Source organism: Rhipicephalus microplus, chromosome 6 (genome assembly GCF_043290135.1).
Source record: "Rhipicephalus microplus isolate Deutch F79 chromosome 6, USDA_Rmic, whole genome shotgun sequence".
Classification (NCBI taxonomy): Eukaryota; Metazoa; Arthropoda; class Arachnida; order Ixodida; family Ixodidae; genus Rhipicephalus; species Rhipicephalus microplus.
The window spans coordinates 147,421,938-147,472,861 of record NC_134705.1 but is presented as its reverse complement, the minus strand read 5'-3'; the positions used below and the strand labels follow the sequence as shown (position 1 = coordinate 147,472,861).

At 44.7% G+C, this 50,924-nt stretch overlaps 1 protein-coding gene across 3 annotated transcripts; it reads left to right on the top strand.

Annotated features, from left to right (window-relative positions):
* Positions 1 to 13,617: 13,617 nt before the first annotated feature.
* LOC142764986 (uncharacterized) lies at positions 13,618 to 32,009 on the top strand. 3 transcript variants are annotated; one of them, XM_075865530.1, is made up of 7 exons: positions 13,618 to 13,740; positions 16,509 to 16,615; positions 19,105 to 19,173; positions 22,102 to 22,179; positions 28,852 to 28,908; positions 30,962 to 31,085; positions 31,881 to 32,009. In XM_075865530.1, the coding sequence occupies exons 1-6, from the start codon at positions 13,620 to 13,622 to the stop codon at positions 31,046 to 31,048; spliced, it is 519 nt and encodes a 172-aa protein (XP_075721645.1). In that variant the 5' UTR covers positions 13,618 to 13,619; the 3' UTR covers positions 31,049 to 31,085; positions 31,881 to 32,009. The 3 variants fall into 3 exon arrangements, with proteins under 3 accessions (XP_075721645.1, XP_075721644.1, XP_075721646.1); XM_075865529.1 differs by lacking the exon at positions 31,881 to 32,009 and having other exon boundaries at positions 30,962 to 31,380; XM_075865531.1 differs by lacking the exons at positions 19,105 to 19,173; positions 31,881 to 32,009 and having other exon boundaries at positions 30,962 to 31,380.
* Positions 32,010 to 50,924: the final 18,915 nt, after the last annotated feature.

Here is a 50,924-nt window from a genome sequence, read left to right as displayed (position 1 = left end):
GAAATTATTCGTAAGTGAACTGTCATATCTACAGCAGATATTAGTAAGACCATTCAATATCTATGACAGATTTCCAATATTCAATTGGTTACACTTCCAATCATCGCCATGCTACTTCACAACTCTCACATGACAAGTAAATTCCTGTATAATTAAATGACATATCAAGTCGCATCACGTTGTTCTATTAAAAACTCAATGTCGGGAACAAAAACAAATAGAATGAGACATTCCAGCGCATTCAAACATACAGCTAATCTAGTATATTACAAGTTCACTTGCGAAAGAGGCCAGCAGTCCCACCAGCAGGAGTGTCGTACTTTAATGAGATATTTGTACCCAGTCGCCTGGACACCTCGAACCTCATAAACCAGGTGGTAGGGGCCACGGCATCGTATATCGGCTTGGCTTGAGCCCACTGCTTATCTGAATTTATGGTAGCCCTCATATTGTTTCATAAGGCCACGAACCTAGTGCATGTGAGTAGTCAGTGGCTGCGTCATATACTTTCAAATCTCCAACTGTGACAATACAAAGAGCTGACATATGTGATGCGTATTTAATCATTGAAATGTTGTTGAAGCTCACTGCCAAAAAAGTTTCAGAATATAGTGCGCACCCCACAAACTTTCTGAACCGATGGTAAATGAGTAGTGCGGGGAAGAGCAGGCCACCCCCATCTCCCCCCCTCCTATTTCTGTTTATTACCTTTACTCACTACTTGCGAGCCGATCTGGCTTCTTTTTATTAATAGACAAGTCTGCAACACGGACTCGCTAGGCACGTAGACTACATTGCTATGTATACCATTTCGTTTTAAGGCGTAGTGTGGAATTATTGTACAGCCTTGTTACATATCGTATAACTGGAGTAGAGCAAGCTGCTTAAAGTGGTGACGACATATTAGCGTTTTTCTGTCGCTTATTTGTTTCAAATGTCACCTTTGTTAGGTGAAGAAATGATGATTGATTGATATGTGGAGTTTAACGTCCCAAAATCCCGGTATGATTATCAGAGACGCCGTAGTGGAGGACTCCTGAAATTTCGACCACGTGGGGTTCTTTAACGTGCACCCAAATCTGAGCACACGAGCCTACAACATTTCCGCCTCCATCGGAAATGCAGCCGCCGCAGCCGGGATTCGATCCCGCGACCTGTGGGTCTGCAGCCGAGTACCTTAGCCACTAGACCACCACGTCGGGGTAGGTGGAGAAATGGTAATGGTAAAGTGAAGTACTTCATGATCGCTAAAGCCATGTGCGTGTTACAAAGCAAGCGATATGAACTAATGCTATTATCAAGACAAACAGTGACGCTTTGGTGGAGGTTACACGTGTTGTACAAGTTACAATTGAGTCAGATTGCAGTCCAAGCATGCAATATTAAATCTGTTAGCTTCACCGGATGATGAATCTGTGAACAGGTATGGTTCTGACCAGTGAATGTACGGGAAATCGAAGTCACCAGTAGGAATGATACGAACTGCAACTAACGTGGCTCTAATTTCACTCAGCCAATCATAAATTGCCTCATAAAAACAACTAGCGACACTCGGAGGACTATAACAGACACCAATATTCACATCGAGGGTCTCTTGTTGAAACCATCATCTGTCAAGTACATGGATGCGGTGCCGTTTGTGCAGTCGGCAAATCCAACAAAACTAAGAAGCTGCGGAACGACAAATAAGCGTTAGCGGTCACATTTTGGTTTTGATTCCATTCCCACTCAAATATTTTCATATTTTAGGCTGAAAAAGAGGAACAACAAGCCGCGTGATCAGTAGGCGGCTGTTCTGGACGACTATTACCTACACCTTGCCATTAGGTAACTTTTTCTTGAGTTCTGATCGCAGCCCACATCGGGGCAGTTTGCCAGGTGATGACGCATGCTGATGCGTCATCATGAATTCGGGTTTCAAGCATTCATTAATAAACATTGTCGCAAATACGCTGTCTCTTGTTAGTTGACTGTTGTGAAATGTATTTCCATTATCACAACATTTTTCTTTGAAGCCTCTTGTCATGACATTTGTGGATTGGTTGAGAGATTACAAAAAAAATGAAACAGTCTGTTCCGCACTGCGTGATCGATACCTGTTTAATATTTAACCTTCATGTCACCAATCAGTACTTCGAAAGAGCTAATTACTTCAGGGCGATCAGTACTCTTCATTGAACTACTCTTATTTACAAAAGTTTCATGGCGAACGTCAGGCATGGTGAAGTAAAAATAACGACTAAGCGGCGATCGCAGACTACTAAAAGCATTGAATTCAAGAAGTCAAGTGGGCTTGCTTGCCAGTTAAACGCCTCGCGTTTATCTGCAAATGTTTTGGTGTGAACTGTATCACGCTTTTTTTTTTTCAATATGCAGCACTTATAAACAAATCATGACATAACTCGCAAGATCTTCCTCGAAAGCAACATAATTAGGTGAAGAACATTCCCTGTGTAGCTTGTGCACATTTTCAAGGTTCCAACGCAAATGCACTTGGGCCTAACACTGTAGTTTGTGCTTCGGTTCCGTCTTAAATGAACTCACCTAGTTGCCAAATTGATAATCCGAGGTAAAAGACTTCCCACCAGTTTTAAATGCGAGGCATTTCTTAGCGAACTTTAGCGACTTTGAGCGTATCTATCTATCTATATATCTAGCCGCCTACGACTTTTAGCTCTCCTGGCCGTTTCAATAATGGTATGAATACCAAACATGAAAATCATGACATGCGTGTCATGTAACAACATGACCACATGCCCCGCTCATGATGCGCTCGTGGCCGTTTTGCTAGCGTCACATACCAACTTTGGTATTACAGTACGTGATTGCATGGCGAACACAAGTGACAGACGCAGACATGAAAATCAAGACATACGTGTCATGTCACAACATGACTACATGCCACGCTCATGAAGCGCTGGCGGGCGTTTCACTAGCTTCACTTATACCAAATTTGCTATTACGGGATGTGAATAGACGACGAAGTTATGATACTGGTGCAAACATAATAAACATGAGATGCGTGTCATGTAACAGCATGACAACATGCTACGCTCATGATGATGCGCTCGCAGCCATTTCGCTAGCTTCACATGTACCAAACTTGGTATTACGTGACGTGAACGGACGACATAGGTAAATGACACATCCAAACATGACCACCACAAAATGTGTGTCATGTAACAACATGGCTACATGCCACACTGATGATGCGCTCGCGGCCGTTTCGCTAGCTTCGCATATGCCAAATTTGGTATTACGTGACGCCAATGGATGACGAAGGTATGGGGCTGGTGCAAACATGATAATCATGAGATGCGTGTCATGTGAGAACATGACTACATGCCACAGTCAAGCCGCCAATACATTTCGACGTAACGCAGTGCGCGTGCTCGCCGGCGTTCATTTCGTTGCGTCACGCCGGCGTTGCAATGCCAGGTGCCGGTACTGCCATATACTCGCAGGCGCGCGCCGCGCTGCGTTGCTTTGACGCATGCGCGTTTCAGCGCGTCCAGCGTCCCTCCGCCACGAAAACAATGAGACGCAGTATTGTCTGAGTAATGCACTGGCGCGAAATTCAGCATGTCACGCCGGTTGCCGTCGGGCGGCGCCAACAGACGCTGGTCGCACCTGGCGTCAGACTATAGAGTGGTCGCGTTTTGGTGGAAACATATTTATTTATTTAATTACATGAAATTTTCTGCGGAGAAGCTCCGAGTAGTTGGACATGCTTGGCTTGCGGTGGGGGGGCCCTTAGTCCAGGGCTCCGCTTGCAGCAGCCGCTCTGCGGGCCCGGTTGATCAGACTCAATTGATCTTCCAGGTTCTCGCTGGCCAGCAGCTCCTCCCATCGCTCCGCTGTTGGATTTTGTACTGGTTGTAAGGCTGTAATGGCCTGACACTCCCTCGTGACGTGGTACAGAGTGGCTTTAGCTGAACACCATGGGCAGAGAGGAGAGTATGCCGAGGGGTGCATTTTACTCAGGATGTGCAAATTTGGAAACGTGCCGGTTTGAATTTGCCTCCAGCTGACCGATTCCTCTTTATTTAGTGTTCGGTGTGGTAGCGAATAAGCTTTCCTAAGTCCTCTGTAATGGTTTAGGATGGCCGAATAGTCGCAAGGGACCGGAACGAGTTCCTCAGGGGCGGAGTGGGAAGGTGCTCGGCTCGCATACCCTCGAGCTACCCTATCCGCTGCATGATTCCCCTCCAGTCCCATGTGGCCCGGAGTCCATATAATCTGATGCCAAATTCTGAGTGGATGTGTAATGGAATGCTCGCCAGTGTCTGTAACGCTCATGATGACGCTGAGAGCGGGTTGGCTGATGTGCCCCTGTAGGTAGTTGCGGCAAGCTGCTTGAGAGTCCGTGAGAACTGTCAGCGACCTTCGTTGTCTGTAGCCGAGGGCGAGAGCGAGCGCGATGGCAGTTTCTTCAGCATCGGTGATGTTGCGGCACCGCACGGAAGCGCTGGTACGTTCTGTGAGTGTGTGGTCCACGACTGTGGCTACAGCCTTATTGTTTGCATGGTCGTAGTTGGCGGCGTCAACATAGTACGTAGTGTTTTTGTGTGCATAAGTTCGCTCGAGGGCTTCCACTCTGGCTTCCCTCCGGCCCTGATGTAGTCGGGGATCCATATTGCGGGGGATGGGAGCGACTTTATAAGTGGCACGAAGTTGGTCCGGAATGGGCTTGCGACGAGCTACGTCGTGAAACTGGCTGATGTAGCCGAGGCGTAGGAGCAGGTCACGGCCTGTAGGTGTTTGCTTGAGCCGTTGCAGTTGTGTGGCGAGTTGCGCTTCACAAAGTTCTTCAAAGGTGTTGTGTAGGCCCAATGCGAGGAGCTTGCTAGAAGGAGCACCCGGTGGTAGCTTGAGTGCCGCTTTGTAGGCCTTGCGGAGCATTGCGTCTACTTGGCCCTGTTCGCTCTTGGTGAGGCGTTGGTAGGGCAAACTGTATGTCACCCTACTGACCACGAGGCTACGTATAAGTTTCAGGGTGTCCTCCTCGCGCATGCCATGGCGACGAGTGGCTACCCGAGATATCATTCGGGCCACTTGCAGTGTAGTGGTGCGGAGAAGGGAAAGTGTGTGATTCACATGGCAGTTCGACTGTACCCACATGCCTAATATTCGAATGGTGGATTTCTCTGGGATTTGTTTGCCAGCAAGGACAACCTGGAGGCGGGAGCCTTGGTTGTTCTGCGTCGATGGTGGGAGCTTGCGTCGATAAATTCGTAGAAGCTCAGATTTTTCTGTTGCACAGGCCAGTGGTCGCGTTTTGGTAACGTTGCGTCGCTGTGCCCTATGTGCGCACGCGTCAACGCTACATTGGAGTATATTGGGCCCTTCATGATGCGCTCGCGGCCGTTTCGTTAGCTCCACATATACCAAATTTGGTGTTAAGTGGCGTTAGTAGATGAATACATATATGACTGGTACGAACATGATAATCCTAAGACGTGTGTCATGTAAGAACATGACAGCATACCACGCTCATAGCGTGCTTGCCGCTGTTTCGCCAGCGCCACATATACCAAGTTTGGTATCACGTGACGTGAATTGCTGACGAAGGTAAACGACACACCCAAACATGATAATCATGACACAGAAGTTATGTACGGCATCATTTACCTTCACCTCGTAGCGTTGTGCCAATTTTGAAGTGACATATCAACATTTCTCATTCTTCGTGCTTCGCATATCATCGATTCCCACTGTACGTGGGATCTGCAATTTTTTTTGTAGACACTATACTTTTCGTCTATCCAGGTATCCAAATAAAGGTGTCGTAGACTGGCAGGTAAGAACATCATACTGCAAATCATGCTATTGGTGAACATTAGTTAGGCGGGACAATGTGCATTAAGGCTTTCTTGCCGACGCATGACCTTCAACATTCACATATACCTTGTTATTTACGGGCGAATGTATTGAAGCAGGAAAGTAGGCACCCGTGAGCATACAGTCATAACTAACATACCGCTCTTCAGGCAGGGTTTTATGAAGCACCCGTGACTGAATTAACGTCTACCGACTCGTCGACACATGCCTGTTATAAATTACAGCTGTTCAAGCGGTTCGAACGCGACGCATTTCAAGAGTTCGTTACCACTCCTTATCTTTAGGTCATGATTAAAAAGGAGGACGCTGCTTCGGTAAACTGATATTTTTGATGCGGAGCATCTAATACTCGAGGCTTGCAGTGTGGCGCCGTCCGCAAGCTTCCTCCTCCTTCTTCCACCATCTGTGCATCCCTTCCTCCTCTACACACCGCGCGCTCTTCACTCCTCCACCATCTGTGCACCCTTCCTCCTCTACACACCGCGTGCGCTTCTCCTCTTCACGAACATTCGCTAGCTGTATAATGTAGCGCGCATGCGCCGTCACGCTTCGAGAACATCGGCAGCTGACGCGCGCGCATGCGCCGTCGTGCTTCGAGAACATCGGCAGCTGACGCGCGCGCATGCGCCGTTGCGCTTCTCCCCCTTCTCGAACATTCGACAGCTCACAGTGCATGCGCCGTCGCGCTGTATATATACTCAAGGTCGGTGCTCGCTCGCTCAGTTGCCGCTCGTCGGTTGGTTTGTACGGCGCGTCGACGTCCGAGGTCGCAATGATCGACGTCCCTTCGACCAGCGCCGGCCAAAGTGTTGGCGGAACCGCAACCAAGTCGTCGTCCGAAGACAAGGCAGCGCGGAGAAGAGCTCGCGACGCCGAACGTAAACGTCGGCGTCGCGCAACGCACGACGACTGCAAACACCACCAGCCGACCACCATTCGCGGAACCTGCATCGACCACGTCTTTGCAAATTTCGACCTACGACCGCTGCAACCCGATCCACTCACTCTTCACTTTACCGACCAAAAAGCCATCGTGCTCAAAGTTCGTTGCAATAAATAAACACCGCCCTTTCGCATACGTGTCGTACGTGTTCACTCATTTAACACCCCTCCTACAACCACGTTAACCAATTTAGCCAGCGACCCAAGTAAGTCGCAATTTAACACCCCATTTCACAACCACGTTAACCAATTTAGCCATCGACCCAAGTAAGTCGCACTTTAACACCCCGTTAACCAATTATATGCTCCGCATCCTCCTCAGTGTTCCTCAGAGGGAAGATGCGGGCAATTTTTTTTCAATGTGTTTATCCTTGGACTCTGGTAGCGAAAAAAATTGGCCCCGTATCTGCATGTAATTTGCAAATGTCGTCGGAAGACGATAGTCTTGCGTGTGGAGAGAGTGAACAAGACATCCATTTGATCTTCTGCGCAAGAAAATCGGTGAATGGTATTTTGGAGGCCCTGCGTTAGAGTGCCTCGAGAGTGCAGTGGATGCGAACGAGCGCATCAAGTCACGTCACACGTGAGACATAAGCGCCATCTGGCAGTTGTAAAAAAATGGCAGCATATCCACGGAGTGAATGATGGAGAGTGGGGCGAAAAATTCGTCCATCTATTCGTTCTTGCTTCCGTCCATCCATGAGTCAATCAGTGTGACCGTCCATGCGTCCATCAGCCCATCCGTGCGTGCGTCTGTTCGTGCGTCCGTCCCTGCGTTCGTCCATGCAGCCGCCCCTGCGTCCGTTCATGCGTCCATCCATGCATCTGTCTATTTGTCCGTTCGTCCATCTATTCAACAATCCAAGTACCATCATCTCGCATCTTTTCATCATATATTCCCCATATAGAAGCACCTCCATCCAGCGGACATTCCAAGGACTAAACGAGAGGTGGCACACGCACACTTTCTTACGGCTTGCGCTCCGGGTCCACTTCCCACCTTTAACCACCTCGAGTTCATGGTATATACTAGTTCACTGTATTCATGGCACTGCGGCCGAACGCTCGCTAAACCTTTCGAAAACCAAGGAGGTTACGCCCAGCGAGTATGACGTAGCAAACTTTTTCAGTCAGATAGTGCTGAATGTACATGCCAATGGCTGCTAATGGGGAATGAGAGGCGGAGAATTTGGCTTTTACTTTCTTATGGCTTGCGCTTCGTATCTACTTCCCATTTTTAACCACCTCGAGTTCATTCATGGTATATACAAGTTCATTGTATTCATGGCACTGCGGCTCAACGCTCGCTAAACCTTTCTAAAGCTAAGGAGGTTACACCCAGCGAGTATAACGTAGCAACCCTTTCTTGTCAGATAGTGTTCAATGTACATGCCAATGGCTGCTAAGGGTGATCGCAGCCTGCGCGTTAACTAAAGCCGAATGTTCCTGTCTCTCATTCCCCATTAGCAGCCATTGACATGTACATTGAGCACTATTGTTTAGTGCTCAACAACGCACAGAAAAGTCTCTCACCGGCACCACCTTGGAGGTCAAAATTTTATACTTGTTACATACTACGGGGGACGAACGGGTGCCGCTATAAAAAGTTTCGCCCCTAAAAACAAAGCGTGTGGTTCTGAGACGGGTGTGCGCACCCATCTCAGAGGTGATAAGGTGTAGAACACAAGGCGACGAGTAGGCGCCACCACTGTTTTGTTATAGCAAAGCGTTGGAAACACTCGCCTTTCCGTGCAAGTTGCATGGTCAGCGCAGCGCGATAAGCGCTACGGTCGTTCAAATTACTTAAGTATGCTTTTTCTAGTCAGAGACGCACACGCAGAATATACACATGCTGTTATGGTGCCCCAGACATGCGCAATAATTGTTTTTAATTGACAATTGCACAAGCATGAACGCTTAACCTTGAGCAACATAGGTGGGCGCTGCGGATGGGGTCGACCGTTTCAAGTACCCGATGCTGTTAAGCGTGGACAAACAGACAATTGTACACACAGACAGACAGACCAAAATTTTTGCGAGAAGGTCCCCAAGAAAGACTATTGTCTTTAAAACAATGAAGCCATTATGAGTCGGTGCCATTGTCAACATTGCGCTTGACTCACCGAAGGAGATGGAGTACTTCTATAATCGTACGTATACACATAGATAACTTTGACGCAAAAACAAACTATGAAAGTGCATGAACTCTAGTATACAGAAATGATATTGCAAGGTGAAGCCAGCTGGAGGACGAGAGCCTGCAGCTTCTGTGGTCTCTACAGAAAGCAGCGCCATGTCCACGCAGTGAATGCGTTGTGGTTTAATTGTGACGGACACACTACGGTGCCATTTTAAGCACAACATTACGAAAAAATCAGCTCTTCCGTGCAATTAGTAAGCTCGATCTTGTTCCCCGTTCGATGTAAGCGTTTTTCTGTTGGTGACACGGGCAGCCAACTTATTTATTTATGTATCGCCAGAGGTGGTTCTAACTGAGCTAACCTTTTCGTGCATTATACTGTATTACAGCACGCTGTAAGGCACTTGGACGCATTGTGTGGCGTAGCCAGTGCGACCACTGCACATAAAGGCACTGGGAGTACTCTACAGTGTGGCCCAGTGTTTTACAGTGCACTGGTAGGTACTGAAGATGTTATAGTGTCTCCCCGCACCCTGTGAACACTGGCAGCACATTGAAGAACAGTGGGTGCACTAGGTGGACTTTTCAAAGAAATTTATATTGAACCGCAAAATACCGCACATAATGTTTATAGTATTTTCAAAATATCATTCTTTGCTGATTGCGAGCCTTTAGTTTTGATTAGGTGAGAGGCGCACGTCGATACTAAAAGAATTGTAAATCACGAGCACTTTCTCCGAACTGTGCGATGGAGGGCCGTGAATCTATTTAACGTATAACTGCACAAAAGTGGTACATCATTCGCTTAAAAATACGATTTTAGCATTAGTGTCATAATAGACACCCACTTTTGAAATAACGCTCCTTTTGCATATTGAGTCTTTACGCTACGTGCTAATGTCTGTTTTTAGTACGACACATGTGATTTTAAAAAGGAGACTTCAATTTGCTTGTGTTGATCTAAGTTTTTCTCATTGAGAAATCCGTCAGCTTTAGTTTGATTTATTTGCGAGGTTTAACGTCCTGAAACCACCGTATGATTATGAGGTGCGCTGTAGAGAACTAGGACGTTTGAGAACGAACGGAAGAGAAATAAAGGTATGCGGGTAGATATGAAGTAAGGAGGGAAATTTTTTTGCGAGGCGCGATTCAACTTCATGCACTCACGATGTGACCACGAGGGTCTTTAACCACTCGGTTATCGAGCGACGCCAGCTGAGCTAAACCACAGCATTCATAGCATAATATAACAAAGGACAGGCGAACCGAAACAAGTTCGTAGTAAACGGATGGGATGATGAGAAGGAGAGAAATAAGGAAGGCATGGAGTAAAACATAGCACAAAAACACAAATAAAACAGAAAGAAATTGTAAGAAAATGGGGAAAGAGAAAAAATAGAGAGAGAAAGAAAGAGAAATAAATAGAGACAGAGAAGACTCGTATAAACATAGGAAAAACTGTGAGAGTATGAAATAAAGAAAAAAATCGGGTAATATGCAAAGAAGCAATACAGCAACAGCCAGGACTACCAAGTGTCCAACAGCTCCGCGTTCTCTTGAGCGTTGCGCCGCCCCCGTGTCAATTTCATTGCTTTTTAGGCCCCGCAATTCGTTTGCGCAATTAGTAGTATGGGAAGAAATATGTCTCCGGACATAATGGCAACTTCACGCAGTTCGCATAAAAAAATAAGAATAACGCCAACACTCGAAAATCCCATCTTTATGCTTCTTTCGTTCGAAGGCGAATGTCAGTGTAAGAGTACAGGGATGCCGGCCAGTCCCAGCCCCATCACAACTGGGGCCTAGCGATGCAATCCTACACCTTTTCTGCACTCTTACTGGCGACAATCTCAAGACACGGTGGGAGTTGGCTCGCATTCTCACTGGAAGAATGCGAACCCCCGACCTCGTAGAGGTAGTGGGTGCGTGACATTCCTGACCTTGTTTGGTCATATCGCCTCCCATATCTGTGAATCGCTTCCACACGACCACAGCTCTGGTGATGAACAGTGGGAGTATAGAACAATATGTAGCGTTTTATAGTGAATGTAGTACCAAAGATGTTTACCACAAGCAAGCTCTCTTATCACAAGCAAGTTCTCTTACCAAAGTAGGTTCTTTTTTCTTTATATTTTCTTTTACAGCTGTATCAATACGTAAACAGACGTGACTACTCTTACTATGTTTCTCTTACTCTTAAGTACTCCTACACCCTCGCGGTTGTGGACCACTTCCAAAAAATTGACAATGAGAGGCGGGCTTTGTGAGGTGCGTGCGAGGGAAGGCGATGGACACAATGTAAAGATACTTATAGATGGAGGTCTAAGAACTCTTGAGCAAGTCGTTGTGATAACACAAATAACCAACTGCACGAAGGATGGAGAACGAAAACAATAGGGCAGCCGCGCACTGTTCTTTTCTTTCTTATTACTGCAAAAGCATTCCAGGCTTGGCCAAAGCACGCAGCCAGCTGACGCCCGCAAGAGCCGTGTCCGGAAAGCACGTGACCTCTCTCACCGGAAGCGACTCAAGGCGTCAACTGACACAGCAACCAACTGTAGCAGCTGTGGAACAGAAAAGGGCAATATCCGCAGCAGCGGAGGTAGTCGCGACTCAAAAGAGCGAAGGAAAGCACGTAAGAATAGTAGGCGCCCTTCCGAAGTGGGATGACGCCTGGTGCGCAACACAAGGGCAAGGACGTATCCCGAAACGAGCGTTTCTTGAAAGATACAGTTACGTATACGGGCAATTGGGAGGGCTTATGTCATGTATACCAACGTGTATATCAAGTTGGACGTACCCGTCTTCACTAAGTACTCATGTTAAAAGACTGGGGCTAGTGACACAGACACAAGGGAAAAAAGAACGCACCACAAACTTGTCTCTTGAGCCTGTGTCTGCGCACCAAATCTTTGTTATGGAAGCGAATTCTACCTGATAGTTCAGCTATATTATTTTCAGTATGCCTCGTATCACATTCAGCCTTGGTCTGCCGGCATTGTAATGGCACCAGTAAAGTACTCGAGCTTAATTTTCGTGCGCAAGCCTCTCTTGAACAACATGGAAGGAAAAAGCAGACAGCGTTTGCTTTGCGAGAACACTCTGAGATCATTGCGACAACTAAACCGTAATACGTTATATGCGAAAGCATGGCACATGTTGATACCGTCCAGGCACATCTCTTGCAGGCGACTGCAGTCTTCTATTTGTGCGTCTGTATTAGGATTACCAGATGCTACCAAGCAAACAAGCAAATATTCATCTCAAAAGAACCTCACAAATGACTCATGATTTTTATGAAGTCCAAACAAAGCGGCAACGTAAAGAAAATTTTCATTCTCGAAAATAAACTAAATTGTAATAAAAAATATGACCCAGACGTGAGGGGAAACTGAAAAAATTGCTTTGGTTATTTCAAAGTGCTGAAATACGAGCAAATATCAATGAAAGCACGTATTTATTTTTAACATTTCGTCCACTCATTCGTATGCACGTTTTCTGGTACATGTTTGATGTTATTTGTCGATTCCCCCATCTTAAGTTTTAGTTTAACACTCAACTACTTAGCCATTCACTATCGCACCATTAGTGAACGACAAACGCTTTATTTGTCTAAGTAATGATCACTAAAGTCAGTCTATTTGTGATGAAAATACAGAAACGCCAAAAAAGGCGACAAGCTATTGGAAAAACTCTACAAGGGACTCATCGAAAAGAGAAGCTCAAATCCGTTTATCACAAGCGTAACTGGAAACGCTGGTTTGTAAAGTGTCAGCTGAGGTTCAAGGCGTAGTATTCTTCTTGAATTTTATGTGTCCCGTAGAGGTTCGTTTGTACAAACCACTGAGAAAAAAAGCGACCGCCCATAAACTCCGCACAAGAGGAGAACTAGTGAAGATGAAACATGCGTTCCCAGTATTTACCACTACGTTAACCCGGACGGCTTATTAAAGCCTTTCTGCTAGTAAACTACCTGCTGTTCGAGAGATCGTACGATGAACGGTCTAGCCACGCTGCATGCAGACATGAACGGCGACCCAGAGAATGTCTGTGACGGTGCATACAATGACGGGACTGGCTTTCAATTCGCCACTTCTTATTAGTAACTCGTTCCGCATTCAGACCTGCTATTGTACGTCATCAGTAGACCGGTGGTGGGCAATGCGTGGTGCCTACATTTCGTGCCACATACAAATTAGCATTCTTTGTATAAATTCGACGGACGCTTTTCAGTTTTTCCTATAGATGTATACAACTTCGCTCCAACAAGTGCGATACGTCAAATCAATGTTGATGCTTCCACCAGCCCTCAAATCAAACGGGCAGTTATGACTTCATCCCATTCCTCAACGAGTCTGTGCTATTGCAGGCGTTAAAAATGCACTCTTTTGAAACGGCGTCGCTACTGTTCCATTAATCACGTAGTGTTCTTCAAGCACACCGCGTTCATGCTGTTTGCATAGCCATAATTTAGAACAGGCTCGGGCAAAAAAAAGAGTATGTGCGAATGTTCTCGATGGTTCAGTTTCGAAAACGCTGTCTCTGGCATGCTGTATGAGTTATGTTCTGTATGCTCAAGGGTGGCTGCTCACCTGCTTTACAAACGTTGACCTTTATGCAGCTAGGCATCGGTGAAGGTCACCTCACCTCAAATACGCCACAAAGAACCGTTCTCGTGCGCAGTAACAATCTAACCATGCGTGAGATGCATGAGTTAAAGTTTGCAGCTTCAGTACTGGGCGTACTCATCAGCCTCAGACTTCTTCCTTTGACTTCGTCCAAGAACGAGAAGTTTGATGTTTGCGAAGAAAGAACGGGTAAGCAACGGCTACATTGAGCGTGATGCATAAAATATATTTTTTTAAAAAGGAACAGAAACCAGAAGTGCTCATGTAGGATTGAGACAACCTGCACTGAAGCCTTCAATAAGCGCTTATTTTTTTTTTAGTTACCTCGCTTTGTCACGTTTTCGAATTGTGGACCAGCTCAGGCGTCTTGCTTTAGGTGGTGGATCTTGCATACCGGGAGGGCACAGTGTGAGAGAAAGCATTTCCTAATTAAAACAAAGGGCTTTTTTGGTGTAACTAGGCCAGTTGATTCCTCCAAGGCACTTAACGGGATTGTTGATTGTTGATGAAACGCTGCCTGTGTTTTTTTGACATCGCATAATATAGGTAGTGCCACGTCTGATCGTCATAATCAAGTGACGGTGAAGTAGCTGTCTCTAAAGAATCATTCAAAATTATTGATTTGACAATGACTGTTAGGGCTTTACCTTTCGAAACCACGACATCATTACGAGATTTGATTGATTCATATGTGGGGTTTAACGTCCCAAAACCACCATATGATTATGAGAGACGCCGTAGTGGAGGGCTCCGGAAATTTCGACCACCTGGGGTTCTTTAACGTGCACCCAAATCTGAGCACACGGGCCTACAACATTTCCGCCTCCTCTGGCCGCTGTGATAGCTCAGTGGTTAGAGCATCGAACGCGTTATTCGAACATTTCCGCCTCCATCGGAAATGCAGCCGCTGCAGCCGGGATTCGATCCCGCAACCTGCGGGTCAGCAGCCGAGTACCTTAGCCACTAGACCACCGCAGCGGGGTGATATCATTACGAGAGACGACCGGTTTTTTTTTTTAATGTGCGGCTATATCTACGGACAGACGTAATGTCCCCTTCATCGGAATGTAGCTGCAGCGGCCGGAATCCCAATTCGGACTTCCGCGTCAGCAGTCAGAGGAATCAACTTTAGTTTTAAATATTATCACAACACGTGTATAATATTGCAAAGCCTCACTAATACGTTGAGTTTAAACGACATACATTTGTCTCCTGGTATATGATTTGATGGTGAACCAATACCTAGCCCTGCGTGTTCTAAGTCTCAAAAATTTGATCATCAAGCCCTCATTGACACTGAGCAGCTACAGTTGCCGTGTTCAAATGTCTCCAGTGGCCTGGCGTCAATGCAGCGCCTAGTCAAATAGGCATAAGGTAGTTTTATTTTCAATATTGTTCTGGCCTTGGCGCCAAGCAGCCGCCACACGCTCGGCGACGCGCTTTATCCGATGACCACTATGAAGATCCATACGGTAATTCATGTACATCAAGCTAGTTAAGCTGCTATTTCATGAAAACAGTAAATCTACATAAACTATATATAGTACTCATCACAGCTTTGCGGGCGCAACACTTGCTGGTGTTAGAACTTCAAGCAAGTTAACTGCGGCATAAAAAAAACATGGAAATATCAATTATGTTAAATTCACCTAAACACACCCGTCACTATAATCTAGTGACTAAGGCACTCGGTTGCTGAATCGGACGTCGCGGGTAGAATCCCGGCTGTAGCGGTTGCATTTCTGGCGGAGACGCAATTGTTGTAATCCCATGTGCTCAGAATTGGGTGCACGTTAAAGAACCCCAGGTGGTCGGAATTTCCGGAGCCCTCCACTATGGTGTCTTTCGTATTCATATGGTGGTTTTGGGACGTTAGATCACAGATACCATCCTTGACTTGAACACTGATTGACTGGCATTATGTATTTGCATTCGGGAACCCAGGTAGTCGAAATTTCTGGAGCCTTATATATGGCGTCCTTCATAAAGCACTCTTATACGCTCCGCCACGTGCACTATATGCCGAAACAATGCAGTAAACTGTATAAATTCCGTGTTTTTGAAGAGGGCGTTTTGCAAAACCAAGTGGGCACACCTTCTCGCTCCGCTCAATGCACTTCATAAGCGGATTAAGATGTGCGTTCCACGTTTCGCTGCTCGCACGATCGTTCTGCGCATGCGCTGTGCAGTTCATCCTACCCGCTTCTGTGGAAAGCACTAGAATATGCAGGTCTGACCGCAGAAGATCGCAAACGCCTACCTAAATGTTCCTATACTAGTACCTCGGTTCTGAAACGTAAAATGCCAACAAATATTATAAATGCGTTGGTTACTAAGGTCTCCTGCTTCGCCCAGAGATAGATAATTAACTAAGTAGTAAGAAGAAAAGTGACAGTTAAAGAATTGCGCATTACTTGTAAATGACGATATAGTCTATTCGAACATCAGGACGTCGCATAAGTGAGAAAACGTGTGGAAACGAAATGCCCGTAGCAACGTTCAAGTTCCTGAACGAACACGCTTTGACGTCGCAAATCTTAAGGGCGTCTACTGAGACCCACAGCCATTAGTTGGCAGCAATGTAACATCCATTTAGAAACAAGATGGCCAAAAAGTCTGATACTTATTGGGCGAATAATAAGAAATTGTTATGAAGTCCACGTGGTTAAAGTACGAAAATAAGATACGCTCTTGAATACGAGATGGCGCATTGGTATTAAGAGCAGGAACTCGACTGACAAACTTTAAAGATTTTTCAATTTTACTTTGTATTTTCTTGCGTAATATCAGCCTATTTGTTTTAAAAACACTAAAGGAGAGTTGCGAATAGACACTTTATCACTCACCACTAATTCACTGGGACATTTAGGTATACTTTTAAAACTTTTTTGAAATCATTGATACTGGTATGTTTCGAAGTAACAACGTGAGGTTCGCAATTTTTCGTTCTATTTCAGGTATCGCTCAAAAGGCAAAGGCAACGCAGGTAGGGGCGAAGATGGTGGACAAGTGTTTCTTGCCTGTCGCTGGTGCTTACAAGTTCTCTCCTAGAATGTTCCAAAAGGTAAGCATCGTAGCGTAATTTTCGTATGAAACAAACCATCATTAAAACTTTGCTGCTTTCGTAGCTTGTCGAAACACCACATGTAGTTTTAAATCTCCATTGGATTAACAACTGGAACAACACGTCATGGTGCTGAACGCCTGTTCATTATTTATTTATTTATTTATTTATTTATTTATTTATTTATTTATTTATTTATTTATTTATTATTACCTTTTTTATCTGATTAAATGATTATTGGATATAATTATTGATTGCCCGAGGGCATTACTGAGGAGCGTCGGTGACATTCGTAGTTCAACATTTTTTTCGACAAAGAGTGGGCGGGGTTCATTACACAGATATAAAGGAAACCCGATTAAACGCACGCATTACAAAACAAAAAATAGGTACTTGAGAACACAAAGTAAAAAAATCACAGCATATCCACGAGGTGAATGATTAAGAGTGTGACAAAGCGGACGGACGGCTAGACGGAGAGACGGAAAGGCGGACGCATGGACGGAAACAGGGACGGACGGAAGCATGGACGAACGCATGGACGGGCGCACGGACGGATGGACGGAAGCCCGGACGGATGCATGGACGGGTACATGGACGAATGTAGGGACGGACGCACGGATTAGACGGACGGATGTATGGACAGGCGCACGGATGAACGCACAAGAGGACGGACGGACGCATGAACGGACGCACGAAGGGACGGGCGGACAGATGGATGTACGGACGCAAGGACTCTTGAACGAACGCAGAGACGGACGCGCGGATGAACGCACGTGAGTTTGAACGGACACACGGACGGACGGCTGGACGGACGCATGGACGGATGCACGAATGGACAGATGCACAGATGAACGGACGCACGGACGGGCGGATGGACGCTTCGCCCTACACATCGTCATTGACTTCAAGGATATCCTGCAATTTTTATTATTTATCATACTAAATGTAACGTCCTCTAGTATCGTACCATTTGCATTTTTCAGCGTATATGCATTTCGTTGTATGTACAAGTACCGCCCTCTAGGGCTGGTTCAAGAACTAACAAGAAGTGGCTACATACGATTACGACGGGACGCTCAGCCCACGCCTTTCGCCCCTAAAAAACTCGTTTCCAACAAGGAAACAACGTGAGTGCCACAACTCTCATAGCACGAACGTGCCAGTGAACAAAGGACTTCATCGTTGCAGTAACGTGTTATAAGATCGGTGTGCCCAAGAAAAGAAAACAAAAGGGCTACGTAAACAGGCGAAGTATAATGCTACAAAAAATAGGGCCTTACGTCAACAGCAGGTTCACAAAAGCGACCTTGAACTGAGATTTATCAGTTATCTCGACGACTCATCTGGGAACGTCGGACAACTTGCTGACGAACGGGGGATGAGTGAATGGCAAAAATTGTCGCAGTGGTATGAGGATCTTGATTGATATGTGGGGTTCAACGTCCCAAAACCACCATATGATAATGGGAAAAAGCTCTAGTGGAGGGCTTCGGAAAGTTCGACCACCTGGGACTCTTTACCGTGCACCCAAATCTGAGCACACGGGTCTACAACATTTCCGCCTCCATCATAAATGCAGCCGCCGCAGTCGGGATTCGATCCTGTGACCTGCAGGTCAGCAGTCGAGTACCTTAGCCACTAGACCACTGCGGCGGGGCATGAAGATGTTATTATATGTCGTTCAAGCGTAATATTTGAAGGCGCTCTTGTAAAACGCAACAGAGGCCTGTATACATGTAAGCACAGCTTCAATTCACTCGAAACATCATTATTCTCAGCATTTGATATACATACACAATCATTCAAGGACACGGAGGGAACAAAGAAGACGCAGATTGACAAGCTAATCCGATCATGGTGGGTTGCGCAAAGATAAAAGGGTAAATCAATCAATCAATCAATTAAGCAAGCAATAAAGAGACACAATAACTAGGCTTTATTTTCGGGTAGGAGAGAAGAAATGAAAGCGATGAGAATCGGAGAAATTAAAAGGGCAAAAAAATGAGAAGGAAAGAAGTGACGTAAGCTCACAGAAAGAAGTAGTAGCATAGAATATGTTCTTAGGCAGAAGAAGTAATTTGCCTTGTTCATAAAAGTTAGCATGGTTCAGTGCGCCTGGTCTCGTCGGGCATCGCTTTCCGGAAAGCGGCAATCATCCAAAGTCACTCAAAAATTTTTAGCAAGCCTGAATTCCTTAATTAGCGATGAATGTTGCTGAACGATTCCTGGAACGTCTAAAATACGGATCAAATGCGCTGTGTATTAACTGAAAACATGCTCTATACGCAGAAGCGATAGGCTTGAAAACCTATTTAAACAAGGGTATGGAATACTTTTGCTGCACAAGAAGTGCTCTGGATAGATGTGCAGCAATATGAATCGCGTGGCATTTAGCACCTAATCCTTGCGTATTTATCGACGTAAGTATGGGAATGGGGGGGATCGTCAGTGCGCGTTCAATAATTTTTGGTTTTGCTTCTCTTCAGGCAGCATTCAAAATGTGCCTGGTCTTTCGCTTCTGTTTTCACAAGTACTTGCCGTTGAAAGAATCAAAGGTAAGAGCGCGGCGCTACGCTGGCACCTTCTTTGAACCATGGTTGAATACTAGCATACATTGAGCGGTGTTGCTATACACGTGCACTACTTTGTTTTGTCTTTACCGGCCTGTCTCAATCATCCAGGAACTGTCACATGACACGTAGAGTTGGTATACAGTACATGATACAAAGATAGCAAACAATTTATCAAGATTTCGTGCAAGACTCCACTCGAGCCCCTCCCCGGTCTTTCCCACTATAATCTCTCCCGTATTTTTTTCCAAAGTTAACGCCAAACATGCGTCAACGAAGCCGCACTTAAGCCCTATTTGAAAAAAAAAAGAGTCAGAGAAGAAGATAGCAAGGGTTCGTGGTCAACTTGAATACGATTGTCGTTCTTGATAATTCTCATCCTCCTCGCGGATATGTGCTGTTATTGCGGGGCACCAAGACTAAACATTTCTTTGTTTCGCAATATGACATAGTCTTACCAGCGTTCAAAACTGTCACGCGCTTGTGGTTGGAACTGTGGACAAGGCTTCAGTAGGAATGAAGTCATTCCAAGTTTGAAGTCTCAATGCAATACGAAGGAGAAGGCAACTTCGTTACAATGGTTTCACGAAAGTGTCTTCATACAAAAAGAAAACGTGGTCACGTCGAGCCATATCGATGTTCCGGCGAAAGGAAAAGCTACGTCGGGCAAATTATGCTTATTCAACTTGAAAACTGGGTACAATCGGTCATTGTATTTCAAACCATTCTATCTTGACTGTTATTTTTTATGTAATGTCACAACAAAAACCATGTATTGGTTCTCCGGTCTAAATAGGCTCAGCAAAAAAAACTTGAAAACGTGCAAATTCAGACATTTTTTGTCGGAACGGCGGCAATGTACCAGCCACAAATTTTTTTTATCACGAGAGTGTTTTTTTTTTTTTGGAATCCACCAAGAAGAATTCAATGACGTATTTCCGTCACGTAAATACCCAAGAAAAATAAGCATGACCAGGCGCCAAAGAGAAAATTCACGGCATGTATCCACGAGGTGAATGATGAGTGTGGTGAAGTCTTCTGCAGGGAGACGTATGGTCGCACGGACGGAATGACAGACGGACGGACGGACAAACGGACGGACAAACGGACGGACGGACGGACAAACGGACGGACGGACGGACAGACGGACAGACGGACAGACGGACGGACGGACAGACGGACGGACAGACGGACAGACGGACAGACGGACAGACGGACAGACGGACAGACGGACGGACGGACGGACGGACAGACGGACAGACGGACAGACGGACAGACGGACAGACAGACAGATGCAGGCACGAACGGACACTCCAAGTACCGCTATCTCGCATGCTGTCATCGTATATTCATTATATAGAAACACCCTTCTCCACCGGACATGTTAATTTGTAAACGAGAGGTTTATACTACGACGACACGGGACGTACGACCCACGGTGTGAAGAGGTTGCCCCCCTTTAAAAACGTTAACAAAAGTGGTCCCGTACGGGAAGTCCAATCCATGACCTCCTGGTCTACAACAATGGTTCGCGGGCATTCAACCGCCTACGCCACTGCCAAACCCACGAAGAAGGCTACACGAACGCATATTTTGTCCCACTGACAGTGCTCTTGTTCGCAGTGTGGTGTCGCCGCCACGGGAGTCCTGACGCGCACTCTAGTTCTTCCGTTCTGCCAAGGCTGCCGCGTCTGCTATTCTTCGGGAGCCCGGCATGAGCACATCGGCCCGGTTGACTGAACAAATGCTTCATTGATTCGTTCATTCGATCATTCGTTGGTTGATTGAATCTTGAAAACTATTCATACCGACTCTGAAGATTCGCCAAAACATCTTATCATGAGATTTTATTGAGAAACAAAAAAAATTTCATAACGAAAAAGCCACTATTAAAAAAGAAATAAGAACTAATAGAGAGTTTTAGTACTGCGTACGCTGCGTACGTGGCGGCGTTGCGTACGTAAGGACGCCACGTTCTGCGTAGTGCGCATGCGCAGACCGCAACGCACACGTATCGCGTTACGTACGCAGCCGCTACGTACGCACGCATGAGATGCGTGCGTGCGTACGTATGAGCTGATCGCGCCGCTCTCGAACAAGTTCGCGACAGCGCGAGACTTCGTTTTGCAAAATGGCGACATCGAAGGCAAGCACCGACTGGCTCTGTGGCTTAAAATATGGCCATAATCTGGCTATAACACTTGGATTGGCTCACATTGGCTGTCAACAACACGTGCTTCTATTTTGATCTACCAGATGACGCAACACGCTTCACGCTCGTTACGTACGCGGGTACTACGGTGTACTAAAAGCCGAGTAGTGGCAAACGACGCCACGTAACGCAAGGCGCTTGCGTGATGCGCACGTAGCACCATTCCGCAGTACTAAAACTCTCTAATATGTCAACGAAACCCAACTATTATGTCGCTTCGCTTATAAGCCATAGAACTGTGTTGACCTGATTACAGCGATTTCGAACGTTTACGTTAAGCACATTGTGCTATTCGCTTATGAACTTCTGCGCCTTGCACGTCGCCATTGTGTCGCTCTTGCGGCAATTAGAATACTAAATAATTTGGCTACAAGTCTCGCCATGAAATGAGTAGAAGAGCAAGTTCTGTCTAGCCTTGGGTTCAATTCTATCTCATTTTGAAATGCATCTAATGGTATCCTGGCACTGACCAATTCGATCGCCCCACATGCTGGCATACGCGTTCTTCAATATTATATGAGCTGGCACTTCGTTTTGGAATCATTTCAAAGTTCTTTTTCAAACTCTGTATTTGTGAAAGCAAATAGGCAGTTTTTATAACCCCAGGATCATTCGTTCCTGAACTTTAGCCGAATTTCAAAACGTGTGATTCAATAGACATACATTACCGTTGCGTGTAATAACTTGCGTTTCATCTACAGGGTTCTGATACATACAGAGAAGCAGTGTACGTTTGCATTGGGAATATGTCAGCGCTACTCACTTCTCGACTGAACCCGGTGAGTGTGACAATTTGATGCTCAAATAAAAAAAAAATCTTTTGATCGTTCCTGTGCTCCTACTCTGGAATATTGAGGAGCCCTTCCCAGATCGAGGAAGTGGGGTCAAGCGAAGCTTGGCGTGGCAGTGTCTTACCTATTATTCATTTCCTTTCAAGCTGGCACGCATGGACCTAAGAAATAGTAAATAAAACAAATTAATTCTTTTCTTAGCTGGTGATTCCAGCCAGATCCTCGCCGTCCAAAATAAAGGGCCTTGAACTCTTTTTCATCCGAAAGCGAGTGCTTTGAACCATCTCTGCACCCCACCGTGGTGGTTTAGTAGCTAAGGTTTGATCTCGCAGGTTGCGGGATCGAATGCCGGCTGCAGCGGCTGCTTTTTCGATGGAGGCGGAAACGTTGTAAGCCCGTGTGCTCAGATTTGGGTGCACGTTGAAGAACCCCAGGTGGTCGAAATTTCCTGATCCCTCCACTACGGCGTCTCTCATAATCATATGGTGGTTTTGGGACGTTAAACCCCACGTAGCAATCATCATCAACATATTGAATCATCTCTGCCACGTGCTTTTTTTTACGGGCGAAGCTCCGTAGGCGTGGCTCCTTCCCTCCTCTTAGTCGTAGTAAAAACAGTATGTAGCCACCTCTAGTTTATGAGTTGCTCAATAGATGGCGCGGTCTTATACGTCGTTGTGGAGAAAGTGGAGAAAAAGACTAGGAGGCTCACCAGTAAATGTACGGCTAGAAGTGTAGGCGACACGGCAACAAAAAGCATTTGGCGGAAAGTCAGAGGCACAGAGAATTGTTCGGACGACAGCGATGGGAGAGAAGCTGGCTCTCAGTAACTACCGAAACAGAGAGAATGAAATAAGGCGGGAGAGGTTTTATCATGATTGAAGCGGTAACCCTTTACTGTTCGAAGTGAGGTCGGGTTGCCTTGAAACGTGTAGTCATAAAGCGAGGTTCAGTAAAGAAGAAGAACATTTTCATGCTGTGGGGGAGTTATGGAAACAACGAAACATATTCCGATTGAACGCTGCGATATCTATCCAGGTACACTTGTGGGTACAGACTTACATGAGGCTTTGGGTTTCAGTGAAAACGTGGAAAGCTTAACAAGTCCGCGATAGAAGCAAGTAATTAATGGTTAGAGCACTGCTGGCAGAAAAGTAGAAATAAGAGACAGAAATTGTGTAAAATTGAGGTCATTCTGCCTGGAGAGGCAGATATATAGAACACACATTTATATTTTTAATTTATATTTTTGTTATAATAATATTGAATTATTGGAGGTAGATAAGGCATTAGGCCAACATAAAAAGATTTTTTTTTCATTTTCCTTTTCTTGCAAGCCTGGTGACACACATGTCCACGCCCCGTTATAAAGAGGATGCTCACAGCATCCATCCATCCATCCTTGGAAATAATATAACTAGATGGCGTTAGTGGCTTTCACAGCTTATCCAGGGAGTGAATGATGATGAGTGGGGCAAAGCGTCCCCCTTTCCGTCCGTCCATGTGTCCATCCGTCCGTGCATTCGTCCATTCACCCGTTCATTCGTGCTTCCGTCCATCTGTGATTCCGTCCATCCATCTGTCCGTCCGTCCGTGCTGCCTCTACCCGTCCATGCGGACACACGTATAGACTTCCTCTATTGGAAGGTCGACCACCAGATGAAGAACTGCAACCTATGCGATGGTCAGCCTCACATGCGCTAGAAGGCAACACACTATACTCCTTTGCAGCCCAGAATTGGTGCAGCCTGCCGCTGATGAGCATGTGTTCGGGATAACTGAACAGTTACGTGCACATGCAGGTAAACATGTGAAGCGCGCGCTTCATTCATGTAGCTCTTGCCCCCCCCCCCCCCCCGCTCATACATTACGCCATTTGTCAGCCCAGCAGAGAACCAGCGGGAGTACTAGCTTTGTTCTTTATGCATGCTTTAACTGCACAAAGGCAACGACAACAGAGCAAGAAAAAATCACCATCCTTTCCAAGAAGTAAATAAGATTAGACGAGCTCGCTCGGAGATAATCGAGTAACCCGCGAATACTCCGTACACTTCTGCTACCATCGTATATAGACCTCATAACGTTGGGATTGATTGATCGATTAATCAATTGAGTGAATGGCTGATTGATCGATTGATGAATAGATAGATGGATGAATGGAGGGACAGATGGAGGGACAGACGGAGGGACAGATGGATCCAGCTGTGCCATTCAGATCGGGTGGTGACTCGCGCCACCTAGCCATGAAGTTAAGTACTATCACTATGTGTTTAAGGACTGAATTTCACTCACGCCTTGGTGGTAGCCACCAGTCAGTAAGCCTCCTCCTGGTTATTTCTGCCCGTTTAAAGTCTATCCTGCCTTTACTGTCCCTAAACCCCGATGGTTTGAAAAATTCCGCGCCATTACCTTGGACTATAGGGTGGAGCCCTTTACAGAACATTAACAAATGTTAAGCCATTTCCTGCTCCTCATCTCCACACTCACTACATACTGTATCTGTGCCTTCGTATTTGACTCGGTACGTCTTGGTCCGCAATACTCCCCTCCTCCAGTGATGGTTTCGTAAGAATTCCAATGTTCCACATGTCCCTCTCTGTTTCCACTCCTTGTTGGAATCACTGCAGAAGGCGTTTTGAGTGGCGGCTCATTCTATAGTGAGGATTGTTGAGAGATAAAGATACAAGGAAAGGCAGGGAGGTTAACCAGATGCACATCCGGTTTGCTACCCTGCACTGGGGAAGGGATAAAGGGGAGAAAAGAGGTTGCACAAAGATGAGAAGGTCCACACAATCACGAGCACATTCGGTGAGCACACACAGTTCACAGGCGGTCGCTTAGGTTTGTTGACTTAAGGTAAAGAAGCAGTGCTTTAGTTGCTTTCTGCGCAACTGAGGCAGATGCCCAAGGTCCTAGTATCTTCTGCACACAAAATGGTCCGGGGTCAAGTCGATTCAAAACCATCCGTAGCTGGCATCGCTGTGTGTCGTAGCAAGCGCAGCTGCAGAGGACGTGTTCGATGGTTTCTTCATCTCCGCAGTAGTCGCATGTAGGAGTGTCTGCCATACAATGCGAAAGGAGTACACCTTTGTGAATGCAACACCCAACCAAAGGCGGCATAACAGTGTCGCATCGGAGCGGGAAAGTTGTGATGGTATCTTTAGCTTTAGCGAAGGATCCAGTTCATAAAATTGACACCTTTGGAAGCTGGTAGACGACCAGAACGTGCGTGTGAGATCTCGAGCCAGCAGGTAAAGTTGTCTTGCTGCATCATTCCTTGATAGAGGAATTGGGACTACACGGGTTTCTTCATGGGCTGAGCGGGCTGCATCATCGGCTAGTTCATTTCCGGTAATACCGATATGTCCAGGCAGCCATCGATATATAATATCATGCCCTCGTGCTAGAGCTTCATGATGGCAATGTCTTATTTCTTGTACCAGTTGGTCATGGCTCCTCCTACGAGGATTGTTGAAATAACCGGAAAGCTTAAGCCTTGATAGGCGGCGCGCCATCTAAAGAGCACAGTGCTGTCTTTAACTGCAAAATCTATTATGTGATAACTACGCGGGTCGCGTGCTTACCGAAGTTGTCCGCCGCCGCCACCACCAGTGTCCATACCCACTATCTCATTGATTGATTGATTTGTAAGGTTTAACGTCCCAAAACCACCATTTGATTATGAGAGACGCCGTAGTGGAGGACTCCGGAAATTTTGACCACCTGGGGTTCTTTAACGTGCACCCAAATCTGAGTACACGGGCCTACAACATTTCCGCCTCCATCGGAAATGCAGCCGCCACAGCCGGGAATCGAACCCTCGACCTGCGGGTCAGCAGCCGAGTACCTTAGCCACTAGACCACCGCGGCGGGGCTATACCCACTATCTCACAAAACAGGAAAAAAAACTCAGTAAGTAAAAAATACCAAGCACAAAATCATATTCGAACCAAGGTACTCTGTGCGCCAGCCCAGTATTCTACAACTGAGCCACGCCAGTGCTCGGAACTCCTTTGCAAGCTGTCCTCAGGCAGGCTTTATGCAGGAGAAGTAATCGCGTTATACCAGTAACAAAGCATTTCAAAACAGCAAAGGAACAACCTGTTGTCAGAAAAAGCGAATTAGGCAACTAGTGGCAATGCTCCAACCCTTCACAAAAGCATCATTTTTGTCCGCCTGTTAACTGTGGCGCATACCCACTGTGGGGGATTGTGGGAAGCACAAAAACTTCTCGCATAGTGGGTACTTTGCAAGTGTACATGTGCTTGCAGCAGCTACCCAAAGAGTGTTTTTTTTTATTTAGAAAAAGGGCTCTGAAAGGCCGCCTTTACAGCTTTTGCTGTGGGAGTGCGGTGCGTTCCGCGCAGGCCTGGCGCTTTTTCCCTTTTTGTAAAATACAGCTGCTGCTCACTGCTGTCTTTTCATCGTCTGCTGTCTTTTCTTTCGCGCAGTTAACTCGTTACGACATTAAAGTCACCGAACTATAGCTCAACTTGCTGCTCACTATCTTTGCATTCTCCACAACAACTCAAATGACTCATCAACGGACATGTCTAGCCCCCGAAAGGTTCCACTGCTAAAAGCGGGAAGCCATGACGGCTGCAACGCAAAAGCAGACCGCTAAAGCGGGACTGTGCAAATCGGGATGTGGGGACAATAGCCATCAGTACGGGGAAGAACGTCTCCTTCTGCACTCGCTCACGGCGGAAGAACGAGCAGACAGTTATCTACAGCAGTAAAGCCGACGCAGTTTCACTAGTATTTCGTTCTTTTATGAACAAATTTACGCCTTCGAAGCCTTTTCTCTTGCGCTCAACAAATTCAGCACGAGTTTTAGTAAGAATGCATTGTCAATAAAGTACGAGCGCATGTCGTGGTGCAGCGCAATGCAGGCCTGCAACCCGGAGCATAAAATCGAGCGCGGCAACGCTCTTAGGACCAGCGAGATAGGATACAGACTCGGAGCTTTCCTGGAGGCCCAAAACACAGCAAACAGCCTAGGGCTCCCCGTCGCGATATGGGAGGTCTCCTACCCCCGGAAGGGAAGTGGGGTTTAATAAAACTTGTTGTTGGGCTAGTTGGTTATACATCATATACTTAGAAATTTTGGCGCAACCTCGACTCACGCAAACACTCACACAAGCACACACACTTACACCAGAGCAACACACACGACACGCAGCGCTCACTACCAACTGTTTATTGCTCCTATCTGACCTTCTTAAATACGTACATCGAAATGCGCAAAGGCACAAACTAACAGAACTGCGCCAGTAGAAAACCAACATGGCGTCACCACACCACTAGGAACAAGTAAAAAGTAAAAAAAGTAAAAAAAGTAAAAAAAGTAAAAAAAAAAAGGGGGGGGGTTAACACGAAAAGGAGATATAATCGCTAAACCCTCGCATCAAGAAAAGATATTTCTTGTTGATGCAACACCAAAGATGGCTCGCTGACACATATATCTTTATTCTTTTCTATATAATATGCTTCTAACAGCAAACGTGCTGATAAATTTGAGCTTCTCCCAAGAATCCTTGTATCCGAAAATCGTGGTTCACACCCACATGCGGCAATATGCGACACAAGATGTGCGTACTTATCCTCGTTTTTCTTAACCTTTAGCGCATGCTCCCTAAGCCGGTCATTGAGGCATCGCTCGGTAATGCCAATGTACACGTTACCGCAGGAAAAAGGAATGGAGTATACAACTCCCATGGAACATTTTACGAAGGCATTCTCATGTTTTTTCACGCAACCGCGTCTCTTGCCATTGCAAATACGCGGACATAACTTGGCGAGCTTTTCTGGCGCAGAAAAGCTCGCCATGCATTTTTTTTTTTTACTTTTTTTACTTTTTTTACTTTTTTTACTTTTTTTACTTTTTACTTGTTCCTAGTGGTGTGGTGACGCCATGTTGGTTTTCTACTGGCGCAGTTCTGTTAGTTTGTGCCTTTGCGCATTTCGATGTACGTATTTAAGAAGGTCAGATAGGAGCAATAAACAGTTGGTAGTGAGCGCTGCGTGTCGTGTGTGTTGCTCTGGTGTAAGTGTGTGTGCTTGTGTGAGTGTTTGCGTGAGTCGAGGTTGCGCCAAAATTTCTAAGTATAGGAAGTGGGGTGTTCTTAAGGCACCTTTTCTGTAGTAATGTTTTATCATCACTACCACGGTGCGTACTTTGTTGCAATATACGCAGCCAGGTGTATTCTATGGTGGTATTGCGCCGAAATTCACCGTACTAGTACTGCTGGTGCCGCGTATTATACCTTAGTGTTTTGAAGAGGTGCTGCATGCCGGTGAATGAGGGCGATGCTACGAATATTGAGCTTCGCGTTTGGCTACACAATAAGTAGAGGAAGAAACGTGGTGGTTTGAACAAATTGGTACTCTAAAATACACCACCGGCATGTGTGGAATATATGCAGCGACGAACGATACTGACAGAGTAGGCAACCCATTTACGTGTTTACAATGCCTGCTCAAGGCTTCGTCCTTTTTAGTCCACGTTTTTTTTTTGCATTTTACTTTGACGTGTCTCATAATAACTAATTTCAAATGAACATGTAAAAAAATAAAATACCACGATGATATTTTATTGTGAACATGGTGTATATAGTCTTGTTCTTTGTTGCTAAACTGGATGTACACTTTGCTATGCAGGATTGGATTGAAAATCCGGCTGACATAGATCCTAGTGGCCTCTATTATGACGGTGTCGTAAGTAATATCGATTCAGTTTATCTTGCTGTACTGCGATGATGCCAATGATAAAGAGATTACCTTTATCTTAAGACTATTATGAGATACCAGTGGCAAGGTACAGAGCGTATATTTCTCATTGTCGCACCACGTGACCTAGATTGATGTAAGCATCCACCATGACCGCGAAATTTGAATACAAGCTGTTTAAAAATCATACTGTTCTCGAGCGCAAAACACTGGATTACTTTACCAGAGCCCAAATGTTCAAAAATTCAGAAAACCTCAACTGCACTAGCAACTATCTCTATTACTCTTGGATACGCTGAGCCGGATTGTTTTTTCTAAAGGTCGCTTGATAATAGCGTTATAGGTCCATAACTTTTGCAATATTATGTTGTGAGTTGAGTTCTAAAAGGCTGAGTTATCCCATCCAACTGTGGTCACGGGAAATTTCCGGTTGCACCTAAACTGTTGAATTCGAAATTATCTCTCAGATACACTGGTATTTGTTACAGATCTATTACGAGGCCAACGCTACACTATGGCTGAAGCGCCTAAATAGCGTGTACTGTGATTCATGGTAAATTTTACTGCGATGCAAAAAGTGTCTTTGATTATTGCAATCAACAAAGAAATAGCTCTTACATGGCGAAAAAAAATGATAATTTATTACTACCTCAAAAACAGTCAGAAACCACACAACTACCACGAAATAAATAAAACCAACACCTGAACAGCTTTTCAAACAGCGTTAAAATATGCGCAGAGCATAAAATTACTTCCCCAGATATATTCTGTGAGCAGTTCTACATGTTCCCATGAAAAAATGTGAAGAACTGCGGCAATATGCCCTGAAATGCTGAAAATGAACCAACACAAAATCACCCTTCAGAAGTTATCTCGCTCAACGAGTGTTATTTCTGTAATTTAACAGTGTTTAATCTTGTAGGCCTTAAGCCATTCTTTTCTGCACGTTTCCGAATATGCCTGCATCCAAGTGTAAAGCCTGTGTTTATATGGTTGACGAGTATGTTTAGCTCATTTGAACTCCATGCACCGAAAACACCGCTACAAATGGGGCAATCGTGATGCTTTGATAAAGTTCCGTGAATGCTTGGGCTGCCATGTTTGGCGAAATGCTTGAGAAAGGCAGCTTTGCGAATGTTACTGACAGCACTGCGCTTGATATTTTCCAGAACCTATAAAAATGAAAAAAAAACGTACAATGACATTGACTGGTGTCACGTAAAATATACTATGGTCCGAATAGAATGAATTTCTTCTTCTGAAGTAGGGACTATCGCGCGCGTCTACTACAAATGCATCTTAAAAAAAAAGATGTCGCCAGCACAGCATGGATTACATCGGACAAAATATCTAACACGAGGTAATGTTCACCTGATTTTCAAGTTAAACCACACTAGGATTGAAAAAAGCTCACAAGCATTATGATTTTTATATTCACAGCGCAGTAGCATGCTTTTAGCTTAATTATGTCACTAGTAAATAGTTTCGGACCAGTTGTTGGCCGTGGTGCCTGAACAATGCTAATTCACCTCCATGGATAAGTAGTGATCCACCAGTTTGAGGTGCTATTCGCCTTGGAGTTTGTGTGGGTGCACTCGCTCGTCGCGGGACCCATTGCTTCCAGCCAAGTCTTAGTATATTATTCACAACCATAAGTCCGAGGGCGCATTCCCACTGAGGAAAACATTAGGCACGGGCTAATAAGGTATGTATGCTTTTTTCTTGCGCAGAAGCATGACTGATGTAGTGAACAGAATTCGAACCAATACGCATTGTAATTGATGTGATGACGCACAGAGGTGTGTAAGTAAACGAAGGATTACGACTGATCAATTTGTATTTCAGTGAATACTGCTCATGCTTGAACGTTAGCAATTGAAGCACAACTTGTAGACCACAAAAGACTTTCTCAATGCGCTTATGCCGACTTTCTTGTGGAGCATATGGCCTAACCGCTAACAAATAATTTGAATCGTCGTAACCACCACTTATGTTATAAGGAAGCCTCTAACATATTGTTCTTTAATCTCTTTTCCTACAGAAATGTGCCAGGAAATACAAAATTTTCACGGAAGACTCAGCTGTCGCCCTCTTTGCAATTAAATGGGTGCGGGACACGCTGTTTTAGAGGACAGCGGCGAGACTGCTCCAGTACTACAATGAACGTACGTTTATAGCTGCACTAAATCGGGAAATCATAACGACTACGAATCAGTACTGAAAGAGACGACAAATGCGTGAAAGAAATACAATGTAAACTTTCAAGTGACTACAATATTTCGAAGCTGTGTGAAAAGACTAAACGGTATCTTTCGGTGCGTGTCTGTAGCAGATAGGAATTAGAGATGCTGTGCAACTTGTCAAAGTTTCATATGAATCAAAGCGGTCATCTGAATTGTCAGTGCGTTCGAGCAAGTTATCTTCATAAGTCTATAACAATAAAAAAGACCGTTTGTGTGAGTCCATGTAGTAAAGCTGGATACAAGGTACAAAATAGTGTAGGAGCTAAAAGTAGCAATGTTTTTTACATGGCACAAGGACTCGTGGAACTGCTAAACCTGATGGTGAGATGTTCACCAAACTCATTTGCCATAACAGGTGGGAAGATGACTTGGTCATGAGCTTACAAACAACACTAGGTATCCAAGTTGCACAGAGGTTGGCATAAATGTCGACCATGGTCAAACATGGCAACAGTAATTAACAAACCACATGTCTAAATTCAAGTGCATTGGCATTCACTTTAGCTACTAAATAACAAACACTCACTGACATACAAAATTTTTTATGAAGCACTCAATGCAGTTACGAAAGAACACTACATTAAAAATACGTTAAGCGTTCATTGGAATACTGCATATAAAGCACGAGTGAAGTGTGTCTAAGGCGTCATAGCGCGGGAATGTTTTTTAACTTTTTTGTGACGATGTATTTTTCGGCTAATTATTTCATATTCCAAGTAAAAGAGCCCCACCAAGAAGAAGAAGCCAGGTGAAGAGTAATCTACGTGCACAAGGCACACTAACAACGGAAACTTTTTCGGTGCTTTCACAAAATAAATAAAATTTAAAACCTTTTTAGTGCGTAAAGCTGCATCCTACGTTAAAGAACATGCACTACCTCAGCTACCGGCGGGATAAGAAAGGTGTTCTGCTCCAAGCCATACGAAGTGATGGCTTCAACATTCAAGCTACTTAGCAAAGTTTGTTTGAGTAAAATAAAAACAAGAGCCTCACAATTATGTAGCAAGCCAATTCCCGCAAAGCAATCATGTACCACCATTGTGTCACCCAAGACACTATATCTTGACGTGTGTTTTTTTTTTCGCTGTGAAAACCGATAAACCGGAATGCCCCCTTTGCGTAACCATGTCAGAAAACTGAGCAAGGCAGAAGTCTTTATTTTTCTACCTGTAGAAGAACCTACACAGAAATATAGCACGTGATTTCTTCAAAGTAAAGAAATCTGAGCGAAGAGTTCGCTTTGTTGAATCAAATGAGACTTAGTAGCTGAACGCTTTTCAGTCGACATCAAAGGCCTATACTATTTCATACCACAAGGTGCCTCTCTTAGCGTGACGGAATGCATTGACAGCCACGTGAGGACGAGGCGGTGATATTCCAAAACGCTTCAAGTACAGTCACTGGCTCATTCATGGAGCTTGGTACATAAGTACAACCTTACTTTTGCTTATGTATAGAGTGAAAATTGGATATCTGTTTACAAAAGGTGGTGTGTGCATAGGTTCATGTATTGTTCCGATGGTAAAATATTTTGAGCTAAATTAAACTGTTGTGCACGGCTTGACACCGGCGCAGACAGGCGCGTAGCTGGCAGGTCACAGTTCTCTGGATGTGGGGGAACATTTCAAAACCCTGTTTTTTTAATGTCAATAAAAATATTTACCAGACAGTTAATCTAATATTGTTATTATCTTAAGTCGCCTACTGTATGTCTGTTCTGCCATTAGAAAAACGAATCCCACAACTTCTGCATGAACACGACAATATGAGTGCCACTAACAAGTAAGTTTTTTTTTTTCAAGCATGAAAGAAAAACAGGGAGGTATGCAATTGACCCACCCATACATGCCCATACATGCCCATACATGCGCATAATAGCCAAGAGCACTGCCTCAACTATAGTGTGCTTTCAAAGAATCTATAGTCTCAAAATAACTCAGCTGTATTTTCCTGTCACTAATACATTCGTCCACCCACTTAGGAATGGGAAAGTCTTGTAATAGCTAACGTGCTGTCTGATTACTTGCTCTTACCCAGCCCACTCTCAAACGTCATCTTAGAATGAACTGAGAGCTTAGGCAGGTTCGCTATTCTGAGCATGTTTGGGTCGCATGTATATATCACCATGCTTGAAATAATTCAGTTTAAAGTGCCACCCATGTCGTCATGATCGATAGTGTCTCTCTTGTGGGAGTGGCTTCTCTATCGGCAGCATGTCATACAATAAGCAATACCAAGTAGCAGAAGAATAAATCGGGTGTAGTTGCCATTTTCATTTTGCGAGCAGATGTATATGCGCTTGCATCTATCTATCTATCTATCTATCTATCTATCTATCTATCTATCTATCTATCTATCTATCTATCTATCTATCTATCTATCTATCTATCTGTCTATCTATCTATCTATCTATCTATCTATCTCTGCCTACGTCTGGCCGCTCTCGTTAATAACCCCTTAACTTGGGGTAAACTAAATTTAGTTTGGGAAAATAAAATGGTTTTACGTATATCACTCGCTGGTCGTGAGATGAATAATGTCGCAATCCCATCACGTACGTCGTCAAAGCATTTTCGCAATGGGCGTGGCTTATATCCCCAGGTGGGTATGTGTCACAAGCGGGCGGGCATGCGCCACATGTGACTGAAAGTGTATATCTACCCAGGAATGGAGAGGACAGGCATTGTTAATTTAAACGCTTGATTGTTATGGAAATGGTGAAATCTGCAACGTTGACCCAACGAACTCAAACAAATAAATGTGAGGGTACTAGCAAGAATCCTACTGCAGCATTCCGAATGGCAATCAAGTATTCTACCAGAGAGCCACGCCCGGTCTCGGATCTACCTTTGAAATAGATCTTAATGCTCGTAAAACGTCAATTGTAGTTACAGTGCTGGCTATCCATAAACAATACATATGTACTTATATGACGCAGCCGCCACGTCAGGTTAACGTTAATTGTAGTTAGGCGCCAACCGCTGAAATGGATTAATGTAGCAGTGTCCAGGGCTACCATATTTGCGAGCACCAGCACTTCACATCAGCTTACTGCTGCTGGTGTCGCTAGTATTGTTGGCATCGTTACGCAACTGTTAAGAACGGGTTATTAAAAAACGTATTCCGCTGTTTAACGAATGGCTCTGTGTGCATTTGTACATGCCTTTACTCCCACTTCTGAACGTTTCGCTCAATAAAAAAATTGCAACACAGTCACCTTCCATCCGCGTGATTCTCAAGACATCGATTGCCAAGGAAGCGATATCTGCCGGATTTTTATGCCTTATAAGCAAATTACTTAGTGACGTGTAGATGTACACAGTAGATGCGACTAATGGCTAAACCTTTGCACTGATTTCTACTTAGACCCGTACCAGCAATTTTAACAGCATTAAAAGTAATGCCACTTTCAGGTATATCGCTTTGTGTCCTTCTAAAGTGGGTGTTCAAATAAGAGTGCAGGGAAAGAGTCTGGAGCCGTTCCATCACAACTGGGTCAGCACATGCAATCCAACACGTTTCTGCCTTCTTACCAGCAGCAGTCACATGACGTTACGGGAGGTAGCTTGCATCCTTATTGAGGCGTGCGAGCCTCCCTAGCTCTTAGAGGTAACGGATGCGTGACATCCCGACCATGTTTTATCCCACTCCCATATATGGGAGTCACATCCATACGACCACATCTCTGGTGCTAGTTCATGGGAGAATGGGGCATTACGTAACGCTTCATATTGAGGATCGACAGAGGTGAACGAAAAAAGCAGCGTGTGAAGGTGTTTATTCGACGCTACTACAAACAGCGCAATGGTGACAGCTGAAGCGGAGCTCGGACTCCCAGCACCAGCAGCGTTTTTTTTTTAAAGAGTCGAAGATGATGCCCTACGAAGGGCTGGAGAGGATGACCTACTAGAGCCCTTCCAAGCTTCACTACGGTCTCCTCAGACACAAAATGGTAGCCGCCCGGCCGACTGACAGCCAGTCAGCATGAGTGGATCATGGTAGGTCTTGAGGCGATCGGCGTTGATGATGTCGCACCGTCGGCAGAGAGTATCCGGAGGTGTTCAACGGGTTCAAACAGGGGTGTGCGTTTGGTAACATGGTAGATTAGCCACTGAGTCACCGCCGGGTACCCCTGGTAACATGGTAAGTGCCTTCATATTTGGGTAATAAGGCAGTAGTTTTCAACCTAAACCAATTGCTGTGGAACTGACGCAGAGCCATATAGCATAGAGGAAGATGAACACAGGAGTGGTTGTGGCACCGTAAATATTCTCCTGCTTTTGATAAATTGTTGTAAAGGTCTGAGAAAGACCGTGACCCTTTTTAGCAGGTCGTCTGTGGCACAGCTGGCAGCTGTGGCAGGCTATTTCTGCCACAGCTCTGGCTGTGGCAGAAATAGCCGCAGTATTAGATAGATCCGGCTTGTATAGATGGACTGTGTCAATTGTGCATGGGAGATGGCTGACGATCCTACAATAAGAACAAGAGAAAAAGCTAGTATCCTGAAGGACCGTATTGTAAACGTAGAAGATGACGAGTAGAAAGCATACCAATTTGTGTGGTCAACGACAATGTACATTTCAAGCATGTCACTGTTCCAAAACGCAGTGAAAACCACCAGCTGTAAGCGCTGCAGCATGGGATGATATACTAAGACAGCTTATAGTGTCTTTTCGAGCATCATTGCCTTCACTATTTCCACAAAGCGATCGCTATGGTCATCATTTACTGTGATCATGTCGACACTCAGCGTCATGAGACAATATTTACACAATTTATTTTGTTTACTGATTCGTACACCCTCTCGTCACTAGACCAGTGATCGTTACTACTACAACTCTACTACTACTACTATTACTACTACTACTACTACATTTACTACTACTGCTACTATGATGATAACTATGACACACTGTACACTAAGGAAGCTTCGTTTTCTGCGTGCTTTTCGTTACACAGAATCGTAGACACCCTCCTTGACTGCTCTCAGACATATATTTCAAAAATTTACACGGCATTTTCATGGCGAAGCTGTTCTTAGTCGAGCTTTTCATGTCCGGGGGCCATCCTAGAGAGTATGTTGGTATGTGCCACTTATGGTGGGTGGGGCATATCACCACGATACGTCCCACTCCGCCCCCCACTCCCACTATGCACAACTTCCACAATTCAACACTGCGCCCCTAAACTCCCCCCCCTCCTTTCTCTCACTTCATTCAGCCTCTTCATTCCTACTTCATTCAACCAGCTTCATTCAACCCAACTGCATTGGAATTCCGGTTAGTTTGACCAACTAAAGTTATTGGCGAGGCGAGGGCTTCTTTGTAAGCCACGAGCTTCATCCTTCCACCAGTGTCTGCCGAAACGGAGCTGCCTAAAGTTTTGAGAATTGTAGTTTCAGATTTTACTACAACTACCCGTATAGAGGCCCTGATTCTAACCTATAAATTGTTAATAGTTTATTAAAATGACGTTAGAATGTATATGATAACATATTAAAATGCCCTCAAAAAACGTGTTCAAACTTTGGCCAAATTTCAGCATGAGGTCTGACATAAATACCGCCGTAAATTTGGACAGGACACCAGCATTATCTTGAACATAAACTTCAACGAAACACCAACATGTGTTTTTCATAAGATTCAGCGTATCAGCGGAAGCTCCACCGACAAATTTACAGAAGAAGTTCTGTTCCAGGGTGCTTTCGTCTTGGTCTACTTCTAAAACCATAAGCATGCCAATATTTTTCTTCAAAATACATGCTTCAGCCGACTGAAAAATGCCGCTTTCGCGAAAGGGCGTCCGTACTTTGAATAATAACCTAGAGTGCGCGTGCACTTTCCAAATACGCCTTGTTCGAACCACTTGCATAGGCATCATATATAACAAGCACATGTCAGCAGGTTGATATACGAGAATCTGGCCAAGGGTACCGTAGCGGCGTCGCTGTCTCTGGGGTGCTATGTGACTTATGTTTGCTCACGGGTGCCCGCTCCTCTGATTTACAAGGTTTGCCTTAAAGCAGATACGTGAGGGCAAAGGTCGAACAACGTTCGCGTATTATAAATTTAATATACGCGATGATGCCACACGATCACGCAGTAAGAGCTGAACGATGCGCGAGATCAGCTTCGCAGCTTCAGTTCTGAGCTTACTCTCGATTCTCGCACTGTTTTCTTTTACTACATGCAAGGATGAGGAATTCGGTGTCTGCGAAGAAAACACCGGTGAGGAAAAATGATACTTCTTGTTATTTATGGCGACCGTATTTTAAAGGGGGCAAAGCTACAGATAGTGGTTAGGCTTGTCAAAATTTCTGCTGCAGCCTTCAACAAAGCGTCTTCGTAATACAGCACATGGTCCTCTCACGTGTACATTCACCTAGCTTTAGAACTACACACTTTATGCAAATCGCTGCCACCTGTCGGCTATCGTGTGCATACCACCATGTTAGAGGCTCGAGCATTGTACCGTCTCCCCAGTACGCGTGTATTAACGTATATGTATACGTAAGGAGTATCGACGTGAGACGTGTATTGACAGATAATTGTAGTGCCGATGTATTAGATCGTCCCTTGCTGCACACAGAGAACATAGAGTGCTGAATGAAGAAATATAAGCCGTAAACGTTGCGCCTTGTAATTTTAAGGGCGAAGCTCCTCTTAGTCTAACCTTGAAACTGGTCCCGCTTAACCAAGAGAAGAAGAGACGAAAAAGAAAAGAAGGCAAAAAATGGATGACCGTTTCTCGTCTCATTTCCTAGATGACGTTACTCTGCCGCTACTCTCCCATGTGCCACCATTTTTCGATTGGCTGCTGCGTGCGCTTTGTCTGAGTGTGCGGTGAACGAGTGCCTGTCTTAGTCTCCTGAATAGTCGCCGTACGTGGCGAATCGCTGGTTGGGTATGGACGAAGCAAAGCAGCGGGCGCGTTGAAGACGTTTGCGCTCGGCTTCTTTGGCTTGCGTCTCGTCGGTGTTACCCGCGCTCCGTCTGCGTTCTCGAACGCGATTGGACGCATGGACGCATTGGACGGATGGGCGAACACACGGACAGATGGACGGACGGACGCTTCGCCACACTCATCATCATTCACTCCGTGGATATGCTGTCATTTTATTTTAAGCTGGTGACGTTTACAGCACGTTCTCCGGCTTCTGCTCCCGGAACAGGTGTTTGCGTTGTCCTTTGTAAGCGAGTAAGGCTTGCAATAGTTCTTGCAACGTTTTCCCTGGCAGCCGTTTAACAAGTGAATGCGACTCGCACTCTTCACGCAGAAGCCACATTCACGCAATGAGCTCTATCACAGCTGCGATTCTGCCGGGCACGCCTTCGTTGGCGCAGGCCATCCCTGGCTTCGGGATCTTCTCACAGCCGCCGTGGCCTTTTTCTGTTCCTCAGTGTTCTCTCGTTGTGCCTACTCGGGGTCTTCGGCGCATCGCCGTCTCCGCCCAGCCATTTGTTCGGCCAAATGTTGTCTTGCTCATTTTTATTGCACCAGTGATTAGGAGTGGAAATTGCTCAATTTATCTGCAACATACCAGATTGCGATGAATGTTTTTTGACAAATCACCGGAAAAGCCCGGTTTATGATAGATCGCACACATTACTACTAGCTTAAACAGCCTTACTGTTAAAATAAACTGACCACAATGCGCGCAACCACCAGCACAGTCACAGCGGAAGCTAGAAAAGGGGCATTTCTGAGCATTTTAAACACTCTTTGGGTAACTGCTTTAAGCACACTTGCATGGTACCAACTATGCAATAAATCATCATAAATTTTGTGTACTACAATATATCACTATGCTTTTTTCGTCATTCTTCGAACAAGCGTGGTAGCCGCTACACACTTGCAAGAAATTTTGTGCAATTTTTTTGCAATGTGGCTCACGACTATAAACAATTATGCCGGAAGCTTTAATGAGGGGTTGGAGCATTCGACGACCCGATCATTACGCAATTCCCATTCTTTGTCGCCTGTCTGTTCGTTGGGTGTACTAAACCTTTTTATTATTCATAATAACGGGATCGCTTTAACGACATCTAGCTTGTCTAGGGTCAGTTTGCAACGTAGTTCCAGCACCAGCGTGACTCAGTGGTAGAACACTGGGCTGGCACGCACGGGACTCGGGTTCGAATCCCAGCGTGACATCGCCGTTTTTCATTTAGCGCGACAGTGGTTACGGGCACTGGCAGTGAGGACGGAGAACTACGGCACACTCTAAACCCTTGTTGCGGCTTCACAACAGCTTTCGCTGTAACTAAACCATGTTTCTGTGTATAATAAAAGTTACTGCATGAAAACTGGTGATCCATACGAAACACTCTCGTCTCTGTAAGAACTCGGTGTTTTTGGCATTGCACTCGAACCACTTTTTCGCTTTGCATCATGACGGTAAAATTTTAATAACGCTACTAATACGCTTTGTAGGCTTCTCCCACATTCCTACGCGAAGTAGAGAGACACGCTGGCTACTAAGAACTACTGCTTCATTCAGAAAACTATGCATTGATACATATTGAAGAGGGCCTCAAAAATAAACGACTTTGTTGTTAATAGTAGTCTATCACGCCACAACATAAGAGGAAGATGGATTACAGAAAAGATATGAAGGGTAAGTAGACTACGTCCTGTTTACCACCCTACTTGTGGGTAGACAAGAATAAGGACAAAAAGAAAGAGAGATACATTGCACACCCCACACACAGTGCCGAGATTCATTATCAAAATACGCCTGTGGCGAGCATACCCTCAGATAATTGGGGAAATGTGCAAACGCTGTCGTGACGCCACCTTGATAATCTCCCACGAACTCGCCATGAGTTAATATACATATTGACGTCGTCTGTTAAGGCCTTCAAAGCTCATAGTCAGTAAAGTTGGCAAAACATTGTGTACCGACTTTCAGAAAATTTTCTTGTGCCAATGTTGTCCGTATATTCTGCCCATTTGCGGCCGTCATGTTGAGACTGATGCGCAAACATTTGAGAGCAATATTCATTTTAATAAACGTTTGCCTTCATCTCCCTTTGCGAGAGTAAGCATGCGGCCTAAAACTCATGACGATAGAGTTTTCTAAACAGTTTAACAGCGCGAACTGACTGATTGCTCAAAATTGTGTGCTTTCAACTTCTAAGAATCGTCGAAATTTCTGTTTTCAAAGAATAAAACGTTATTCTTCAAATTTTTTTCGCCTTTCAGCAACTGCTCAAAAAGCAAAGGCCACGCAGTTGGGGGTGAAGCTAAAGGACAAGTGCTTCCTGCCGATTGTCAGCAAATACAAGTTTTCTCCCAATATGTTCCAAATGGTATGCATTGCGATGTAATATTGGAATTCTTATCTCGAACGAAAATATCCTCAGCGATATTAAATCATTAGTGTAATGACACTGTTTAAGTTTCGGTTGGCTAACACAAAAAAGTAAGTTTCGCCGCAAATACAAATCAATGACTGCGATAGCAACGAATTGTACTGTCACACACAAAAAAAAACGGCAAGCAGCTCGCACCTTGAAGCGAGGGGCTCAAGCACGAAAGACGCACTAAAAGAACAAACACAGGACGACCACGCACGGACAATGGTCACAGCACGAGACTTCCAGTGCGCTACAGTGTCCCTTGCAACACAAAGGCCTTTTTTCATTCCTTCATTCCCCATACCTCTAGCGACTGGAACCACCTTCCTTCTAACATTGCTACAATTTGCAACCCAGATGTGTTTCGTACCGCTGTCTCTAATATTAAATTTTAGGCCCTTTGATTCTGTATAAAGTTGCATTGATTTCTGTGAATTTCACTTGTCCAGAGTATGTATTTTTTTGTTTTAAACGAATGCCAAAAAATTATCACCTATGCTAACCTCAGCCCCATTTTTCTCGTTGCAACAGGAATATTGCGACCTTTCTGAACCGTACAACTTGTTTTGTAGAGGCTATTGCTACTTCTGTCCTGCTGTTTGTACTGCAGTTTCCTGACTTGTAATGTATTCACCCACTCCCCTCTTCAATGCAAATGCCTTGAGGGTATTCAAAATAAAAAATTAAAAATGAAAGGAACGCGCAGCTATACGCAGTACGAGCGCGAACTCACAACTGCCACAGTTCTTTCTTCAGCTAGTTCTTAGTTTGGCTTTCAAGCCAGCGGCTGACTTCATTTGCAACCACGGCCACGCCTCAAAGTGAAGAGACCTTTGCGCGGTCCACAGCCTCAGCGTAAACTATGCGGTAGGCGCACAAGACGTAGAACCTCAAACAGTAATTGGTAAGTGCACGAGCATGAGTGACCACGCCCTGTATGTCAAACTACAAGAGGGTGGCATATCAACTTCTGCACGACAACCTTTAGAGTGCGCCCTCCGCGTCCTGTCAGGGGTGATAGTGAGCATGCTGAATTACCTCCGCGTACCGCCAGTGGTCAATTGTACAATATGTAGGTTGTCTTTAGCATGCTGGAATACGTATATAGCACGCTCGAGTTGTATAAGGCAGCAGGCTTGATATCAAGCAGTCGTAGGTTCAAATACCCGGTCGCGCGCGCTTCAAAGGACATTTCGAAATCATGTGTGTGTGTGTGTGTGTGTGTGTGTGTGTGTGTGTGTGTGTGTGTGTGCGTGTGTGTGTGTGTGTGTGTGTGCGTGTGTGCATGTGCGTGTGTGCGTGTGTGCATGTGTGTGCGTGTACGTGTGCGTGTATGTGTGCGTGTGTGTGTGTGTGTACGTGCGTGCGTGCGTGCGTGCGTGCAAAATGCCATTCACAGTGAATTGATAGAAGGCACCATTAGCGACCATTGCATACTTTCTGGAAATATTTTTTTTTCATTTTTGTAGGCAGCATACAAAATGTGCTTCACGTTTCGCATCTGCTCTCACATGTATCTGCCATTGAAGAAGGTGAAGGTGAGAGTGCTACATTGTATGTGCCATTTGTCTTGGTACAAAGCTTCGTTTCTAGTGAACGCTATACGCCATCGCCATCTTGCCACATTCCCATGTTGAGCTAGCTACCCGTCTTGCCCATGTGAGACTTCCTACACGACATGTCATTGAGGTGCATAGGCAATAAAAACTGTGGGCAATTTTACAGTCTTTCTTAGGATGCTTCCTTTTCACTGTGTTAAATAATAATAATAATAATAATAATAATAATAATAATAATAATAATAATAATAATAATAATAATAATAATAATAATAATAATAATAATAATAATATCTGGGGCATTGCGTCCCTAACCACGAGATGATTATGCGAGACGATATATGAAGGGATATCTGGTGTCTTTGAGCGTACACCAAAATGGCACAGTGCACGGGCCATCACCATTTCGCCTCCATGGAAATTCGACCCGGCACGGCCGGCATCGAACCCTTGACCTTCGATTCAGCAGCCGAGCACCCTAGCCACCGTTCCACTGGGGCGGAGTGTGTTACAAACTGAAATATTTTCTTCACTCCATTACTTATCGTTTCTAATTTGCCAGGCTTGAAGGCTATAGGTCTCAAGAAACGCTAGGTGTAGGGAGGATTATGAATGAACGATTTCGCGTCTGTTGCCGCGAGCACAATCTGCGTTCGGGTTCGATCGGTGCTACCTGAACTGTGGAAGCATTCAGTGTCTCACGATAAATATTAGTACGGCATCGGGAACGTTGTGCAAGCAAAAGTTTAAAGTCAATTTCAATGTCCCCAATATCCTGGAATAACTTCATTCATTTAGCAGACACGCACTGTTCGAGATCCGCAGCTGTGGTAATTAGCATTAGGTTAGAAATTTGGCACTTGGGCAATTCAACTTACTGCATATCAGAATAGCATGAAACCTATTCACGAAGCCTCCAAACTTTAACTATGTTTCGCAATCTCCTTAACAGCATTCGTTAGAACTTCAGTAAAGATTGGATATTTAAGATTGTGTTCGTGCCAATGCGTAACATACGTGGCAGTGGGGCCTATTTCTATCCAAGTTTCATTCCGCGCAGTATTCGCGAAACCACCGACTTTCGTCGCGCGGTCTAAGAGCAAGCCAAGTTTATTTTTTCTCCTAGCATACATATTTCAATGCGAACGCGCATACGTATTGATTCATTTACATGGTTCTGAGGCCTACCACGAGTCTGTGTACGTATGCGTTAGAAATATGTCGTCACTACTCACCAGTCACTTGAACCCAGTGAGTGGGGCAACTTGATGCTTAAATGAACATTTGTTCAACCAGTTCATCGTTGCCATACCTCTAATGTGGTAAAAAGCTGCATGTTTGCTTCCGAAACACTGCGGTGCAGTGGCGTTGACACAATTTTTTCCCCGGGGTTTAAGATAAGGGATGGGGTTCAGTGGTGTTTTATGTATGTTCGTGTGTGCGTTGGTATTGTGCGTGTCCGTAAACACCTGCTATATTGTAAGCCTTCGGGAGTGTTCTGATAATCTCAAACTACACACCTCCCTCCACACCACCCAGTTAGGCTAGTTCTGTTATTTGAGAGGTGCATATTGTGATGAAACAACTAACAGCAGATACCTATTCAAACAGACAACTATGAACTACACGAAAAAAAAAACATTCATTGTGGGAGAAAGCGAATGCTATTAACAATGTATTGGAAGACTTGATTTCAATAACAATTACAGATAAAGTAAATAAAAGGAGTTGTTTCGAAGGCTAGTTCCTTGAACAGCACGTTCCACTGGAAACATTTAAAATATCATTGCCACCTGCATAAACTTTTACTGTTCCTGGTCCCTTCTCACGGCAACAGTTGCGATTCTGTTTATATGGAAGCGCCCATTAGCGAGTGTTAATGAGTGCAGAGTAAATATCACAGGACGCATATCAGCAAATGGGACAATGCACTGCTTAGAACTGAAGCTTCATATGCGAATGAAAGCATTATATAGGTGAAATAAAACATAATAACATGGTTAAACCTAAACAAAGCATAGTAAAACTAAGTAATAATAGTAAAACCTGAACAAAACATAGTAAAACTAAGCAATAATCTAAGCTTATACTTCATAATGGTTGTTTACAACTCCATAAGAATTGTGCTCACTGGTACTCCATTGCGAAAAATGATGACAGCGACTGTTGGCGCCGACTTATGTTCAGATGTTTTGACTCGTTCAAGCGTATTACATGCCGTCGTTTCAGGGTTTATAAAACGCCATACGAAGTGCATTGATATTTCACGTTGCTTTCTATTGTTCGTAGTCAGTCACGTACATTTATGCTCAACGCAGAAGTGCCACCACATCTCCGAAAAATGATGTGAATGTAGGTTCCCATTGCTGAAACGCATGATTATGACCACATTTTGAACGTTATACTATACTTTAAGGACGAAATATACGGTCATAGTGAACCGTCGCACCACCGGTGGTACGTCAAGTTATACACTGTATTTAGGATGACTGCCAGTTGGGCGTGTTGGGAAAGGTTCATGAAGAAACAAGCGCTAAAAATACACACACTCAGAGAGGACACAGACAAGCGCTTGTCTGTGTCCTCTCTGAGTGAGGATATACACGGTACAGTAAGATGAGCTGCGTCGCAGGTGACTGTGTTTTTTTTTTCCACCACCGGAGTACCTGTGCGCTCGACGTTCGAGCTCGGTCTAACTATTCTAGCTAGCACTGAAATAAACATGACACCAACTCGTAGTGCTGTTAACGCGTTAGTTTTAAAGAACGCGTTTCGCTGAACTTCCAGCGTCGGCGTCTGTGTGGGACAGGGTGTGTGGACAGGATGGTTGTGAGCGAAAAGTCTCCCTCGTGCATGCGTGAAAACTCGCAACAGATGCAAATAAAAAGTGACGAAAAAAAAACTTCAGCAGAGTAGCAGTGGAACACAAGACTTCAGTGTGCCAAGCATAGAGCCACCGTTGGCTCTCAGTGGCATAGTTGTTCGCTGAGATGCGAAATCAAGGAACGCGATTGAGAAGGCGATTTTCGAGAACAGGGCCCTGATCGTGCTACCGCGTTCTACATGAAGAGTCCCGAATATATTGGTGTATCGACTTTCAAGTTTTTAAGATGTGTTATGTGCAGTTGGAGAAAAACAGCGCAGTGAGTTTTTGAAAAGCGACTGAAGAAGTCTGAAATGCCAATTTTTTTCTTATAAATAATAAACTTCTATCATAGGGGCAAACGAAAAAGTTTGCTGTGAAGTGATTTAGTTGTGTCTATCCCCAAGATGTTCTAGTCCTTTGGTGTAAGAGAGCACGTGTAAGTCTTATATTCAGGACTGGATAGATGAGTACGCTGGTATAGACCCAAGTGGTCTCTACTACGACGGCGTTGTAAGTATAATTGTTTGATTACTTTTTACAGTGTGGTGAACTGCGAATTACACTGAAAGGACTATTCGATTGACAGCAGTCTAAAATTAGCGTTCCGAATTTTATAAGTAATAAATCTTATCGCCAGATAAACTGAAGTACACTATTTTGTGGTTCAGGAATCCCTACATTGAATAGGAGCGAAACCACATAATTCTCACGGGCCGACATTGAACTGGTTTTAAATATTTATTTATTTATTTATTTATTTATTTATTTATTTATTTATTTATTTATTTATTTATTTATTTATTTACAGAGTACCTACCCCGCCATATAGGTATTACGTAGGGGGGGGGGGGGGGTGACAAAAACAGTCAGTACAAAGGAATGCGTAGGAAAATACATAAAAATAAAAAAGAGCCACCGCCACATTTATCAGAACATACTAATGCATCACAAAATACATTTTCATACACACAGAACCTACATAATTCAAGAAGAATTTCACAGCATAGAAAAAATAAATCATTATTTGTTATATTAACCAAGTCGTCACTTAAGCTGTTCCACTCTCTTATTGATTTTGGAAAGAATGAGTGGAAAAAGTATTGGATCTGCATTTGAAGGTAGATATATTTTTGCTATTGTCACAGCGAGTGGATGTGTAGGGGGGTTGAACAAGGTAGATATGGTGATTGATTCCTGTGTTACAGTAATATATCTGGTGCAACAGTTTAAGCCGTAGTTTCTGTCTACGTACACGTAGCAGATCCCATCCCAAAGTGGCCTTCATTTGTGAAACGCTGGCGTAGGGGCTATAATTATTTATAACAAATCTTGCCGCTTGGTTCTGAAGTTTTTCTATTTTATTTATAAGATAGTCTTGGTGGGGGTCCCATACTACGCTTGCATAATCAAGTATGGACTTGACCTGCAAAAAATATCAAGTTTCTTTGATTTCGCGCGTCGCCTGTTTGAAATTCCTTCGAATAAAGTATAACATCCTACTAGCTTTTGCTATGGCCGTGTAAATGTGTTTGTTCCATGTAAATGATTCAGTAAAATGAACACTGGGATAATCGCACTGGGTGTTAATAAGTACGCCATAAATGTTATATTGATGAAATGATTTGGATATTTTCCTTGAGAAGCTTACATTGCAACACTTTTTAATGTTTAAATTCATTTTCCATTCTTTACACCAGTCTGCTATGTGATCTAGGTCCGTTTGCAAAACGCAAATATCAGATTCAGTCGTGATTTCTCTGTATATGATGCGTGTGTCAAATCATTTCAATCAATCAAACTATTTTACCGGAAAAAAACATTTACGCTGAAAAAAGGCGGCCAAAAAAAAAAGCTGTGCAATGACAGCTTGACAAAGCCCCAAGTGCCCATCGGTGTTGAAACTAGAGGGTGCAGCAATTGATCACAGAGAAGACAAAAGAAAAAAATGCAAAGAAAAATGCGAGACACTTCATGTATGCGTTACAATGTACACTATGAAAATCTATACAAACATGCATGCACATCTGATAAACATATTATATAAATATATTTAAACTTATATGAAGAGTATATGAATAATAATGGGAAAGGAAGACAACTTGCAAAGCACGTGTATGCTCCATTGTTATGAAAAGCAAGTTTCAATGGTTACGTGAACAGCCCTCTGATTTCTTTTGTGTGTGCGTGTGTGTGTGGAATAAAAATCTGTTCCTTGCATTTCGAAATAGTTTAATGTTGTTGGGACGATGTGTCGGACGCAATGCCTTCCATAGGGTGCTCGTGATTATGGCGCGTGCCAAGGTGGTTGATATCGAACGTGATTGTTTTTTTGAGGTCCACGAGATTAAGAAACTCACAAGAGTGGAAACTTGGGCTAGTTGGTGCGTAGTCATATTGCAAGTTGTTTCAGCGCGCGAACAAAGGATGCCTTAAATGCCTTAAAGTCAATGCCTTAAAGAAGTCATGCCCCCACATGGTACACCACAGCTTTGCTCTACAAGTAGAGCGGCTCACCAAAGCTGGGTACCCCGCGCATGTTCTCGTTTCGGTGGCGGAAAAGCTGGTCACTGTCTTGAAGCGAGGCGACAAACCGGATAAGCGAAACAGTGTCCGAAAGAGCCGGCCTGTCGTACTGCCTTACGTGCACGACGTATCACACAGGCTAAAAAAGATTGCTCGAGACGCCAACGTTTTTGTGGTTTTTTCTGCCCCGGAAAAATTGCAGAGGCTTTGCAAACGGGTCAATGCACCTCGTGCAAATTCTGCCTCGTGCTCTGTCGCGCACAGGACACGCTACATCCCATGCGCAGTGGGAGTCGTTTACTTGATTCCACTGACGTGTGGGTGCATCTATGTCGGGCAAACCGGCAGGTGTATAAATGACCGCCTCCGAGAACACCGAAACAATGTGCACAATGTGGTACAAGGGCATCTTGGCATTCATTGCCGAGATTGTGGGTGCACCCCTCTCTTCGATCAGTGCTCAATATTGGCAAGGCACAGGGATCAGCTTACACGAGAAATTATTGAAGCCGAAAAATACACTTGCTAGGAGATAAATGTGTAAGCACATCATCGATTGCTTTATCACAGGCTGAACGTGATTACCTAGCTGGGCTTTGAGGCAATAGAGGACCTGTCACACGTGTTTGTTACTGATGTGTAGATTAGGCGTGCCTTTACCTTCATGCTCTGTTATCATCTTTTTTAGCAGTATATATTCTTGGCACTCTGTCAAATAAAGTTAGTTGGAAGTCAGCGCTCTTTCTGTCTACCCTGTCCTTTTTCCTTTGTTCGCGCGCTGAAACATCTTGCAATATGATTAAGAAACGTGCCCCGATTTCTTGAGTGCTATTTTTTATAGCAGCAGAGCAACTTGAAACTATAAATATCTAATATTTTGAAGAGTTATATTGTTTGAATGAATGTCATTATTTCATCCCTTTTTGATCTAATTTATGTAGCCTTAATATGTAAATATTAACCGATTTATTGGTTTCTATTTCTGCTGTAATTTCCGCAATGTGCACCGTGAGAATTGCACTGTTCGCCATCGTTAAAACGCAGCAGTGATGCTTAGAACGGCTGGGAATGCTACGTGTGATCTTATCAAGATCACTTTCGCGCTTAACTGGCAGGACAGATGATGCGCCTGTTCGACGAGCGTGAATGGATCCGCTTTTAGACCATGCGTATTTCCATCCACACTCTCGCTTGCTCCCTGTCCCAAGAGTTTCTTAAGATGTGGACAGAGGTGCTCACTAATGTAAATTGGTGGGTCTTTGGGAGCTTCTCCTGATGATGTCAGACTATAATGATCAGTCAATCGTTTCTTTCGCGTTTTTTGCAGCACTTGGTCGCGCTTGCCCCACCTTTGAAATTGTACGATAAGGTTGTCACTTGTGTTTACTTGGTGGTAGCACTTGTGATAACTTCGCCAACAGCGTCACCTAACTTCTTCGGGAGATCTGCAATGGTTTCGTTGGGACTTTTCAACACGCCCTTTATTTCCAAATTTCTTTTTCTATAATAGGTTTATTTGTGGGGTTTAACGTCCCAAAACCACGATATGATTATGAGAGACGCCATAGTGGAGGGCTCTGGAAGTTTCGACCACATAGGGTTCTCTAACGTGCACCCAAGTCTGAGCACACGGGCCTACAACCTTTTCTCCTTCATCGAAAATGCAGCTGCCGCAGCCGGGATCTGATCCCACGACCTGCGGGTCAGCAGCCGAGTACCTTAGCCACTATATCACCACGGCAGGGCCTTTTTCTAGAATATTGTTCGGCTTTGACCAGGTTTGCCTGGCATTCACCAATATTCTTTTCAAGAACGCTTACGCTGTGAGGAAGTTTTTCATTGTGTTTTACTGAAGCCTTGTTTTTAACAACAACAACTGATTGTAGCCAAACGATTGCATTGTTCAAAGTAATTACTGAGGAATTCCATGCTTTTTTTTTCATTTCCAGCTGCTCCCCGTGAACTTTGCGTTCGTCTTTGAGCATACTTCTTTCGATAGTTTCTTTAACTTGTTCTAAATTTTGTTTTGAGTTCATCATTGAAACCCTGAAGAAGTCTTAAGTATTCTTATGACGTAGCAATACAGCAGCGATAATAGGTATGATAGTCTGTACACTAAAACAATACACTAGTAAAGTACTAGTGGCAGTGGTGGAAGCGGTACAACATCAAGAAAGCAACCATACAAGTGAGAACAGTGAAATTCCAACCTGTAACACGGAGAGGATGTGATAAGGTACTGGCTGTAACGCTGCCGCCACCACCAATTGCCGCACGACTGAAATGCGCCGTGGTGTAAACACATTTGCAGACACGGGTCCAGTAGTGGCGTCAGGAGAGGGGCGTTGTTTTCTGTAGCACGTACATAAGGCACAGCAACGGTCGATGCGAGCAGAAGTTGGTAGTTCGAACATCCAGCGATGGTGGTCCTGCCCGACCATAGGTGACGCCGAAAGGTCAGGGAAGACCAGCGGCCCACCCTGGCAAGCAGTAAAAGCAGCACCGGCGTTTTCACTTTCAATGCACCTTTATCACGGAAACGATGTGACCAGGTACATGCTGTAACGCTGACGCCACAACCGATTCACCAAGACAGTTACAACTTCTTCATAAGTTTTAACAGAGTTTCATTGTCACAAGCATTGTTCGATACGTAAAGGCGAACAATAATTGCGTCATTCTCTTCACAGAAGCGTTAAGAGCACAGAGGTTGACCGCGCTGAAATTTACGTACAGTCATAAACGAGAGATCCAGACATCTCGCTTAAGAAACGTACGTGCACTGAAGCTTATAGATGAAAGATTGATTGATTTGTGGGGTTTAACGTCCCAAAACCACGATATGATTATGAGAGACGCCGTAGTGGAGGGCTCCGGAAATTTTGACCACCTGGGGTTCTTTAACGTGCACCCAAATCTGAGCACACGGGCCTACAACATTTCCGCCTCCATCGGAAATGCAGCCGCCGCAGCCGGGATTCGAACCCACGCCCTGCGGGTCAGCAGCCGAGTACCTTAGCCACTAGACCACCGCGGCGGGGCTTATAGATGAAAGAAGACGAAAAAAAGAAAGCCCTTACAAGCCCAGGCGCTATGCCGTAGCACCTGTGTATGTTTATCACACCATACTGTGTCGGTGTTCTTTCGTGCGAAATGTTACTTTCAGCATGACATTCCAACACACATAAAACGCTGCGTTACGGGCAATGGACATGTTCCAAACAGCACTCACGGTGGACGTCGCCGAAACGGAAACTGTCGCTCCGTGGCCTCCGAAGTTGACCATCGCGCAGTGTTATGTATAGGATCTCGGGGTCTGTGTTTATCGGTATAACTTGCAAACCTTCATCGTGTGCTGCCGCTCAGATCGTTCCTGTGCCCACGCTATGACTCACAAAAAATATGCAACACATCACGTCACCGCTGCTGCACATGCGCCGAGCACACGGACACA

Coding starts and splice junctions, on each gene's coding strand:
- LOC142764986 (XM_075865530.1), top strand. CDS start 13,620: ATGCGTGAGATGCATGAGTTAAAGTTTGCAGCTTCAGTACTGGGCGTA. Junction 13,741..16,508: donor TGTTTGCGAAGAAAGAACGG/GTAAGCAACGGC, acceptor GTTCTATTTCAG/GTATCGCTCAAAAGGCAAAG. Junction 19,174..22,101: donor TGCCGTTGAAAGAATCAAAG/GTAAGAGCGCGG, acceptor TTTCATCTACAG/GGTTCTGATACATACAGAGA.